Source organism: Amblyomma americanum, chromosome 2 (genome assembly GCF_052857255.1).
Source record: "Amblyomma americanum isolate KBUSLIRL-KWMA chromosome 2, ASM5285725v1, whole genome shotgun sequence".
In the NCBI taxonomy this organism is placed as follows: Eukaryota; Metazoa; Arthropoda; class Arachnida; order Ixodida; family Ixodidae; genus Amblyomma; species Amblyomma americanum.
This window is the reverse complement of record NC_135498.1, coordinates 125,987,321-126,059,409: the sequence shown is the minus strand read 5'-3', so window position 1 is coordinate 126,059,409 and position 72,089 is coordinate 125,987,321. Positions and strand designations below refer to the sequence as shown.

The following is a 72,089-nucleotide window of genomic DNA, read 5'->3' as shown; positions in this document are numbered from 1 at the left end:
TAATTTACACGCAAACTTGAAACTTTTTGATACATGATCACAGTTTGTTGCACATTCAACAGGCGCTCAAGACGTAACTGAGACTCCTAGGGAGGAAAAAGCTAATCTAAGGCAGAGCGGCATTGACTCTGTATAAATGTAGGCAATCCGGAATTGTTGCAGATAAAGTTGTTGTCAGAAGCCCAATAAAATCATCTAGAACCAAAGCTGTCTGGTTTAAACCCCTTCGTCACATGGTGCGAATTGAAGTCTCCAAGTAATAGAACCTGAGATCGGCTACTAGACATGAGTCAGTCAAGGGGCCGAGTGTAATGCACACCTGACGGGAAATATGTATTAACTACTGTAAAGGGCTGTTGACCTGTCCTGGGGTACTGAGGCCAAACGCAAGGATTTCACATTAATTGTCCGCAAATTGGAAATAAATGCATGCCCTGTGACAAATCTTTGTAGAGATTAGCACGAACAACCCTCTCCATCGTGATGACCGGTAAATCCGGAACGTACGGTAATTGTTAGATGATAATTGAAACCTGTAGTTACCCATATTTCCTATAATGTAATTAAATCTGGCCTAACCTGACGGCATAGACAATTTATATCTGTTGAAGCTGAGAATATAAGACGTCAATACCACTGGAGTACACTTAAGAACCCTATCTTGGTGGGAGTGTCGCAGCCGCGACTGCTTTTTCTAGAATCCTGGCCTTGGGATTTTGACTACCGATATTTTTCTTTGTCTTCGACTGGGGGCAAGATAGAAGTGCAGTATTCAGATAAGACTCACTTTGTTTCTGGGCGCGGGTGTGCGACTCCATATCCAGACAGGCCACAGAAGATGCGTCCATAACGCTGTTCGGAAGGGAGACCTCAGAAAGATTTTGTTGATCATATTGATTTTTGCCCTGTGGAGCACACTTGATTACCATTGAAGGAGGAGCAGGTTCCGAAGCTAAAGAAGGCAATAGCGGAGCGGTGGGCACCTGCAGCAAATTGGTCATCAGGGTAGCTATGACCCGCGTAATGCCCGTGGATACGGTTTCTATAATGCGATTCAATGCATTTGCCACAGCTTTCCCGACTGCCGCTGTGATAGCCTGAGTTCAACTGGCATCAATTAAGGGTGAGCATTTGGCGATCACACTAGAGTAGCCTGAAGCTTTCTCTTGGAGTGAGGCAAAAGCTTCTCTCCGCGTGATTCTTCATTTGTCCATAAGCTCCAGCATCTGAACTTTTCGTGTTCGTGCAGGACAGTCAGGCGAATCGGCAGGGTGATCACCATTATGCAAACATTTTTCTTGCTGTTCGGGTTATTCCTCTCTTCTATGACCTTCCCCACATGCACAGCAGCGTAAGGCCGATTTGCAGGCTTCGCCACTGTGGCCAAATCTAGAGCCGTTGTGACACTGAAGCGACCGAGACTTAAAGGCATCCAGTCGAAATACCAATAGCCACACCTTTTTCGCTGACGGGCAGAATATTCCAGCAAATGTGGCAATGACGGACTCCACAGAAATTTTTACTCCGTCGACCATCCTACTGCATCGTTCGACAGCAATCACTCCTGCAGACGAGAGGTTCTCAAGCGTTTCCAAAGGGCTCACTCGAGTGTCGACCCCTCGGGCTAAGCCCTTGGAACAAGCGACATGAGGCGGAATGAATGCGCTCACCGGGTGACTGGCGAAGGACGTACACTTCAGCAGGCCTTCTATACAGTCCTTATCCGGTGACTTGCACAAAATACCACCCCTGCCAAACTGCCGCACTTCAGAAATGCGCATGAAGTGTTTCGATGCGGATTGAAGAGCCGCCTTTAAAGCCTTCTGGTTGTTCAATCGCATCGCGCCCCCATCGGGAGCCACTGAAGCGACTGGAAAGCTGTAAACGCCACCGCGGAAAAAGAGAACAATTGGGAGCTGGTCTTGAGGAAGAGAGGCGAACCAAGGGGAGAACCCCTGGCCGGCAGAAGAAGTAGACATTAAACCTTCGTCCCACATCCAATCACCCTATAACAGGAGCAGGCACAGACAAGAGGAAGAAATTGAGCAAGCTAGCGACACACCGCCAGGTACTTAGCCGCTACCCCGCTTTGCTGCTTAATCCTCTCTTTCAATGTTCACTTTTAGGCTTTCGCTCCGTAATTGGTTTCGTATTCTTTTCAGATTCCTCTGAAAACTGTTTTAATTTAGATAGTATGCGATACGTAGTCTCTGATGAAATATTAATTGCGAGTGGATCATCTCAGGCATGCCGTCCAAGGAGAATGGGAAGCGCTGCTCGGACGTCCGGATCTTGTGGCGGCGCTGTACGACACCATGCCTTAAAGAGCAACCTTACTCACCACTGTCGATGGCAACTTTTCTTCACTTTGAGGACACTGTCATGCCAGTGATTGGAGTATTTTATCTGGTTTCGTGAAAAAATTTCAAGACTGACTACATCTTTTTATTCGTCTTCCTAAGAATCTCTTCGTGACGGTGCTAGCGTAGAAAAATTTCATAAGAGACTGGGTATCAAAGCACGCAATTCAAACATTTTCAGAGGACTCCGTGAATGAAAATGAAGCCCGTTGTGTAGCCAATGCTGAAAAGGCAATTTCGAAAGCGAATCAGCACCCGCTGCAAAGCTGGCCACCTCTGTTACTTATCGTATCGGCGTGGAGAAGCGCGCATCACGGCAGCAGCGGAGGCGCCGCCTTGGGCCGTGCTAGCTGAAATGAAGCAGCGGTGAACGCGGACAACAGGCAATATTTAACATGATGGCAATGTACCTGGCCAACAAAATGCATAATGTTGCTTGGCTCGTTCCTTCACACTCCAGCGGTTTGATAAAATGCGGCTGCCCCATTGCTCTGTCGAAGCACGATACACTCGAAGATTGGCGATGCGCGTTCCACTTCGTCGCGACCGTCACCAGCAGAGGCGCCGAGGACTACATTAGAAATTTTTCAAGCATGAAAAAAACCCGTGCGAGATCGAGGGCGATTTTCGTAGTCGTTTGCGGAATTCTGGCAGAAAGCGAGCGGCACAAGATAGCAGCGACTCTGCAGGCGCTCCGTAACACTGCGCGGTGGTAGATTTAGTTTTCCGATACTATATATGCAGTCTAGTGTCGGCTATTGAACTTCACAAGGCCCGTCTGTCGCCCTTGTTGAGTAGTCCTGCTGGGAGATGAAGCCAATGTAGAATGGCCAAGATGGCTGTCTGACTGACGTCGTTATAGGCCTTGTGACTGCCCATGGTTAGAAGCGTGCGGATTCTCCTATATCTACCTCCTAGTAGAGCCGTAGTTGACAGAAGGCCCAAATGAGGGCGAAAGGCAATCTGAGCTGGGCGGTACCAGGGATACCGTTCCAGTCACAATATGAGCATCGTAGCTGAAAACCGATATAGTAGCTTACATACTGTGTACGTAAGCGCTGTCGTGCGAAGGTTGCTTATACATGATGACAAACAGCACAAACTACACGGAACACGGAAAAGAAAGGAGATACCAAAAGTGTTGACTCACAAGCACTTGTCAGCGCTCGTGGCGCCTTACCTCTCAGTGTGTTTTGTCTAGTTCACGCTGTTTTTCACTACGATATCCATGAACTAGCCCGAACTACTGCTTTGGTGCACAAGGTTGCTTAAATTCGTAGGGGGCTTTCAGGGCCTAAGGATTGGAACCACCTACGCAGCTTCCCCGGGGTTCGGACATCTCGGAAGGACAAATTTGTGCTGAGGGCCTCAAGTAAGCAATCCAGTGACAGGCCGTCGATATTTTGGAGACCTCATTTGTAAGTTCATCCGGCCCAAAAGCTTTGCGCAGTTTCGTTAAATCCTTGAATGCAATAAACTCATTCATGTTGCACTGCATCTGCATCCCTTCAAGGTGATCTTTTCTTGGAAACGAGCCTGCTACAGATGGAACAGTATTCAAGCGGGTTACCGGCGCCGGAATCTGGTAGGAAGCCGTAAAGTCCTGACAACCTCTGAAGCAAACAGACTTAGCATCTGTCCTAAAGCAAGGCATGCGGAGCCTGCTGGATCCTGTTAACATTCAACGATTTCAAGGCAGAGAAGCGCGTAGCTTCTCTACCTGGCATATAGGCTCGATACCCGCCACGTTGGCTCAGTGGTTACAGTGCTCGGCTACTGAGCCGGAGAACCCGGTTTCGAGCCAAGCAGGGCCGGTCGCATTTCGATGAAGGCGAAATGCTAAAGGCGCCTGTGTGCTCTGCGACATCAGCGCAGGTTAAAGATCCCCAGGTGGTCGAAATTATTGCGGAGACCTCCACTACGGCCCCTCTTTATTTCTTTTTTCTTTCACTCCCTCCTTTATATATTCCCTTACGGCGCGGTTCAGGTGTCCGCCGATATGTGAGACAGATACTGCGCTATTTCCTTTCCTCAAAAATTAATTTTCAATGCTCTCAATTTTTCTCTCAACTTCCTCTCTTGTTTTACAGCACAGTTCAGTTGTCCTTTCGGAAGGCAGACAAATATTGCGCCATTTTTGTTCCTCTAAATACCACTAATTAAAGATCCCCAAATGGTTGAAATTATTCCGGAGCCCTCTAATAGAGCACCTCTTTATCTTTCTTCTTTCACTCCGACCTTCGACCCTTATCTTACGGCGCTTTTGAGGCTTCCACCATGAAGGGACTGTTAATTCTTCATATCCTCGCGTAGAAAATCACTCTATATATTGGTTAGCGCGTCCTCGAGTCGTAGTCGGTTTGCTGTGCAATTTCAGTGCACATTAGAGATCTCCAAGCGCTAGACAATATTCTGGATCCCTCCACTATGGCACCTCTCTCTCTTTTCTTTCAGTTCTACCATCCTCTCTTCCCTCACAGCATGGCTGAGGTGTCAACTGAGAAGGGACGCTACTGCGCCTTTCATGACCTCGAAAACAATTTAGAATGTTTACGTTACTGCGCCTCTCATCGCCTCAAAACCAATTTTCCATTTTCAATACCCACGAGGGGGATGATGGGTGGCTTCCTGGCTCTATATGGCTGCGACCTAAGAGCTCTCACCAACGTGAAGAGGTCTCCTTGTCACCGGATGTATCTGCTGCTAAACCGTTGTCGTCGTTTCGGATGACGCGGTTGTTGCGTCATGCGTCTTGCCTTTCAATCTTTCCTCTCACCTCTCTTTGAACTCTCCTACTTTCGGCACGTGGCAGCGATTGTGGCTCAGCCGGAGCCAGTGGGCAGGCCCGTGCACTTTTCCTTTCATTCTTCCTTCAGTCGCAACAAGACCCGCCGCGATGATTCAGTGGTTAGGCGCTCGGCTACTGAGCTGGAGTTCCCAGGTTGGAACCCAACCGCAGCGGCCTCGTTTTGCCAAGAGGCCGCGCGACTGGGGCGTTCTGCACAATTGCTCCGGCCAAATATATGTGTTTCCCCACAAATCTCATCACATCGGCCAACCCACAGAGCAAGCAGCCACTTAAGGTCACCAGGGACCTACTCAAGCCAAGGTGCGTGAGCCATTGCTCATTCTTTTTGGATTCCGGTCGTAATCTGTGCAGCCCCGGATCGCCACCTAGCTAAGCCTGGCGGAGGTCTCGCCAACGCGCCAAGCCAGCCAGCCCGGCCTACCCGTGCAAGTCGGGGTGGAGTGACGCACCTTCCCAGAACAAGAAATTTAATCCTGTGAGTGGATAACCGCTTTACACCGCTCATACAAGACTCGGGCAACAAGGCAAGTGACTGCAGCAGCCGACCCACTAGACTGCTTGAGACGCCCGGCACCAATGGGAGCGCTAACCAGAACAGGTAGAACGCGTCGCTCCCCGCCGCGGCCATGACGTTAAACATGGGTGCGGTGCCGCAACGGTCACCGCCGATCACACGCGCTTCGTTCCTCGTCTACCACCACAACAAACGAATACCGCCTCTGCCCTTAGAGGCAATCAAGGCAAGCAAGCCTCAAATCAAACGGGACAGTCGTCGTCGTGCCCACCTCCTCTCACCCAGCAGCAGCAGAGCCCCACAAGATCCCAAGCAAAAAAAAAACAGGCCGGACACTTGGGCTCAGAAAGTTCTACAGCGACACCGAGGCTCTACACCGGCTACGTACCGAGTGATACAGGCCAACTCAACGCCAAAGAATACAGCCTACCTTAAGCTACAGAAGGAAACGCCATACTCCTTCAACGCATCGCCACACTGGAAGTCAATCTAACTGGTACCTCTGGGGGAACATCCCGTTCTTTCTCATTCCCTCTCTCTTCTCCTATCCACCCTCACGTGCGAGGTTTAGTGACAGAATTCTGTGTCACTAAACCAAGAAGACACAAACCCTCATAGAAACGACAAACCGGCCACCCCACCAATGCATGTGGGCTCTGAGCCCGATATAGCGTTGCCACCCTCCCCAGGCAATGGCGCTATACCAGGCGTAACTCTCTCGGAGGCAGACATCCAAGCAGTGGCAAATCGCCTTGAAAACATTCTCTATACTCGGCTAGAAGCTCACCTGGTTGAACGTATTGAACAGACTACAGCAACAGAACTAGAAACAGCGCTTTTACAGATAATCGTCCAAATGTTCATCCAAATCTCTACAATTTTTTATAAAGCGCTGTAAGAGCATGCATAACGCACATCCCGCACATTTCAGGAAATATAAAAGCATTTGGCGACTTTTTATAGTCACCCCTATTGTACGCAGAAAACAAACATCAGTAAACCAGGGCCCTCTACCCCGAACATATCTCACGCTCCTCGCTCATTAACGCAACCGTCACTCCCATATGTCCCACATGATGCTGCTCTATAAACCTTTATGCACACGGTCCGGGATCCTACAACAATTTTTGTAATGTGCGTAGGGCCAAGACGATTTAGCGCTACAAGAACCCATTAATAACATTACACTTCCAGGATATGCGCCCTATCTTCCCTAATCGTACGCGCCACATTACGTAACGTTTCTCGTCAATCGATCATGCCCAGTAGTTGTGCACACCCTCCCCGTCCACGACATTGAACATCTCTGCATTGAGCTTACTTCCACTTACCCAAAATTCCAGTCTCTCTATATTTTCAATATTTAGAGCCCCCCAAATGGGGCCTTCCAAACATCGACCACCTTTTTTAAACTTAAAATAACTCGCGCATGACGGACCCCACCTAATTGTAGGAGGCTTTAACGCCCCACACACAAAATGGGGGTACCCATCAATACTCCCAAGGGCCGCCGAGTTTGGCTATCCGCACAGCAGGAAGGATTCATCGTTCTCTCTGATTCAGATCACCCCACTCGTTTGGGTACACGTGTGAGCATGGGCACTACATCGGGTATCACATTCACTTACTCAATTCCTGGTGTCAAATGGCGCAACACTAACGAAAACATAAGCAGCGATCACTATATTTTCTAGATTACGCTCCACAGTCAAATTGGTAAACCCTTCCCTATACATCTATCTATCACAAAGTGGCATTCTCTAAGAGAATTCCGGAGCAATAGAGCATGGACTTCAATCTCTGACAAAGAGGATTGGACCACCCAACTGCAACAGGATATAAGAGCTCTTACTCACTCTACCCCATGGACTGCCCCAGCGAGGCGATAGCCGCACGCCTCATGGATTTGTGGGAGGCAAAAACAGGGCTCGAGCGCCGCTGGAGCACGCAGCGATAGAACCGAAGTCAACTCTGAAAGAAGACTTTGAAGCCTAAATGCGCAACTAGAAAAGCACGCAGCCGCCCTAGAGAAGCAAAATTAGGAAACGAAATGCACTCGTCTCAACTGAAATATGAGTCTCTCCCAGAACTGACGCTTATTTAGGCACCTTGTAGACCCAACAATATTCAAAACAATGCAAAATTGCAACCTCACTAAACTCCGTCCCGCTAGCATGGTCCAACTATAGCACCTCTTACAAAAACTTAGACATTTACCTTCCATCATCTCCACCTCAAATCTACCGTGACTACGAAGGCACCCCGAAGTCACTCTTAGACCAGCCCAATAAAGAGGCTGAAGTATGGGCAGAGCTCCAGAAATTGAACACATCCTCCGCTCCAGGATCGAAAGGGGTCACCAACAGGGCACTAAGAAATCATGACTCCCCCTCCATCGAAGCCTTAACAGCATATTTTAATGACTACTGGCAATACGGCTCCCTACCTCCTCAGTGGAAAACAGCGAAATTTATCTTTCTTCCCAAGCCAGGCAAGCCGCCCCAACGGAATAATCTCTGGCCCATCTCACTCACTTCATCCGTAGCCAAACTCTTCGAGGATGTTATTGAGACACCACTGAGCAGCTACATGCAGAATAATGAGCTCCTGCTGGTTTCAGGCCAGGATTGGTAGCGCAGGACGTATTCCTACAACTCCAACATTAGATACTAGAATCCAAAATGAAGGACACCAAAGCCACATTAGGGGTAGACCTCAATAAGGTCTTCGACCAGGTTACTCATGCGGCTATATTAACGAACCTTCAAAGTTTCCAGGTTAGGAAACACATGTACAACTACATCTGCGATTTCCTCACTAACCGTACTGACCAAAAATCTTTCGGCCCGCGCTCCCTTAGCGACATATCCCTCGGTACACGAGGCACCCCACAAGGAGCGGTCCTCTCCTTGCCTCTTTTTAAAGGGACACTGAGGAGAAATTGAAGTTGGCTTGTATCGATAGAATACCAGCTCCTGATCACAAAAACGCCTTTCTTACTGAAAACAGAGCTTTTTAAGGTAGAAAATAGCAAGAACGAAGATACAGGTATCGCCACCACAGGCCAATCTCTCAAGTACAATTGTGGCGACGTCAGAGGACCAATGACGCCACCTTGGAGGAATTTTCCTTTCTACATAGTATGTTCAAATCTCTGAGGCTGACAAAGGAAGGATTCGCGGTTAATTATTGAAGTAAGTTTTGTTTTAAAACCTATAGTGCACTTTTATCACACAAGGAAGACAGAAAAAAGACAACCTGAATGTTGGAAGCAAAGAAAATCGATGCTTGGCGGCGCCACAGGCGGCCAGGAGAGTCTCGATTTCTTACACCGCTTGGCGTCTATGAGCTTTGGTTGCCCCGTGGTATTGTTTTTGACGCGCCTCGATTAACAAACGCCGAACAGCAGAGCAACTCCAAGTGCCGCTTCAAGTGCTAGTTAACCTTTGAATGAGCCTGTTAAGGCTGGCCAGATGATCGCCACTGTCGATGAAAAACTATGATGGCACGACGGTCGGTGATCGTACAAGGCAGCTCCCAGTATAAAGAGCACTTGTGTCTTCGCACGCTCACCCGGCGAAACATTCCTGGCTGTGGCAGTCAACTTCAAATCTACTTAACGGAAATTGTTTATTAGGGACGGGAGCCAAGGCACAAGGCACTAAACAAAAATTGCTGATGACCTAGCTTTCTTAGGCCAGGATATACGTTGCGAAAGCGCGGAAAGCTCTTGCATCGGAGGAGTGCATTCACTAGACGCGCCTTTATCGATGAATTTGCCGTGAGACGTCGTGGCGGAGTGGTAGCGTCTCCGCTTTAAACAGCAAAGGTTCTGGTTCGATTCCGAGCCTCGGCACAGGATATTTTTTATTCAGTGAGTGGGCGGGGGCTTCAGTGGCTTCCATAGTTTCCGCCACAGAATACGTTAGTTAGCGGTTAACCGCAGGCTCTGTTAAGGCGTGTTTATGCTTCGGCGGAACGCGCGCGCGCGTGCGCTGCACACCGACGTCTCGTCGGCCAGAGCGAGACCCTCTATACTTCAACTGCGCTTGACCGCCGACGCGTTCGGCGGCTTCGGTGCACTCGGACCGTACTGGCGGTGACATGGAGCATGTCTTTATTTCGCGCCGAGTGCGCCAGCCGCCGCCGGCCCGGCCAGACTGATTCGGCTCCGCGGGGAGGTGCGTGTTGCGGCATACATCAATAGCTTCGGCAGTTGGGCGGAGCTGTTCTTTTCGAGCTCTCGACTAATTTAATCCATTCACAGTACGACCCTGAAGGCACATGCAAGTCGGCGAGAGAGCCCGATCTAGTGGACCCGTTGGATCTAGCGGAAGCCGTTGAAGCGTCGTTCGCCGGCTTTAGTTTCAAGCCGCCAACTTTACACGCCACCGCCATTGAGCACCCACCCGTTTTTTGTAGCAAAAAAAAATAAATAACTTGGCCCTTCCACGCCGTTCAAGGAATCACAATCCGTTGGCCCCAAAGTCCCGGCCAACCTTCGATGGGTGCTACACGCCGACCTTGTTCTGGCCCCTCGCGACTCCCCGCACTGGGGTTATGATATTTAGTTTGAAACGGCTGCTCACTGAGTAAGCGGGAAACGACCCGCCGGCGCCTGACCTAACCGTGCTCCTTCAAAAGCAACGCACGCTCTGTGGGGCTGAGGTGGCTGAAATGCAGGCCAGAGTTTTTGCGAGAACTACGTCGTCGTGTTCGGGAACGGGATCCATCGTAACGCTAGTAAGACGCCGGTGAAAACGTAAACTATGCGACGGTAGCGACACCCAACAGATGCATTCAACGTGCTGCGGCGGCAGCTTTCATTACGGCAGCTTCTAGACCGCACCGCTAGCCACCAGAAATCACGGAGTCTGCGTTTACGTCACATTTCACGTCACTCCGTCCCACGACGTCATGACAGTTCTCCGTGACGTCATAAGATTTCTCGAATTTGAATTGGCGTGGCGGGAAAATATTTTAGCTTCGAATCCAAATTTCTTTGAAATAAATGCATCTTTCGCTCCCGGAAAAGCGGAAACAAATCCATGAAGTGCCGAACTATCAGATTTTGCTAACGAAAAAAATCCGATACAGTTCTCCTCAGTGTCCCTTTAACATAGCCATGATGGGGTTACCCAGGTTACTTAATTCGATCCTCAACCTACACTTCAGCTTCTACCCCGATTACATAACGCTCTGGACATGCCGAAGTAGCGACGCGGAGATAGAACACCGCTTACAAGCAGCGGTGGGTATCATTTGTACCTATGCCAACGACAGATGACTGTCATGTTCTGCGACATCGGAGCTTTTCGTATACAAGCCTCACCGAACGTATCGCACAACACCCAATATTCAGCTCACTTTAGCCAGAGTCAATTCACACAGTCCCAAAGATTCGCATACTAGGCATGTTTCTCACAGCCCACGGTTCTCACACTGATACAATCCAAACATTCCAAAAGCACACACAACAGGTAATCAAGCTCATCAAACGAGCGGCACAAAGGAAAACGGGCCTACGGGAACCAAACACGCTTCGACTAACACAGGCTTACACCACCAGCAGAATCACGTATGCACTACCATACCTCCCTCTCTTATTGAAAGATAGGGAGCGCTTAGATGGTCCTATTAGGACCAGCACGCGCACCGCTTTACGCCTTCCGCCAAGCGCCTCCACAGAGCGGCTTCTTCGACTAGGAATACACAACACTTTCGAGGAACTCCGTGAAGCAAACAAAACGGTCCAACTAGCCAGACTCACATTCACCCCGGCGGGACGAGCTCTGGTGCAGTCGCTTCACCTATAACCCGCCGGTGCAATACCCGACACTGAACTAATCCCAAATCCCACACGCACTGCGGATACCCCCTCTTTCTAAACGTATGCACCTGGCGCGCGATAAAAAGCGCCGGGAAACCCGGGCCCTAGCGCTGCACAGGACATACGGAGAGGATCCCAATGTGGCATACATTGACGCCTGGTTCTATGCATCAGGCGCACATGCAGCAATAGTGGCTGTTCGCAGTGACAGCCGCCGTATCACTGCAGGAACCATTTGCACCTCATCCATAACCACGGCTGAGGAGGCGGCTATTGCTCTAGCCATCTCCTCCTCGGCCGCCACCAAAATTATATCGGATTCGCAAACAGCCATCCTAAATTTTAGCACCGGACGCATCTCTCGTCAAACCAGCACCATACTCAGGCGATGTACGTACACCAGAAGCGTAACTCACATCTGGAGCACGCCCATGCGGGCCTACCCGGAAACAAGGGGTTGCACGACTCTAGGCAGGAGAGCAACCCACCGCCTCCATCGAAGGGGAGTGCCTAATAAACTTCAGGGACATTCTACACTACTACTACAACAGAAAGATGTACGCACCTCACCCATTGCTATCCACCAAGCAATCAACATTCTGGTGCAGGCTCCAATCTCGCACACTACTATACCAGATTAATGAGTTGAGTTAAGGTGTTGAATGCTACAGGTGGGATTACCCTTTCTTATTCTACCGGCAATCGCTCCACCGTCGCGTCACTAATAAGTTAATAATCTCCTAAAACCTGTCGGATCTACCGCGTTATGCGCACAGTCACTTATAATAGCACATATTCCACTCCCGAAGTCACCATCTATGCACACATTCACTCAACACAGTTCACAGAACAGTCCATATTACAGTCCACTCCAGAAGTCACCACGCCCACTTGGAGGCCGAGTGGGTGACAACGTGACCGGGTCCTGTTCCTTTTCTATCGACCCAGATGCGGGAGAACATCAGGGCCGCCCTGCCGTGTGTGGTACCATCAGTGTCATAGCTTGATTGCACAGTATTCTTCGAACTGTGTTCCCCAGCTAGGCATTTGGGGAATACGGAGAGTATTAAACAAGCTGCTGGTTCGGTACCAGAAGAAAGCCCCCCTCCTGAGAGATACCCCTTGCTGGGAGAGACACCCGACCGCTAAAAAGCTCCCTTTACTGAGAGGCACTCTCAGTTTCCCTTACTTGTACATTATGTAAATAGTCTTTGTATAAAGTTTTCCAAATTTTCTTCCTCCGATCGTCCTCGTCTCTTCTCCGGCCCAGCCACGCTACCTGAATCCCAAAAACTGGATGGCAGCTGTGAGACGTCCGCGTGAAGTTACCATCTCCAACGGACCTCGGCAGCTACAGAACTGACGGGTGTCAGCTATACCTTGGCAGGGTAGGTGCCCAATGTTTTCCGTTCATTTCGCCAGACCATACTAGCACCGGCAGATGCTAGGTGCGTATTCCTGTTGTCTGGGAAATTGATTTAGGGTAACTGTTCTGCTCACTTCAAGCTAGAACTTTTGTTTCAGTGGGCTTGCTAACGCATGGTGGAACTCACTATGGAGAAGTCAAAAGTGCAGGAGCTGCTAAAAATTTGTCAGGACCTTGGGATTTCGCTACGTTCAGCGAAAAGAAAAAAGAAACTCTCGAGGTTATGCGGCAGGAGGAGGTGACTGTTGAGGAGGTCGACGAGGCTTGGGAAACGATTGTTGGACGCAAAGAAGAGCAGAAAAGACGTGGATTGTGCGAGCGGAAAGAAAAATAAGAGCTTCAGTTGGCTCAAGAAAGAGGGGTGTCGTTCGAGCAGAAAAAAAAAGAAGAGCTTCGGTTGGCTCAAGAGAGACGGGGGGTCCGTGAGGCAGAGGAAAAAGCGAGAGAACATGCTCGAAAAATGGAGCTCGAAATCGCGTCGAACGGAGGGAATATGGCGCGTCTTAGCCCTGTGGGTTCTGTAGAGGAGCAAGGGAGGCAGAGATTGCAGGATCTCGTCTCACCATACCGCGTGGGAGGAGATACTGCACTCTTTTTGGTAAATTTCGAACCTGCATGCGGGGAGGTGCACATCGACAAGAGCGCTTGGTCGGAGAAGTTACTTCCTCTCCTTCCGTGCGAGGCGGCCGAAGTGGTGGCTCGCCTCTCACGGGGAGAGTGTGATGACTACGAGAAGGTAAAGATTCACCGCTTAGAAAGTACCGGCTTTCTGCTGAAGCCTTTTGGCAGCGATTCAGGCAGGCAAAGAAAGGCGGAGAGTCACATACTGACTTCGCGTACCGGCTTAAAGTCAACTTAAACGAGTGGCTTAAGACCCCTGAAGTGCACGGAAGTCATGACAACGTACTGGAGTGCATCACGCTAGAGCAGTACTATAGCGCGATTCCAGAATATCTGAGGATATGGCTTCAAGATAGGCTAAAGGATATAGAACTAGACAAAGCGGCACAGCTCGCAGACGAGTATTATGTTCGCGAAAACCTCCAAAGTAAGGCAGGGTACGACAACAGGTTAGGAAAGGAAGAAGCCTATTTAAAGAGAATCACCGACCAAAGGGTGCCACCATCATGCCGGGATCACCGAACAGAGGACACAGGATCAAAAGGAGGAGGTAGCGAAAAAAAGATTGAGTCACCCAAATCAAACGATTCGCCGAAACAGCAGGCACCAGCAGCTCGCGCGTTGGAAGTGCGAATGCCCATTGTCTGCTATAATTTCAACAAGGGGGGTCACATCTCATTGAACAGCAAACAGCAAAAGATAGCGTTCGCGTGCATGCGAGAGTCGGAGGAAAACCTTAAATTTCTGGATCCATACTTGCGGGACGTGGTGATAAATGGCAAGAAATTCAGAGCACTGCGGGATTCAGCGGCTACCTTGGATGTTGCTCCCCCGTCCTGTGTTTCCTCCACGGACTACACCGGCGAATTCGCCTCGATTAAGCGGGTCGCCGAAGAACAGAGTTCATGCATGCCTATATCGAAGGTTACTCTAGAGGGGACTTTTGGCATGCTAGACGCAGAAGCAGCAGTTAGAGCAAACTTGCCGGCACACTTGCCCTACCTGTTTTCGAACAAATCCGAGCAGCTGCTCAAAGAGAAAGGTCTCTCATTAACCTCGGGTTTGGCTTGCAATGCGCTAACACGTTCTCGAGCGCGAGAGCTCTCAAAGAAACTCGACTGCGCTCCTATAAATGAGCACGTATCGAGTCATTCTCCCGACCAGCCGGGGGACACTTGCAGAAAAACTGATCCGTCTAAACGGCATGAGCATGACCATGAAGGTGTTCCCGAACCAGCGGTAGCTCATGAAATCCAAGGAACTGCCGATTCTGTAGAGAAGGGGGCAACAGGAACCAACGCGAAGAATTCGACATTAACACCTGCTTCGTCTTGTTGGGAGGAGTTGACTAAGGTTGATAGGAAACCACTCATTGTAGAGCTGAAAAGCGACCCATCGTTAAGAGTTCTAAGGAATAATGTGAGCTTTCAGGAAAAATCAAGCCTTCAGTACCGGAAATACTGCGACTCAAAGGGACGCGCATATGAGCAACTCCTGGTGCCTGAGAACTATCGGCGGCAGCTTCTAGAGCTCGCACATGGAAATGCATGGGCGGGCTCATGGGCATAAAGAAAGCAAAAGCTAGATTAGCCCTCGAATATTACTGGCCTGGCTGCTGGAAAGATGTGGAACAGCTTGTTAGATCTTGCGACGCCTGTCAGCGGGTCGGCAAGTCGACGGATAAATAAAAAGCGCCCATACACTAGTTCCCATAATTACAGAGCCCTTTCGGCGTCTTGTAATAGATAGTGCCGGCCCGCTGTCAGCGTCCAACTGTGGTTGTAGCTACATTCGGACCTCACTGTGCGTGGCAACCAAATTTGCCGACGCCATTCTCTTGAAGGACCTAAGTTCCGCATGTGTTGTAGACGCCCTTTTGTCAATTTTCTCTCGCGTGGGCTTCCCTGCAGAGATACAAAGCGATAACGGGAGCGTGTTCACAAGCTGCTTGACAACAACGTTCTTTGAACGGTGTGGGATTAAAATAATCCGCTGGTCCATTCACCAACCTCAGTCAAATCCAGTGGATTGCATTCACTCAGTGCTGAAGCGGATACTTAGGTCTCTGTGTTTTGAGCATAAGGTTGATTGGGAAGGCTGCATTCCAGCACCCCTATTTACAATAAGATCCGTCCCCCACGAAAGCACAGGATTTAGCCCCGCTGAACTAGTCTACGGCCGTGACTTGAGGACCCCGTAGCGCATGCTGAGGGAGTCGTGGGAGGGTTACGGAGAGGATCCCTGTGTAGTGGAATACGTTCTAAAGCTGCTAGACAGACTTTAGAAAACCAGAGCAGGAGGAGGAGGAACAACTTTATTTACGTCATGGCCTAATGGCATCATGACCTAATGGCGCCGTGACGGGGGCCCAGGCGGCAACTCAGCAAAGCAGCTGAATGGGCTAGTTGGTTTTGCATCTTAGTGAAAAAACAGCGCACAAGCAAACGCAGACAGAAAGAAGGGGACAAGAGCTGAACTAGCAACTGAGGTTTTATTGAGAAGCATGGTGAAATATATACAGCACAGCATACAGCATTCAAAAAGCATATAAACAGCACATAAAAGGCGGATAAGAAGCTAGCTTCCAAACTCATCGCTTAACGTCGCATATCCAAGAATTCCATCTCTTTTGTTGAAAGAAGGATAGACGGGGTGCTGACACATGAGTCCTCCGCTTTTGCTATCGCCCTAGCCTCGATAATTTCCCTTGTTATTGTGCACTTGTTTCGTGCCAGGATTTTGCAGCCGTGAAGGTCGGGTATGCAGGCAGGTTTATGATTGCAACGGTGACAGTGCTTGGCCGGAAACCTGATGAAGCAATGGATCTTACATTGTTGTTATGCTCCAGTAATCTTTCGTTATGACACCAACCGGTCTGGCCGATGTATCTGCTTCCACACGGTAACTTAATTTCATAAACGACACCCTGATCACATGCAACAAAAGGATTCTGGTGGTTGATTTTGCATCCAGGACGAGGCTTTTTCATTGGATTTGTCGCTTTACACAGTTTTATTAGTTTTTCTGGGGCAGAAAACACAACCTTAACATCGGCCTTCTTGGCTATTTTCTTAAGGTTGTGCGAGATCTTATGCATATAAGGAATGACCACAACTTTTTGTTTATCATCTCTTTGTCCCTTTTGTTGATTGCATCCCGTCTGCCCTTCCGCTTTTTTCTCTTTTAGAACACCTTCCGCCACTGACACTAGCAATTCACTGGGGTAGCCAGCCGCACCTAGACGGGCAGTTTGTTTCATTAGGCTTTCCTCAACTGTGTGAAAACACGACCTGTTTAATGCATTACGAAAGCAAAGCTTAGCAATACCCCTTTTCACCAATTTCGAGTGTGCCGAATCGTACGGAAGTATCGGCTTTTTTCCCCTAGGATCATAAATCCAACAGGCATGGTTGTTCGTAAACCGGAGGCTTAAGTCCAAGAAACGGATGCATTCCAGAATGATTCGGGTATAGATGTAGGGGGCTTTTTGGAACTATTGCATCTTTATCTGACATCTACATATGTAGACTGGGGAAAAAACACGTATCTACAAAAGCAAGGTGTGTGTATAGGCTCATGCATAGCGCCCTTGTTGAGCGATTTATTTCTGGCTGAGTGTGACAATGTGTTGTTAACACGTCTGGACGGCTGCCAAGTTATAAACGTGGCACGATATGTTGACGACTTTCTGATTATAATAGAAAGGACAGACCGACCTTTTGACGAAACATTCGGGAGCATTCTAAGAATATTCGAGGAGTGTTTAAACCCCCTAACTTTGACCAGTGAACTGCCTCTGGATGAAAGCATCCGTTTCTTGGACTTAAGCCTCCGGTTTACGAACAACCATGCCTGTTGGATTTACGATCATAGGGGAAAAAAGCCGATACTTCCGTTCGATACGGCACACTCGAAATTGGTGAAAAGCGTTATTGCTAAGCTTTGCTTTCGTAATGCAATAAACAGGTCGTGTTTTCACACAGTTGAGGAAAGCCTAATGAAACAAACTGCCCGTCTAGGTGCGGCTGGCTACCCCAGTGAATTGCTAGTGTCAGTGGCGGAAGGTGTTCTAAAAGAGAAAAAAGCGGAAGGGCAGACGGGATGCAATCAACAAAAGGGACAAAGAGATGATAAACAAAAAGTTGTGGTCATCCCTTATATGCATAAGATCTCGCACAACCTTAAGAAAATAGCCAAGAAGGCCGATGTTAAGGTTGTGTTTTCTGCCCCAGAAAAACTAATAAAACTGTGTAAAGCGACAAATCCAATGAAAAAGCCTCGTCCTGGATGCAAAATCAACCACCAGAATCCTTTTGTTGCATGTGATCAGGGTGTCGTTTATGAAATTAAGTTACCGTGTGGAAGCAGATACATCGGCCAGACCGGTCAGTGTCTTAACGAAAGATTACTGGAGCATAACAACAATGTAAGATCCATTGCTTCATCAGGTTTTCTGGCCAAGCACTGTCACCGTTGCAATCATAAACCTGCCTGCATACCCGACCTTCACGGCTGCAAAATCCTGGCACGAAACAAGTGCACAATAACAAGGGAAATTGTCGAGGCTAGGGCGATAGCAAAAGCGGAGGACTCATGTGTCAGCACCCCGTCTATCCTTCTTTCAACAAAAGAGATGGAATTCTTGGATATGCGACGTTAAGCGATGAGTTTGGAAGCTGGCTTCTTATCCGCCTTTTATGTGCTGTTTATATGCTTTTTGAATGCTGTATGCTGTGCTGTATATATTTCGCCATGCTTCTCAATAAAACCTCAGTTGCTAGTTCAGCGCTTGTCCCCTTCTTTCTGTCTGTGTTTGTTTGTGCGCTGTTTTTTCACTAAGAGGCAACTCAGCGGAGGATCTGAGGCCTTTGTCGCTCAAGAGCCGCCGAGACCTGCTGGACGGTCCAGGTTTGCACGTCACGGTCAGAGCATTCCGCCGCAGCCGCGAGTCGCGGCGGAATCGTTATGCTTTTAGAAGCCTCGTCGGGGAATTTTGTGGAGTCCCATAGAAAACCAGAGACCTCGTGGTAGAAAATGTCAGAGCAGCACAGTCACTGTCTAAGGTGTACTGCGACAAATCTGCACGCAAGCGCACCTTTCAACCTGGCGACCAGGTAATGTTGCTGGCCCGTCAAAAAGGAACTAGCTTGAGGTGCAATGGGAAGGGCCAGCTAAGGTGGTGTCTAAGCTTTCGGACACCAACTATGAGGTAAATTTTAAGAAAAAACACAATCGCATAATCCACAGTAATTTGATGAAGCATTATGTACAACGTCAGGACATGGTTAACATGGCGCTGAACATGCCAGAGGAAGAGATCTCAGACATACCTTATGTCCCACTTGAGAACGAGCAAGCAGCGAATGAGCTGCTAAATTCAATCGACAGAGAGGCACGTTTGACGGAAAGTCAACCAGGACACATGAAAAACGTCGTCCGCGACTTTGAGGCGGTGTTTTCAGACAAGCCAGAAAAAACAACCCTCATCGAACATGACATTCAGCTGTCCAGCGAACAGCCGGTCAGGAGCAAACCGTACCGTGTCTCTCCAAGACAAAAGGAAATCATAGAGACGGAGATCCACCGTATGTGCGAACATGGCGTCATAGTGCCTTGCGAAAGTGACTATATGTCACCAATCATTGTTGTAGAGGTTCCAGGCAAGGATCCGAGACCTTGCGTGGACTACCGGAGACTGAATTCAATCACAGTGGACCACACCTACCCCCATTCCGAACATCGAGGAGAGGGTTGAAACAGTCACTAAATCAGAATATATATCCACACTGGATTTAGTTCGTAGTTACTGGAAGGTGCCACTCACTGAGCGCGCCAGCAGGTACGCAGCAATCGTGTCCCCCGCGGGCACGTTTCGCCCAGTTATGTTGATAATCAGGTCACATACCTAGGAGTACGCTTTCCTTCTTTCGGCCAAGAATATGTAAGAGCAACGGACCTTGACATTGAGGTATTGGGGCGGGCAAAAAGGAACGCCACGTCGGCCAAAACCAGTCACCTATTCCCGTACCGCGTGCCGTCTATGCACCAACCTCATTTCATTTAGCAAATTTTTTTTCTTTCCAATTGCACCTCGAGCGGGAGAACACGCCTTGGACAGGTGCCATATCTAAACTCCTTGTCGGGTGACACCGTGTGTTCATGCAAGCAAAACATTTGATCTCTTCAAGTTTTAGTTGAAGTTTTTTAGCTAAGTGCAGTTTTGGCCTTAAGTTTTGGTCTTGCGGTATGAGTGGGTTCTGAGGGCGCTTGCTTTTGTCAGGTGTGTTTTGGCGCCTGTCATCCCTTTTGCCTAGCATTGCAGATAGTTTCCCAACAACGGCCATCTGACGAGAGGAAGCGATACCGAGCTTCGGCACTTAAAGTCATCCGAAGACTTCCAGTGAGCATCTGGTTCCTGGCACGCCCAGTCAGCCGAGCTACGTGCGAGCAGTTCATCTTCCGGGCGCAATATTTGGCGGCGGGGGTGCTGTTGTGCTCGTGCTGTCTTCCTGCTGTTGAGTTCGGCGAATTTGGACATGGGGAGGATTCCCTGAAAGCCAACGCGAAGGTCAATCAGCCCTCTGGAAGAAACGTGGCTGCAGGAATGTCGGAAGCAGCGTCAATAATAGCGTCCCCACGTGTTATAACAGGCCATCGGGTCGACGAACGGAGTGTTGTCCTCTTCAGTCACGCTAGGGTTGAACAATTGACCGAGAGCTGCGCCTTCGACAGAGATTCCACATTCCAGTCATCAGACGACGAAGTACACGATCTTTCAGCCCCTGCTGGGAGACTCAGGAGCATTCCTGTTCCACATGGGCTCAGTCTGGACCCATGTGCGCCCACCTGGAGGCCGTGTGGAGGACAACGTGACCAGGTCCTGTTCCCTTTCCATCGACCGAGCTGCGAGAGAACATCAGGACCGCCCGGCCGTGGGTTGTACTATCAGTGCCATCGTTTGATTGGACGTCATTCTTCGAACTGTATTCCCCAGCTAGGGATCTGGGGAATACGGCGAGTATTTAACGAGCTGCTGGTTTGGTACCAGGAAAGAGCCCCCTCCAAAGAGATATCTTTTGCTGGGAGAGGCTCCCGACTGCTAAGAAGCTCCATTTACTTAGATGCACTCTAAGTTGCCCTTACTTGTACATTATATAAATAGTCTATGTATAAAGTTTTCCAAGTTTTCTGCCTTCGATCGTCCTCGTCTCTTGTCCGGCCCAGCCACGCTACCTGAATCCCAACGATATTCAGTCACAGTAGAACATAGTCCATTGCAGTGCCACAATCCCTACACACATTCACTCACACTATAACATAGTCAACTCCAGAAGACCGCATCTACGCACACATTCAATCACAGTAGACCATAGTCTATTCCTGCTGTCACCATTTAGAAACAAGATCAGTGTCTTGCCGAAATGTTAAAAGAAGGCGTAAAGTAGGTCGATAGTAATGCACGGACGTTTCCCCGACCTTTTCACCGCCTTTTGAAGAATATACGGCAAACCAGCTGATTTTCCACATGTAATGCTCACCTGTTCTACTTACCCACATCCTCCCCTCCCACCCCCAGAGGTGGCACTCACTCACTGGGAACAGCTCATGTCAAGCACATCTCATCATCATCATCATCAGCCTTACTACACCCACAGCAGGGCAAAGGCCTCTCCCATGTATCTGCAATTAACTGTCCTTTGCCAGCGGCATCCAAACTTTGCCTGCAAATTTCTATTCATCCGCCAACCTAACCTTCTGCCGCCCCCTGCTACGCTTACTTTCTCTTGGAATCCACTCCGTTTCCATTAAGGACCAGCGGTTATCTTGCGTTCGCATTACATGCCCTGCTCAAGCCCATTTCTTTCTCTTGATTTTGACTAGGATGTCATTAACCCGTGTTTGTTCCCTCACCCGCTCTGCCCGCTTCCTGTCTCTTAAAGTTACACCTATCATTTTTCTTTCCATGGCTCGCTGCGTTGTCCTCAACTTAAGCTGAACTCTTTTCGTTAGCCTCCACGTTTCTGCCGCGTAGGTGAGTACCGGTAAGATAAAGCTGTTGTACACTTTTCTCTTGAGGAAAATTGGTAAACTGCCGCTCATGATCTGCGAGAACTTGCCATATGCACTCCACCTAATTCTTATCATTCTAGTTATCTCCCGCTTATGATCAGGATCAGCTGTCACAACGTGCCATAATTAGACATATTCCGTCACAACTTCCATGCTCTCGCTGCCAATTGTGATCTGTTGTTCCCTTGCTAGGCTGTTGAACATTACCTTGGTTTTTTGCATGTTAATTTTTAGACCCATCGTTCTGCTCTGCCTGTCTAAATCATTGATCATGATTTGCAGTTCACCTCCTGAGTGACTCAGCAAGGCAATGTCATCGGCGAAACGCAGATTATTTAGGTATTCTCCATTTATTCTTATTCCCAACTGTTCCCAATTCAGGCCTCGGAATACCTCCTGTAAACATGCGGTGAACAGCATTGGCGAGATCGTGTATCTTTGCCTGACGCCCTTCTTTATTGGAATTTTATTGCTGACTTTATGGAGGACTATAGTAGCTGTGCAGTTGCTATATATATATATATATATATATCTTCCCGTATTTTGACATAAGGCTCTTCTACCCCCTGATTACGCAGTGCCTGTATGACTGCTGAGGTTTCCACTGAGTCGAGTGCTTTCTCGTAATCAATGAAGGCTATATACAGAGGTTGGTTATATTCTGCGCATTTCTCTATCACCTGATTTATAGTGTGAATATGATCTGTTGTGGAATATCTTTTGCGAAAGCCTGCCTGATCATTTGGTTGAATAAAGTCGAACGTTGCCTGGACTCTATTAGCGATTACCTTAGTAAATACTTTGTAGACAATTGATAGTAAGCTGATCGGCCTGTAATTTTTCAAGTCCTTGGCGTCTTCCTTCTTGTGAATTAAGATAATGTTTGCATTCTTCCAAGCACATCTATAAAATATCAGAGACGCACCATCACCAGTGCCACTAACAGGCTGGCCTTCTAGGGACTGGCATACCACTTTTAAGGGAGAGACCGCTGCGTGGGCCCCTCTCATAGGCAGTGAGGGGGGTTCTGCCCCTACCTGCTTTTTTAATGGCCAAAAAAGTTTATGCCACCTTTCGACGGAGGCGAAACGCATAAAGCGCCCGTGTGCTGTGTGATGTCAGTGCTCGTTAGAGATCCCCAGGTTGTCGAAATTATTTTGAAGCGAAAAGCTTCAATACGCGGTTCAGAGCCGAGCTTCTCGTGAGTCGAACTGGTGAGTTATGCGCATGTGCGAAAACGAGCGACGACACGCGCAGCGCAGGTGGTCGCTCCTCGCCGCCGACGACTCCGTCGCCTGACCTTTCGGCGGAGCCCCGCGCTACTGCACATGGGCGTCATGTGCATTCGCGAGGAGGCTATATAATGCTCTTGCCAGAGAAAATGCGTGCGCACTCGACATGGCAGGGAAGGAGAGTGCGGCTGCTGCTAGACTACGCAGAAAAGCTGAGAAACTAAATTCGTCCGATCAAGATGTACTCGCTTGTGAGTTGGCTGCACAACAGCGAAAAAATAAAGCCAAAGCTAAACGTGCGGCCGAAATGCCTGAACAGGAAATACGCCTTGCTAAACGACGTCGGAAAGAAGCCGAAAAGCGTGTCTTGGCCACATCTTCAGCCAGCAGCAGCCAAGCGAGTGAGGAAGAGGAAAATCCCAAGACTCGCCATTACAACGACCACGTGGTACGACATAGTGAAAGTGCGAGTACGACTAGGGTGTTTACGACAGACTTTGAGCACAACTCATACGGCCATGTTTGTGATGTCTGCGAAAGACTGGCACATGCAAGATTTGACGCCGGTAAGTGACAGCATGCGTGAGACGTTAAGTTTAGCATCTGTCGAGTTGAGTGGAACCGTGGCTATTGTTCGCGCGTCGTGCAAGGGATCTCTGGTGAAACAGAAAATCCCTCTCTATAGTGTTAGCAATGGGTATCACTTTTCGCTTTTATATGCAGGATGCATGCTTAACCAGAGCTGAGCCACTGCCTAATTTTACTGGAGCCTTCCACTTAGGCATCTTTCTTTCTTCACTCAATTCTTCCTTCATTCCTACTCTTACGGCGCGGTTCAGGAGTCCACCGAGATATGAGAGCGATAGTGCCATTTCCTTTCCTCAAAAACTACTTTCAATTTCCAAGCCGTTGCAGTGATTTGTCTTCATAGCTTTGGCATTGAGCAAGGCAGTTCAGCGTTGGTGCGCGTCACGAGTTTCTAAAGTCACGAACAGGTGCAGTAAACTTCTCCTGGTGAAAAACCGGTATCTTGTGCAATTAAGCGAATACCGCAGTGATCCGTTCTGATGAGTAAGAAGGTTTGTCCTGCGTAGGCACAATATGAAGTTAATGTTTACAGTATAGCAGGACTGCAATGAGATGATCGGAAATCGTGACGGCTTGGCTTATATACCTGTTATTCCTGAACAGGTTCTACCTTTTCATGTGTAGAAATAGCGGGCCTTTGCAGCAGAAGCAATCACGCGAGTTTATTAAAACTAATGATAACGTTCTCAAATGTCCACACCTCAAACATCTCAGCGAGCATACAACTCGCACTCAAATAAAGCGGGCTCTTTGATTTATTCACCGTGGTGATACCGTCATTAAAGATAGGGTCCAGGAGCCGAGTGCACAACAGCCGTTTAGTATGACTTTGGTGCCCATAGCAGAACCTTTGGTGAACCACACTAACTGTAGTAATACACTATGCAGCGCTTATAGCTGATTCTCTCTCATCAATAAATGAATATAATGACTTAACTGGAATGGCTATCCTGTGAGCACTCCCAACATAAAAACTTGGCAGTGCCCTAGCTCGGCTATGAGAGGATGTACGTAGCGAGAAGTGCGTTTCCCTGGCTGAGCTTGTTGTGGTCACTGTATGTTTAGCAATGAGAGACACTGGGTATACACATCTTTTATTCATTTCGCTTTACAGAGACGAAGACTGCCCGATGATCTGTCAAGTAGCATGCAGCGGTCTCAATTTTGCCTATACAGAGCGCAAAGCGCAAGCTTAGAACGGCCGAACTGCGTATTCCGCAGCTCCCAAAGCTGCTCCTACCAGGAAGGTAAAAAATGACGATTAAATCCTATTAGTTTAATTGCACGTGCTTACATCCAGACAATTTTTAAACAAAAGTTACCGCTAGATACCGCGTGTTCAGTCCGAAACACGCCGAAAGCCTGTTCTAGACAATCGTTTTGCCCTATGTACGCACCGACTCCAGCATACTTATTTGGTTCAAGCCAACTGCCAGGCGAAAACCTCAGGATCAGAAGAGTTAATCTTCTCTTGTCTATACCGCCATTCTGAACCGGCTGGACTCTTCTCTGCATGCTTGTCAAACGCTGGGATACCGAAGTTGACTGCGTATACGCCTTTTATATGCAATGTTGCGTATGCGAAGCGTGGTTCGGGTGATAGAGCGGCGTGCGGCGAGGCGACGACGAAGAACGCGGCGCAGCTGTGGGGTGTCTCTGGTTACTATGGTATCGGCGCATACGCAAAACTGCTCATCCATGTGACGTCACGCTCCGCTTTGACGGTGGAGCGGGCGATCGGCCGCGGCGACGGCGAAGCGCACGCCGCACCTTGCTTCTCTCCGGTTGCCATGGTAACAGCACATGCGCACAACTGGCCTCTCCCATTCACCGCGAAATGCTCGACTGGTAGCCCCGTGTAGCTCTCGCTGCAAAAAGAGCCATTCTACGGTTTTTTCCAGAAGACTTTTTTGTGTGGTATTCTGCATCTGCTGTGCACGTACCACGTATTTCCCAGGGACAAGAATTCCAGAAGCATTGGTCTGATGCACACACTGCTTTCAGAGCATGTAGGCATCAAAGTCACACGGAAGAGGTAAACAAATAATATTAAAAGACTAAACCCTACACCCTTTCCTTATTTCCTGCTAAGAAATGCACATAATCAGATTATATATCATTTCCGTAATGCTTTTCGGTCGCTTCGGATTCCATGACTGCTCCAGCATTTTAGGCCATACTTAGTCATGAATAATTTGCGCTCAAAATCAAAATGCAGATTTATTTTGCGTACTTTGCGCAACTACTGTGAACGAAGTAGTCGTAGCATAAAAGTCGACGTGAAGCTATCATCACCGCTTCTTCGGCATTGAGGCAAAGTTGTCGGCCAAAGCTGCAAAGAGTAGAAACAACAAGCACTGTATGAAAGTGCGCCGAAGTAGCTATACGACAAACGATTGTGAACAACGCGGAGGACAGGAACAAGACAGACACGACAAGACAGGCATAGACTCGCAACTGAAAATTTATTAGGTGAAAAGGGATGGAAGAAACAAAACAAATTTTTTACCAAGCGTACCCAGGCGACATACAATGTGTTTTGTTTCTTCAATTCCTTTTCACCTAAAACACTTTTAGTTGTGCGTCAGCGCCTGTCCTGTTGTGTCTTCCTTGTCCCTATCCTTCGCGCTGTTCACCGCCTTTAACATGTCAAACTAGCTCGCCCATCTTGACATTCTTAGCTAACCGCTAGGTACATTTATCCAGACGGCTGAATGAAGTCGCATGGGTTCTATCGACCACCTTAAGTGGTTCCTGCCGGTCCTCCGGGGCTGGAGAAGGTCTATCTTTTTCGCGTTGCCGAGTATAGAAAGAAACCACTTAAACTCATTGTATACATATAAATTTCAATAAACCGTTACATGCGATATTAGTGGCTTCAAGCTGAACAACGCAGGGAACGCAAGCTTGTGAAGCGAGAAAAAAAAATCATATATAGCGCGAAGCGTGATTTTTTTATAGAAGATGACTCGGATGGAGGGGGAAGGGGGCTATCCTTAGAGGCAGCATAACTTTTCATTGGCAGCATTCTACCGCTCTGCCTAGACCTAAATATTAAGAAGACGCTTAATCCTCGCCTTAAGAGTTGACGCTTTCGAGCCTTTTTCTCTTTTTTTCTCTTTTTATTCCTTTTCTTTCTCCTTTGCTACCGATTACCAATACACAATTAAATTACCGATCGCATTCATTGATTACCATCACAATTACCGGTCACGTAACGGATTACCAATCACAATCAAAATTACCGATTATGAACCACCAATCACAGTATACGTTAGATTGCACGACATGCTACGCCTCTAAGTACTCATACACATATACGTCATTTGTATCAGTGCAATGATGCTCCATAGCACCGCCTCTTCCTTCCGCGTGATTCCTGACTCAGAATTAGCATACTTATATTTATTTTTATTATTTATTTATAGATACTATGAGCCTATAAAGGCTCATACAGGAGTGGATCACAAAGCAAACAGTGCAAGGTAAAATAGCAGCAAAAAATCAGAGACATGTTAGCGATTATTTCAAAAATTAAGCACAACAGAAAACACAGAGTGCTACGCAGATAATGCTACGCAACGGTCAAAAAAAACAAGGAAAAAATTCGAGTTCAGTTAATTATGGGCAACAGAGAAACAAAAGCAAGCTTAATAAGGGCGCAAAGAAAGCAGTGCAAATCAGGTAATCCTATGCGAAAGAGGCAACAGGAAAAAGTTGACTCGACTGCGACGAAAGAAAACATACCATCAGTACACACCGCCCACACATTTCAGAGTCATGCACACCACAACGCGTTCACTTGGTGCCCCTCTAACAGGCTTACACCAAAGGCACTTCGAATACCCTATGTGTGGCTTGCCCGTCTGGCACTCAGAAGGCCTGGGTTCGAAACCCATTGCCGGCGAATGACTTTTTTCATTCGAAACTAATGGGAATATTTCAGTGATGTTTCTGAGGCCTTCATGTCAATCCTAGTCGACGGCTCTTCGACCAAACGAGGTGTACACATTATCGCCTAAACCAAAGGCATATGGAGGCCGCAGAAAGAAATACTGAAGATTGTCACTACCATCTCGCAGAATATCACGCACACTTATGAAGACCCGGAAGCCTCCAAACTCAGCTTGTTCAGCTGTCTTCCTGCTTTCTAGCTGCGTTCGCCTCATGTCTTTATATATCACAGGGTTATTTCTCTTCGAGCATTTAGATGCTTATTATGAACCGCTTGTGGCTGTGCGAGGGATCAAAGCGACCTACGTCGATATGCTTGCGCCGGTTTTGTATTTCCGTGCGAACGACGCTTTATTTTGAACAAGTACTTGTTTCCCGGACAGAACACACACACACTGCATCCTCGATGATGTTCTGATCTTCTTGCACTGTACTGCGAGTTAGATGAAGGGATCCCTCTCTTCTCTTTCGTTCGCATTGTCCCTTAATGACGACCTGGTAGAAATGTGCTGCCGCTGTTATAGAGACGCGTCTGCTGCCTGCGTCGTTTTAAATTTTGACATTGGTTTAACAGCGCCACGCACAGAACTTCTCTCTGTGTTCTGGCCGCAGGGGGTGGAGAGGGGGAGAGGGGGACTGTATACTCGCCCTTTCAAGAGGAATATGACAATGGGACCATCGCTGCACGGAGTAAAGATCGGCGTGTTTCCTTACGAGAGATGATGGCTACAAACCTAAGGTTCGCATTGGCGGCGTGAGAACGATGGAGGGACACGACCGCCGCGCAGTCAATAAGAACAGTGCATTCTGAAGGCGTGTAAAAGAGCATGAAAGCATGTGAAATAGCATATGTTGAGCATGAAATCTCTGCGACGCAATAAAGTTTATTTATTAATTTACTTATTTATTTTATTCATTTATTACAGAGACCTGCAGCGCCTGGAGGCATTCTTGCATCATTGAAGTCTGCTTATGGGCAGAAATGCGAAAGCCTTTTTCTATCCTCTCTTTCGCCCTCCATTTTTCACTTTTTGTTTTTTTCATTTTTTTTATTTTTTCTTTCAACTTCATAAACTTTTTGTTGATTTATTTTTTTGAATCTCTATATTTTTCTTTTATTTTTGCCCTTTATTTCTTACTTTGTAATTGCTAAACTTTTTACTCCTACTTTATTATTTATTTCCCTTTTTTATTTGTTATTTATTTTTACTTCTTTTTTACCGTTTTGTTTGATTGTCGGGTGGAGCGGACAGGTGTACACATTTCCTGTGGACAGATCTTGCACGCACTCATGAGCCAAGAAAGGCTCCACGTAGATAAATGGGGTATTCTGAAGACCAAAGATTTCAAGATAGCTTACAACAGGAAAAGTAGAATTTCGGGCGAGGTGGATGTTCAAGATAAGAGTAGTCGCAAGAGAACACAAGAACAGGACACACATAGCCCTGACTTTCAAATGATGGGATAACCAGGTCGTCAATTTTCACAACAACCACTGCATGACAAAACCAAATCATGAAGAAGGTCATTGAGTCATATAAAGTCAAAAGATTTAAACTATTTATAAGCCATTTATAAAAATGAATATAAATGTGTTCCCTCACACTAAATATGTATTGCAATCTTTATTATAAAAACCCTTCAGCTCGAAAACTCACCCCAGCCTCCGGAAGCCCCTCGGTAGGCACTTCACATGATTCATAAAAACCGATACGTCCCATGCGACAGTCAATTGATATGTTCTTTGACCCCCCCATGTGATGGCTTTTACGTCGTACAGACGTGCGGATGCGTTCATGCGCGTCTACAAGAGTACAAAAAGAATGTTGACAATATAGCCGTGTCTTGAAACATGGCTGCCTATTGCCTGTTATGCAGCAAAAAAAAAAACTGCCAGCCGATATACAATAACTGTCAGATTGGGGTAACAGACATATCCCAGGTAACGAGGAAAATAAAAAATTCACCGCATTGCAAAGTACCATGCTCTGTGCGTCAGTGATCGCTGAGTTTCTTCAACAATAAATGAAATGCAAGAAATTCAAGACCGCCATAGAAAATCTCCTGTAAACTCACCTGTAACCTTTATTGCCGTACACCACACCCACCCCTCATGTCATACCCCGTAATGGCGCCTTTTAGGCATCAATAAATAAATACATATAAAAATCGGATGCCTGTAAAAAAGCCTGTAAATAAGCGGTTTCATCTCACATGCTCACCTTCACGTATGTTCTCCCCATCGTTGTTTTCCGTTTGTCATGCAGTAATATTTGTATCTATTGACGGTCTTTTGAATAAACTCATGAATTCATACTCATCGACGTGTGTATGTCCGGTTCTTATGTTCTGGCTGTCCTTTTCACGCTGTGAATGCCCGTATCAAAGAAAAATAAACAGCAGGCGCAAAGTGATACAATGGTAAGCGACATCTACAACGAGTATCACTACCGACTAACTAAAACATCACTGCGATGTCATATTTCAGGAAGTAAAATTTTATGCTTCCTTCTGTTGCTCATGATTGCAATCAATAGGGCGTAGGTAGAGGATAGCGGCAGTATGACATTTGTCGCGTTATCAGTACTCCAAATTCGATAATTGTATTAAAAAAAAAGTCTCTTCAAGTTAATAGTTGTCTTCTCAACGAACACTGCACTCTGGAGGTTCTGAAATTAAGTGCAGCAATAGCAACATGATATATCTATGCTTAGGAAAGGACTGTTCCTTGCATATTCCTTCCCATTGCAAGTGTCTATTTATGAGCGTACATAAGCCTAGCCCTTACACAAACGATTGTCTTCCGTCCCACGCCCATAAATGTGTTGCCAAACAATAAATATTATTCAAAATTTGCAATATCCGCACACATATACTCAGTAATGTATACATTTTAAACACAACATCTGGGCTCGTTTAAGACGAAATGGTCACCAGTGAGGAGGCAGTACTTGAGCAAATATCTCACACCTTGAAGTACAGCAGTGCCTTATATTGCAGCCATGCGGAGCAGCTTTATGTCTTGTCAAATTTCATAACACTCCTGATCATTGGAATCTGACCAGACGCAAAAATGCGGTCAGTTATTTTCTTACGGCTGCAATGTGCTGCTCGAGTGAGAGGAGGACAAATGACACACACGTGGTGATTTCCACCTTTAAATGACCGAGCGTAAATTTATCGCCTCCGTTCCTTCCCCTTTTGTCCAAAAGATAGTTTGGCTCAGCGTTATAGTTATGCTACAAACTCATTAAAATCCGACCAGGAGCTTCTTACTGGCCAGGTCTGGGTGCTTAAAAGCCGGTAGGCGGCGGCCATAAGCGAGGTCTCGAGCCTTGAAGATTTAGTATGACTGCTGAGTACAACCTGCGTCAGTTTTTACAACTGCTTTTTGAAGCGCCTCAAAATGTCGTGGCAGCAAAAACGGATAGATTAAAAGTAAAAAATTTGGCTGTCGATTTGCTCAGCGAACCCAAAATATACAAAGCGAAGGCTGTCGACGTTCATTGTGTTCATTGGAGCGGACGTTGACAACGTTCTAGATTCCGGTTGTCTTGAGGAAAAGAAGGGCGCATAACTGGCTGCCTGGGTCAGTGGGCGCCACAGTCGTGGTTTGCGGTAAGTGGTGGTGGTGAGAGAGAGCGAGATGTGGCCTACATGCATTAGCGCTGACAGCGTTGTGGCAGAAACGCGGCACTGCAGCAGTAGGCCTCAGCTTTCATTGAGTGAACAACCTTTCGCGAACAACCCTTAGTATAACTGCAACCTGCAGGGTGACAGGGTGGGCGCCCTGCCTATTCAGTGTGCGTAACGCAATCAACGTTACAGATGCCAAGCGGCGTCCACTCTAAGTTGTCATTAATCACCAACGGGGAACGTGACCCCACATGCCCAAATTGCAACCACGGACAACCCGCCACTCAGCTCACGTTCTCTGGGGATGCCAAAATAACCCTGTCAACACAGGCCCTCCTGACAACTCCCTCCGCGGAAAGCTGGGACCATATCCTCACTCAGCCAGACAAGATCACTCAACTTGAACTGATTTCGTGGGCCCAGGACGTCGCCCCCAAATGGGGGCGCACATGACACACCTGCTCTTATTCCCGACGCCTGTGACAATAAAGCTCTCTCTCTTTCTCTCTACTTTCCCGATACACAACAGCATTCGCTCTCTAACCAGGTTCAGCAGAAGTTAAACCGCAGTTAATTTTTTTTCTGCCCAGCTGAGTCTCGTCTACGTCCCATCGTCAGGCAGCAGCCGCTCCGCGACTATGAAGCCCTGGCGCCGAAGCCACGTGATGCGTTGCTATGGCAGCGGCGCCACGTCACGTGGCGTCCCGTGAATTTTACGCTATGTATCTCGGAGCCGAGTTTTCTCGCTCCTGCTAGGCAAGCAATGCTCTCGCTTTAATACGTGAGAATATTTGTCTACGGCGCTCGAGCAGCGCGCCGGATAGTATCCTGTGTCATTTACGAGCAAATTGAAAACTGGGGAAGTTGGTTAACGTTCACTGTGCAACATTCAAGCGCTAGCACGCAACGACAAAGGCGCCCTGTTGCAATTAAATTCGAATAAAGTGAATGAGCGTTGTGTCCTCCCTTCGTGCCTCTGTTTGCTACCGCTTGAATTTTTCACAATGAACGTTTAGCATTTTGCTCAATTTTCTGCCCGGTTGAAATTATTTCCAGTACAGTAAGGAAGCTCTGTGCACCCTCCCCCCTTGTATCATTGTTTGCAAGCGCTTGAATTTTCCGCAATGAACTTAATAGCGGCCCGGGGCTCAAGAAAAACCGCCGCATCATTCATGAACGAACGAATAGATTGTCTTTTACTTCTTGTCTTTAAGTCCATTACTTCCAGTCCCGGAGATAACGAGGAATGCTGCAGACGCACAATCTAGCGCCCCGTTTGAACGCTCTAGACAAGTGCGCGGACGTCTGCACAGTCGTCCACTAACTTGTCTAGAGCGCTTGTAAATTTATCGCGATTGCCGCTGCCTGCTGTTCCCGGCACCGCTTTTAAAGTCTTGCATGGACAGTTAAACACGATTAATGGCAATGAGCATGCACAATAAGGTCTCCTCTTCAGTACTATGTCACTCGTAATGAGGGAAGTGTTCTTCCGTGTGCACCGTTTGAGTGCTCTAGACTGGTGTAGGGACAACTGTACAAAACTTCTCACATGCGTTTACACACGCCTGCCTGGTCACATCCGGCAGTAAGTCTACTCTCGCTAAGAGAAATATGCCCCGGCTAAGAAGCAGGAAAACTATACGCTACATATTCGGCGCTTTTAAAGACATTCTTTAACCAAAAACCAAATGAAGCACATCTAACACAAAATTTTGCGCAGATTCACCCGGCAGAAATTAGCTTTAAAAACATGCACATAGCAAACAAGACGTCTATTTGCCTCCGCTTTGGTTGGTCGACGATGTCCCGTGAACTGCAGCCTAGTCCTCACCTTTCCCTTGTCATCATTGCATTAGTCTTTACGACAGTGGATGAAGCCTGTCCGCCAGAAGGCGTAAAACACGCTGCAGCGTAGTTGTCAGCCCATTCACAACTTGCGCCTGACGGTCGGACAAAGCCTGCAGTCGCTGAGCTGTGGCCTCCACCTGTCAAAGCATAAAAGGAAAATAAATAAAGTGGAGAAGCCACTCTAAGCCAATACAGCTTTACGCATGTTTATGGCTTGCCGACCGCAACGAATTACGCGCACGAAAGAAACAGTTTCTCGTTAGTGCGATGTTGTGTGCGCCAATCTCTGCAATACAATTTTCGCGCGCTTTCTTCGAAAATACTGAAACAACTCGCCCAACTGTACTTCTGAAGCCTTTTCAATAGGGACATCTTAGTTTCGTTTTACTCTTGATTGCGCTATGAAAAGCGCTTGAGCTTTCATTTCACGGCAACTAAAGACGGTCTTCCCTGCTTCCGCTGCGATAATCGAACTCAAAATGGCGTTGAATAACTCGTATGGTAAAAGCATCTGTTTGCCGTTTTAAAAATGTATATCACTCGCCTGTATTCTTCATTACTGCACGAAACAGAAAAACGAGGAAATTAAAGAATTCGTTCGGAATCTCTTTACCATTTAGTGTGCACCAAGTGTAGGCGTGCTAAAAACAGCTGAAATTAACGTCCACTGTTCCGAAGCTAGTTGACCAAAATCGGAGTTCAGATATAAATATGTACTGCTTTGCTGAAAACCCGCTTTCTTTTCCCAGCATCAAAGAGCCGATCGATCGAAAAATATATTTCCGCCCTTTAGGTCTTTCCTATTTCCGTAGTCAGCCTACGATTTCTCTCGTAAAAAAATTCATATATAGGTCGTTCCAAGCAAACGCACCAGATTTCGCACTCGGCCCTCACCGATTTCTTCCAGGATATTTATGACTCTGTATAGCTAGGTGGAACATATTCTCACCCCAATATTAGTGGCAAAGCTTTCTGGTTATGTGACGACCCTTCGAAGGTTCCAGACAATAACATTACGTCATCAACATCCTTCCCCTCATATAAAACCACCTGGCGAGAACAGGCCATCATTTCAGTTCAAGACCACAATATCTATTTCCAATCAATACCGCATGAATTGAGTGAGTGCAAAAGAAGGTGTCGTTAAAAATACTACAAAAATTTTCACTCCATTCACAATGCTCAAAATTAATCCTCAATTAGGCGAAAGCATTTTTCTTGAGAATTAGTCAAGAATAAAATGCCACCAAGAAGCCTTTCACACAGTTTTTGTTCTTTACTTTACCCAACATATGCCATTTCTAGGGCTTTTTTCAGAAAATTAATACTACGTTCATCAGCAACTTACTACTTTCATCGGCTGCCTGGCACACACGTAATGTTCGGCAAAGTGTTCGAACTCAGAGAGAACAAAATAAATTAGCAAAAAATTCTGAACCTTCAAAAAATTATTGGACGCATATTCAGTAATAAATTTCACACTATGTTGTTGCAAGTAGCATTACAAAATATCTGCTTACATAGCTAATATGATAACAGTTACGCTTAGTGATTTATGAATTGGAAATATTTATTTTAGGCGAGAAAAATTTTGAAGTTGAATGCCATCGCCGCTGGTGATCGCTGCCCCATAATGCCACGGCACTTCACGACCCGATTGCGGCGCTGCTCGAAATCCTAACCACACCGGAGCGGTAGCCTAGTGCTTTGAGCTTCCGCCTCGCGTGCGGGAGGTGTGGGGTTCGATCCGCAATGTCGCCGGGAGCCCAACCCCGCCGGTGATATAATATGGGTAAACTCATCATTCCCACTGCCTGGTGCTCTGCTTCTTTATGGAGAAATGCTTGAGAAATGGGTCCTTTTCGCCATCTAGAGTAAAAGAAAAATACCATGTTGTGTCATGGCCATCTTTGTCCACAGATACCCTTGCGCCATAAAAATCTATCACCATCAATATGTGCTTGCGTATTGGTTGCACACCAGTCCACACACACACACACACACACACACACACACACACACACACACACACACACACACACACACACACACACACACACACACACACACACACACACACACACACACACACACACACACACACACACACACACACACACACACACACATACACACACACACACACACACACACACACACACACACACACACACACACACACACACACACACACACACACACACACACACACACACACACACACACACACACACACACACACACACACACACACACACACACGCACGCACGCACGCACGCACGCACGCACGCACGCACGCACGCACGCACGCACACACACACACACACACACACACACACACACACACACACACACACACACACACACACACACACACACACACACACACACACACACACACACACACACACGTGCGCGCGCGTATATGACACCGCCCGGCGGAACGCTGTACAACGAATAGTTGCACCCCTATTTTGGTAAGAAACTCTGGGAAGGCATGCAATTGAAGTTACATATGTCGTCGGTTTGAATCCCTGCAGCAAGCTAGCCTCCAAATTGAGTAGCACATGGAAGCTGTATGCAACGAGAGATCTTACGACACCACCCGGAACGCTTTACTACAAACGGCTACGTCCATATTTCCGTACGATTGTCGTGAAAACTGGCGCCAAAGTGAGGTCGGCCGGTGGCGGGTTTAAATAGACAAACTACATGTGTAAGGGTGTCTGATGTGGCGGTGCTGGGCTTGCTGTGTGCGTCATGCGGCCACCTCATGACGTCGCCCTGGTTCTTTTGCCACCGCTGGGATTTTCTCTGCCATCTGCGAGTACACGCGCGCACGCCGCCGGCTTTTCTCGTAATGGGACTAGTAATGCATTAAGAAGTGACCAGACGTACTGCGCGAACGCGAGAGCACGGCGCCTGCATTCCGTCGGGTTACTAAGCCTCGCAGGACAAGACCGGAAGCGTGTACTGACGGAAAACTCCAATCTTCATTTAATCAGGATGGAAGCAACCTTTTTCTGCGGCTCTCAGGATGCACTTTATTTAAGGAAAGAGCACAACACTGCATGTGCCTCTATAGCAGTCGCCACAACATGTCATGCAATGCAGTGGCATTACGGGACAACAGTCATTGGCAAAGATGGCATTCAAGTTACTTCTGGCAGTGCAATAGAGAACCATACATTTTCTGGACAAAATCGAGGAATACCGGGCTTGAACTCTAGTACGTACTGTGTTTATAGCGTAAAATTACCCTGATAGATGCTGAACGCATCTTCGCGCGGTGCTTACCTGCTGAAGATGTCGGAGCACCCGGGAGCGGAACTGGTCTTCAGACACCTCCTCCTCCCCTTTAGGATCTGTGATGCTTCCTTGGTTGTCAGCGAGCTGCTCGCAAGATCTGTCCGACGACTGCCCTAACGAGGTCAAACTTATACTCTTCTGTGTTGACGAGTAAGGCTTCTCCTGGCGGTCTGCAACAGAGTGCCCTTATTCTGTTAAGTTTTGCTTTCATGAACGAGTCCATTTATGAGTTTATTATTTTTCTTTCCTTCTTTCCGGAAGAAAAACTCTTAAATAAAACGAGTATTTCAGATATATAAAATTATGCAGGGTGGCACCATAGACAGGCTATTTCAAGCATCATGAGTAATGATGTGTCAGGTTAGCTGTAAGATAGTATATTCTTCATTACATTGGAATAAAAAGGCGGTAATTTTAAAACACAGTATAGTAGCAAAATAAAAATATCGAAGATCGAAAACTTTTCAGACAAAATGAAAAGAACAAACAATACCCATGTGGAAGATTTGCTACCCGTTTTTTCCTATGGTTCGAGTGTTTCTGCAACGGTGTGCATTGGACGGCGGAAGGAAGCCTTGGAGGGTGGTTTAGACGCATTTCGATCGGTTACAAACGCACTTGTAAACAAAAATAGTGTTGGTCAAGTGATTTAGCTTGTATCATTAAACAATCCGAGAAAATATGACCACTATGACCACGAGCCACCCCCGGCACACAAGTCAGCGAAGAGGAAAATGAGCCCCAACGAATAGAAATGACGCTCAAAAGTACACAAACTTTATGAAAATTGTTTTATTTCCTTAATTAAACACCAGGAAAGCAATGCCTCATTCTTTTTGGTTTTTTTTTTGCATTTTGCTCTTAACGATCAGCCCCGTCAGTCTCAACGCCAGTGGTGTCTATCGCGAGTGGCGCTTGTTGGCTTAATTTCATGCTTTTTAATCGCGGCGTTTAAACATGATCTCGATCTAGAACGTACGTACAAGGTCCAAGCAGAACGAGTGCTATATGTTGTTTGTACAAACCCAATTTCATTGCAAATGCAAACATTTTCAGTTTCTACTTTGTACTGTAGATACTAGTCCCGCCCTTTTCCATATTTTTCACGACATTCCATGCATCACCTTCGTGCCTCAAAACGAAACATTTTCCTTATTTCTACTTCGCGCCTGCCCCGCGTTCGGGGTTCAGGCTGTTCACGGACGAAGACAGGGTTATACCGGGTGACATGTGCACACCGCCTACCCACTGTTCCACATGCTGTCGGCTTTTGTGTACAGCGTTTAATTACAAAACTGCTGTGCTGGCAGGAAAGCATTCCGGCATTGAGGGGTCGTGCAGCGTGTCATTTCGGTGAGATTTTTCTATTTACAAACACGGTCGTTAACATTTCTGACGCGAACACGCATACGCAAGACTTAAAACGAGACCTTCATCGGTGCAAAACAAAGCACTTCATGAACACAGTGAAAAAAACGTCTGGACAAACCGTATGCCGAAGTCGCCGATGGCGATTTTTCTGCCGAAGGGCTGCCGAATTGCTGTAGAGCCGCGTCCGAAGCTCGGTGCTGCAGTGGTGACTGGTCAGTAGGCTGCAATTGCGCATGCATCTCAGTCCTATTTGTCCCAAGGCAACGCAGAAACACATCTTGATCTGCCACACTTGGACCTAATCTTATATGTTAAATGTTCACGGGGTGCTTGTCTTCGGCAAAGCATACTGCGAATGAATTTAGCGCTTGCCACGAACTACCATCGCATGGAGCGTTGTTTTGTAAACGTTCTGAGGCTGATCGCGTATCGCGCTGTCAAGCTCATTATTAGCCTACCTACGCCCACTGAAGGACAAAGGCTTATCGCAATGACTTCCCCTTAAACCTCTTCTGCGCTAGATGCGACCACCTCATCCCAAAATACTTCGTAATCTAATCTGTTCAAATTCATTCTGCTTCCCCTTGTTAGTTTCCTTTCTTGAATCCACTCAGCTAGCCTTAATGACCATCAGCTGCTTTCTCTTCGTACTTCGTTCCCTGCGCATGCCCGTCTTCTTGACCTCAGCTAGGATGTCATAAACTCCTTTTTGTTCCCTGGCCAGGTCTGCTCTCTTCATGTCCCTTAACGTTAAAGCTACAATTTTCTTGCGAGAGCTCGCTGCTTTCTTCGCAACTTCATTTTAGCCCTTTTCGATAGGCTCCGTCTTATCTGGTTCGATCGTTTTTTTTTTTTTGCTACCTATGCACTTATCTGGGGCGCCATCAAAAGAAGAGCAGCCCTGGACTTTGTGTTAAACATTCGATGAGCATAACGAGTGTTCACTGGTAAAACGAAAGATACAGTGCGCTTTTATGTGCGCGCCGAATACAGCTCTATATCAACGAGAGCATGCCGCGTTTTATAGCACTAGACAACTTTACTTAGGCTATGCAGTAAGTCTGCGCAAACTAATGTACATGCGCCGAACACTGCGTATCTAACCGGGTCTTGAGCGAATACATGTGATGGAAACGAAAGAATGCATGCAGTTACGATACATTGCTGGTTGTATTTACAATCTGCCGGAACCTTGCGAGCTTATTTCGGACCACATACAACTTCGCCGTTGCATTCCTTGGCCCAATAGCTCCCCAGAAGTGACGATCGTCTTTATTATCAGCCTCTGACCCATATTTCCAGGCATAATTAAGAGTTTTCTTTGCTTTTTACATATTCTGAACATTTTGAAGCAGTTAAGCCTAAGCATATGCGATGTACGCTGTCGTCATAGCAATGCCAAGTGGCGAAGCACTGTTTCACTGTTTCGTAAGCTATCGCTTCTTGCTTTATTTAATAGTAATCTTGCTTTAATAGAAGGATGTATCGTTACGCAGTCACAGTTGTCATCACTGGTTGCATAAGCGCTTCTTCAGCCCAGCGCTGGAGCGCAATGGCTTATCACACTAGGGACCGCGATATCGCCAACGTATGTCCTTTAAGAGGCACTACAACAAGCACAATAAAAAAGTCACACATGGGAGTATTGTGCATGCACTCTTGCAGCGTACGCTAAATTTTAAGTGCCTAGTAGCAGATCTGCTGAGAGCGCTCTAGGCTTGGATGCACAAGTACAAATGGAAGGTTGTCAATGCTGACTGCAGTTTACGAGCAAAGAATAGGCACTGGCAAGCTTCTTTTCATAACTTTACCGTTGGACTTGATAAAGCCCATTTGTGTGCGCTGCTGCGATGGAAGCATTTTGTTTTCTTAACAAAAAACTGAACAATGAAACTGCCCTAGTTACACACGCTCCGTTGTCTAGTTACTAGTGGCTGTGCACAAAGTTCGCTGGAAAGAAATGCACATGTTATGGGGTCAGAAAGTTACATCGTTGTGATGGCAGCGGCTGTCCCAGCTTGTGAAGGCAGGTTGCTACAATTAGAAAGCGTACTCGACCTGCACTATACGTAGGTTATTTTAACGATGAAAGCAGGCATCTAAACTCATGCTGCAAATTTGTCGCGCAACTCAAACCACTAAGGCTATGCCCCGTGCTTAAAGAGGCATCGCGATGTGTTCCTCTGTTCCCATTAATCTAATTAATTGTATTCTTTGTGAGTTCGCACAACCAGGGCAAAATCCATATACTGAAATCAGAGCTGGCAAACGAACGTCATTACCATTATAAAAATCAAAATAACACTATCAGATAAAAGCGCATTTCACTCGCCCAGCTCACTCAACAATGCTGAGATTCGGTGCTACCAATCGGAACAGTGCCTTGCACACATGCAGCGGAAGCTTGCATGCAATCGTTGCCTTGCCGGGGCATTCCACCGCCACGCATTTTGACGGTGTTGTCAATACTTGTATACTCCGTACACAGGGAAGGGGCGACGAACTCAACAAGGGAAGCTCCCCAATGTTTCTTTGTTAATAGCTGAAACACAGCGCAAGGCACAGCGACGAAAAGACGGAAACAGCGAGATACACTCACGGGCTTTTCTGTGTCTTTCACTGTTTCCGTCCTGTTTCGTTATGCCTTGCGCAATATTTTCACCATGCATCTAGCCCATCAACTCGCTCTTTTTGGTATATGACTGAAAAGCTAACGCCGGTCCCCCCTCCCAGCTTCGCCTCCTTTCTCCTGTCCGGCGTTTTTCTTCACACTAGCACTAGCATTTCGCATCCATCAGATTGCGACCACCGCGGCCGGGATCGAACCCTCCTTTTTCGCGTCAGCAGCCGAGCACCATAACCGATCAGCCACCGCGGCTTTTACTAGCAACTGCATGGTGTCACAGGGCGACGTGCTTGAAGCATTCTGTGATAGAACGCATATCACGAATTTTGTGCTTCCGCTCAGTTTCTTCGCGAACTCTGAGATTAGGTTCACGTGAATGAGTGGAAATGACTATGAAACCAGGTAGCAAAATATAACAGTGCCAAAATGCAAAACAGTAGTGCATTAGATGCCTCAGTCTGAACAGGAGCGTATACCATACTGAAAAAATGCAGGAATAGGGCTTCAGAGCATTCAGTTATATCCCTCTAGAATGCAGGCCTTAATAACGCATTGAGGTTTACTTTAGGGCAGCATCAAGGTGCAGGTTTCTAAGGAGCAAGAGAGAGAGAGAGAGAGATTATGTTCCTCAAGATGGCATCACTGATGAAAGTGTCAAGCAAGTCCACCGTTTATCGAAATAAAAGCATATCGCGTAGCAGTCATGCATTAAGCAAGCCTTACAGCATTCGTGGGGGAGGCAGGCGTGAGTGCCGGTGAGCTGCAGCCAGAGTGGACATGTTCGCGTCGCTTCTGGACCACGTGACCCTGGAACACTTCGAGCGACACCTCGTCCCCAACGACGCTGAGCACTCGGGCGTCTTCTTCCAAAAGCCCAACGGACATCGGACGGCCATCGCTGCTGCTTGCAGCACTGCGGTTGGAGTCACGGTTTTCATCATAGAATGCACATGAAACCCGCATTCAATAGGTTTAGCGCCAGTATGAAAAGAAGGCAACAACATCTGGTTCTCCTCTTCGCTCTTAGTTATATTTCACCTATGTGTGCCTCAAAATGAATTCTTGCTCTCACTTCAACGTTTTCATTTTCCGTGCTGACTGGTTTAAGCTTCGTATACAAAGTGATACCTCCATTCGCTGCGTGATGACGACTCACCATGCTGAATGCAGGGTTAAGTTAATATTCGGGGTTTCCTTTAGAAATTTATGTAGAAAGGGATCGTTAATAGTCTCAGTTATCTCAAAGATATCGCACGGGTGATAGTTCTGCTCTTTATTTGATGTCATTGTGCGGTGAAGAAATTCGATTTGCTGCGCGTGTCCTGTGAGCCGTACTTGGAAAGTGTCTAGTTCAATAAAGCACAATTGCTAGTTCAGTCATACCGCAGCGGTGGCCTAGTGGCTTGAGCATGCGCCTCGCATGCGGGAGGTGCGGGGTTCGATCCCATGTGCCGCCGGGTACCTACCGGTGATAAAATGGGTACAAGGTTTCGCCTACTTGGTACTCGGCTTATTTAGGTTGAAATGCTTGGAAAGTGCGTCTTTCACCCTACCTTGTGCAATAAAAGCTACCTTGTGCCATGGCTCTCTTTGGCCAAAGCAGCCCTTGCGCCATAAAAATTCATTATCTTCATTATTTCAGTTGTAGTTGTGGGCATTACTCCTCTTTTCCGTAGTCTGCTTTTGACCGTTTTTTCGCCTAACTGTGTACCAACTGGACCAGATCTGAACTCTATTGCAGAACTCTGAGTTGCTGCTCTCTTGGTGATGAAATGAAGGTAAAATATCTAGAGATTTCAATAACAAGTGGATTGCACTCGGGAAGCTAAGTCCATTTTTATCCGCTAATTTCTGCCTTTCATGCCACCGCGTAACGAAGCCTCCTTCTTTGAATGCATGGTGCACCTGGTCTTACGCACAGTTGAAATGGTCAACAATTGGCGAAAATGCAGGCAGCAAGTGCGGGTTTCACAACGTGCATTTTGTTCTTAGTATATTACCGCTACCCTCGCCTGCCATTTACTCTAGAAAAAAAGTTGATGCGGCAATTGCGGTTCGCAGATTTTAACATGTATTTGTCTTGACGAGAAAACCGTTTTATTTAGACTTACGCTCCATGCAGCAGAAACCTTATACATGTTCCACCTTTCAGTACCTTCCTTATGAGGAGAACATCACTGGTAAACTAAAGAACACATTACTCTAAAAGCGATCAAGAGAGCATCGAAAGAGCTCTGCTTGATCCAGAAAACCAAAAGAGGAAAACGAGAACCAAAAAGAACAGCGCCTGTGTCAGCGTCCATCTTTCTTGTCTGTGTTGCTACTGCGCTGTAGTCCTGAGTATGTTGAACCAACAAGGCAGGTACTTTCTATTAAGTAAGTTCATCTCTAGATCAGCTGGCCCTCCTTTTCCTTGTCATCCGCGGCATCTCGTTCACCACATAGCGGTTGGGCGGCGCAGATCCAGAACGTATGGCAGTCGCCGCAAGTTGCTACCTTCCCATGTCCATATGTTCTGTGGCGGATTAGTTCCGGCTGTAGGTTGGGGCCACCCGTATCTGCAAGCTCCTGCGACCCGAGTGGCAACAGCAATCACGCCAGTACAAGGATCACCTTCGCCTACTTCTCAGCTGCTCTCAAAGCTGGAAGTGGCGCTGGCATGAATTATCCCGCTACATCGACAGGGCCACCGAGCTCCCGTGATAAAAGATAATACGAAAGCTGCAGCAATGCCTTCCATCAAAGGCGACGCCTTCCAATAATGCAGTGCACACTGTTGATGATGTGCAGTTGCTAGCAGAAGTGCAGCACATCCTCAACCATTGTCCAAAATTTGCCGCGGAGCCAAGAAAGAACGCTGCAGAACAGCTCGCGATGGGGAAAAAAATATCAAGGCTGGCCCCTACAACTGAGGCCAAAAAGTGCGTCTCGGAAGGCGTTGACGTTTTGTTACGTCGCCGTGGTCACGCAAGAGACTTTCCGTTTAATAAGATTGTTGCATGTAAAAAAACAGTGCCTTTTTTTAAGCCTGTCTTTCTTGTACTTGTTTCTACTGCGCTGTAATCCTCAGTATGATGAACCAACAAGCCAGCCACTGCGTATTAGCCAAAAGAGGAGATCAAGATTACTCAGTAATCGCTGCAGACGACTGGATAATATGTGAAACACCGCATTCCGCCGCGTAAAGAGGCTGAAGCATGACTGAAGTAGAAACTCATGAATAAAACACTATAAATTAGCACTGTACATGACTCGAACTAGGTTAGAGCACAAATATACCAGGGCGCTTTAACTTCAGCCAAGACATATGATTCGCTTATATCCCAGATTACGCTATCGGCGAGCTCGATTCCGCAGCAAAACCTTTTGGCCATAAGTATGGGAACAGAACAACCAGTACGAACTACCTTTTCATTCCATTTCACACTTTCTCATTGGTTCCTGTGCGCATTGACGTTGGACATCAAAGCAGACATCTCGCTGGTCGTGAAATGCCCATGATGCCACTTACCTTTCAAAAACGAGTCTCGAGCCCATGTCACACTGGATAACAGGCGCCAACCACCTTCCTCCAAATATGGACCACGATAGTCGCCTGACACGTCTGACAAGAGTTATCGCTGCCAACCACGTCTCGCGAAATAAACTGGTCATTGTGCGACAAATTGGCACAGCGAGCCGCATGTGGCTCAGCCTCACTGGATGCGGCGGCATGAGTCTGACTAGCGGCGGTGACGCGAACAGGCGGCTTTGTGTGATGGGTCGCTTGCTTTCCCACCTCCTATTCGATACGTAAGAATGACGTCAAAGCCATATGAAATGGAAAATGGAAGGGATTGTTGTAGAATACGGCCCCTGGTTTTTTCCTCATCGGCTTTTTATTTTGGGCTTCGACCTTTGAGAACATTTTCGGTTTCAGCAGCTGCTAGTGCCGCACTAAATTGCTATCCAGTACGATGATGTTAGCTGTAAGCCTGCGGCGTTCTCTGCTTACTCTCCGCGCTTAGGGTAGAGTAGCCGCAAAAGTCTTTTTCCCTTGTGATTTTCGGATTGCCCGGTCCATGTGATAGTGGCATGGTGAAAGGAAGAAGGAGGGAGTCGGTATGATACCAACGAGTAATTTGAGCCCATAACGCATTCGTTTGGGCGCAACAAATGTAATGTGTTTGGCAACTGAACCGCGCCTATGACCGGTGTTCTCATTGTACCTTTATAGGATGCCCACAAAGTATTCCACAAGAAGTCCGTGTACCTCTGTCACTATGGTGTAGGTACTCAATTCCGCGAGTCGACGTATTTATTACGGTGACGCCCCGCGATGAATCTGACGCTTCGTGAAGTACACCTTTATGGCCTTGGAATTCGCGTAGCGGGTATCCAGTGCAACAACCTTGAAGGATCTAATATTGAGTTAATCTAAAACGCACACTCTACAAAGATCCTCACCCTCAAGAGTTTAAGAGAGTAGGCTTTTGGACGACTCTGTCAGTCATTATCAACAAAGGGTAAAGCGCACACAGAAGGACGTGAACGGTATCCAACAAATGCCGCGCTTGTGCTGTACCCTTGCCATCTTATTTTTTTATGTGCGCAGTAGCCTTTGTCGGTAACCCTAGGAGATATTCGAAATGCTTTCTGAAAAAGTTAAGATGTAAACAGTAGCAGGTGGTGTTCATTCTGTAGCTCCAATGATCTTAAAGCTGGATGTCCGTATCTTTCGTGCTGCTGTATTCACCTCATTTTCTCAGAGTGTGCGTAAACTGTAGGCAATTTGAATCTTTCATTTCCTACATTGTTAACGCATGGTTCCGGTGTAGCTCTGCTCAGAAATTGCAACCATACGATTGTCATGGCTGCGCCTATTCTGTGTGCCAGGAACTAATTTGAACTCAGAAATGCGCTACACTCAGCTCAGAAGACAACCGTACTGCAGCGCAATGTTCAAGGCGAATCGTGCAGTCATCCGTATTGGCACAGGCATTCACGCGACCCACGCTGATCACACAGCTATTCACCCTCGCTCTTGGACAAAATGTCGTGATTAGGGTAAACCGCGCCCCACTGTGTTCGCCAGTGTAAAAATGAAGTCAATAGCCTGTGGATCCAAAGGAAGCATAATAGAATGTTTCTGTTTGCGAAGTGAAAAATTACGTGAATATATTTAAGAATCTATCCGAAAATAGAAAGGCAGGCAGCAGCACCTTAGCTCAGGTGGCAACGCACTACACGCAACTTCCAGATGTCGCGAATTTTGCTACACTAACCATCATCATCCTGACTGCTGTCTATGGCAAAACAAAAGCATCTGCCATATCCTCTCTTGCTCCAGAAGCGTTCACCTTAATCTTCGCAGTTTTCCTGTTATTTTGTGTCCATCTGACTGCAGACTTCAGCCGCCACCGGCTGCGCTTTCGTTGAATCCACTACGTTACCCTTAACGAGAAACGGTAAATTTTGCCTTCGGATTTGATGGCCTGCCCATGGCCATTCTTTACGATTTCGACTACGATATTAATTATTAACGCCTGTTTGGTCCCGACCCACTCTGCTCACTTCATGTCTTTTAACCGTACAACTAGTGTTTTCGTTTCCGTAGCTTGCCGTGTTGCCCTAAATTTGAATTCAACCCTTGTCGATAGCCTCCATGTTTTTGCCATTTGGTGAGTACCGTTAAGATAGAGCTGTTATATACTTCCGTCTTGAAGGATACTGGTAAGCTGTGATTTGTGATTTCAGGAAGTTCGTCAAATCCACTTTAGCACAATCTCATTCATTTAACTATTTCACTCTTATGGACCGCATCGGCGGCCACTGCGTTGTAGGCTTCGGGTCACGCGGTCCACGGCGCCGACGACGGCGCAAGAAGCAAGAAAGGGCAACCCTCCGGCGCTCGGTAACTAAACAACACCCGCAAGACATTACTGCACGGAGACGCCCCGCGCTGGGGGCACAGGGAACATGAGGAAAGAACCGAGACAAAATTGGAGGGGACACTTAGGCTCCGCCTTTAATCAGTTAATGCCCATATATGCGGAATTTGCCATTACCAACTTCACATCAATGTCCTTGGGAGTCCTCATACCACTCCTGACACAGTCTTGCAGTAGTTAAATGATACGCCACTGCCCTGCGATGGCATGTGCTGCCACCGGTGGGTCGTGCGACCCAAGTCACTTTTCCTGTCCAGCCTCTCGCGATGAGTCATTAATTTAACTGCTACCTCCCAGGGTGGTTTGTTCGCTCACAATCGAGTGGGTGGGTTTTGATGAACCCACCAGGTCACGCGACCTAGGTTGCTTCTCCAGAGTTGCCGTTGAGCCCCCCTACGCCAGCCTATTTATCGCTCACAATGCCGGCAACCCCGACAACGCCGACGCCGGATTATCGGCGTAACTGGGCCTTTAACACTATCATGTTAATAAAGGTGGTGATGGTGGGGATGGTGGTGGATTATTATGGCACACGGGCATATGGGCATGTGTGCCCAAAGAGCGGCAAGGCACAATATATTTTTCTTCTACTCAGGGTGGGGTCCAAGGCCCATTTTTCAAGCATTTCACCCTCAATAAGCCGAGCACCAGACCAGGAGAAAGCTTGTACTCATTGTAACACCGGTGGGTACCCGGAGGCAATGGGGATCGAACCCCGCACCTCCCGCATGCGCTGTGGATGCTCAACCGATTAGCCACCGCTGCGGTGTATTAAAGAGCTTTCTTAGTGACGCACCAAATGTGTTGGTCGTTCTCTGCACACGCTGCATGCATGGTAAGAATACATTGTGGCAGAGGTGAAAACACCCCAGAAAGTAGCGCCAGCAGATGGCCCAGGTTTTGGACTGCGGTAGCCATATTCCAGCTTCCAGTGCAATCCTCCTGATAGATTTTGCATTAGAAGACAAAGTGAGCGGCCACAATGGAAGCCGCGTTTCGAACGTTTTCGAAACATCAGCGAGGTCGCCGATCACTCGCTAGCGGCGTGCACGCACTGGTCCACTTCATGGGGTTAAAGCAGACAATGTTCTGCTCGCCCTCAAGTTAAAAGAGGATCAGAAGAGGTCATACGACGATGTGCAGCTGCTGTTTGCGAAGCACTTCGTTTTTCGTGGAAATATCTACAAACAGGCTGCGCTGTTCAGAAGAGAAAAGAAGGAGGGAAAATAGTACAAATGTTCCCAACTGACTTGCATAAACTTCCAGAGGTACGCGACTGCGGCGGCTGCAGAACGACATGATGCGACCAAATCGTCCCAGGCATCAGAAACCACAAGCTGTCGGAAAAAATGGAGCTGGATACATAGTTTTACGCACGAAAATGATACAACCATGGTATTCTAGTTGGGAGTGTTGAAGCAACAAGCTGCAGTTTTACATGGAAATTTCGAAGAAATGATGGACAGATTCGCCAAAACTCACAAACTAGCTGGTTCATCAGTCAAGAGAAAGACATATCTTGCTCATGTAAAGGTGCTCCTTTCCTGCGGCTAAGAAGAGCATACGAAAGCATGGTGTCCGGTGGAGAAGGTCGCCTGCAACAAGTTGCGCAAGAGAAAGCAACACTACTCCCGAATGTGCAAAGGAGAAAATGCAGTGCACGAAATCGTCACCAGAAGCGGTGCACTTTTTGTAGCCATTTCATCCGACACCCGAGAGGAGTGGATAACTACAATGGATGTTCACGCCTGATCAGTCAAGTTTAAAGTAGCCACAGCGGCACGCGTGGTGGCAGACAACCAAAAAGAGTACTGAGAGGACCGGATCAGCAGCAGCTCAGTATTCTTGGCGTGATGGAAGCAGATATAAAATATGTGACAACATAGCAGAAGCCTACATCTACGTCGTGGGTAGTCTTGAAGTCCTCCTTTTGAGAAGGGAAGCGAGGGAAAGTAGGTATCGGCAGTCTTCTTGCAAAAGTCAGCATCAGCAGGCGCGGAACAGGCAAACCAACATGTGAGCTCCCAATGCTTTTCACTTGTTTTGGTAACGTAAACCTTGCATACAAGATCAAGCTAAAGAAAGCTGCTGAATGTTTCTCACTGAGGACTTTCTGTAGTGTACATGCCGCTTGTGTCAAAGACTAAACCAAAGCTGCGGGAAATGATCAAGCGTGATGTCATCGAGTCATTTGATGGGCCAACAGAACGGTGCTCTGGTATGGTTATCGCGCAAACGCCTAAAGGAGACAAACTCATGCGTTGTCCTCACAGAAGTAAGCAAGTTTGTACGGAGAGAAGTTCACCCTCTTCTGATAAGTGAACAAGTACTCAAGCAACTTGCTGGAGCCCGTCAAATTTTGAAACTTGACGCCAACTCAGGATTCAGGCAGTTCTATCTAGCAGTCGAGTTACGGAACCTCATGACATTTATCACGCCATTCGGGAGATTCAGGTTTAAGAGGCTTTCATTTGTCATTAGTTCTTCATCTGAATTCTTCCAAAAGACGATGTCACAGTTCCTAGACGGAATAGAAGACGTAGTGTGTAACATGGACGATATCCTGATTTATGGCAGGACTTATGCACATGACAATGCCCGACTAAAAAAAATGTTTGTAGCTATTGCAGAGCAAATGTATTTTGTTGAAGAAAGACAAATACGAGTTCAGCATACAATAAGCAAAGTTCTTGGAACACATAGCAGACCGCCAAGGAATCAACCCTAGCCCAGCTAAAGTGCGAGGAGCAGTGAACATGAAGCGTTCTTCGAACACTCACGAACTGAGAAGCTTTTTTTGGAAGGGCAAACTACCTGATGAAGTCTGTTTTAAAATGATCCAGAAAAGACTAACCGACAGTGCAGTTCTGGCATTCCTTCACCAAGAGAGAAGCATGCAGCGGACTTTGCAGATGCATCATCCTCTGGACTGCCTGATGATCTGCGACAAAAGCAGGAAGATGGAGGATACCAACCGATCGCGTGTGCCTCTCCATCTTTGTCAGAGAGAGAGAAAGGAGGCGCGCACATACAAAAAAAGAAGGTCCTGCAGTAACCTGGGCATGTGAGAGGTTCCGGGAGTAGGTCACCTGTCTTCACTTAAAAATCGAAACCGACTACAAACTTTTGATGCCCATTTTTAAGACCAATAATCTGGTGACATTACCCCTCGATTACAGAGAATATACGATATAGCGCATGTCCCTGGCAATGATCGCGTCGCCGCTGACACGCTGTCTCGACAGCCACTGGAATGTAGAGGCTACTCGCAGCACAGATAAAACATTGCAGTTCATAGCGGACTGCTAATGAAATGATCTAGGATCATCATTCCGCAAGTAATCTGCAAAAAGATCCTCGACAGGATTTCCCAGGCCATCAGGGAATTCTCAAGTGCCGAACAATAGCTCCCGAGTCTGTCTGGTGGCCGGCATATCAACCCGAATTGAACAACTCGTCCGCCAGCGTACACAGTGTATTAATTAAGGATCCGACATAGGGCATCAGCCACTCATGCCATCCGAATTTCCTGACTGGCCGTGGGAGAAAGTAGCCATGAGTTGGTTCCACTGCGGAGGAAGAGATTGCCTCCTGGTCACCTACTACTATTCCCGCTAACCAGAAATTGCCCTACTCTCAAGGATGAGTGCGGCCGAAGTCATCAACATCAATATCATCAACCTGACTGCACCCAGTTCAGGGCAAAGGCCTATCCCATGTCTCTGCAATTAACTCTTTCCTTTGCCCGCTGCGCCCAACTTATGCCTGCAACCTTCTTTATCTCATCAGCCCACCTAACCTACTGCCGCCCCCTACTACGCTTGCCTTCTATTGAAATCCACTCCGTTACCCTAAGGACGAGCGGTTGTCTTGTCTTCGCATTACATGCCCTGCCCGAGCCTATTTCTTCCTCTTGATTTCTACTAAGATGTCATTAACCCGCACTGCTCGCTCCCGATCTCTAACGGTTGCACGTATCATTTTTTTCCACGACTCGCAGAGTTTTCCTTCCCTTAAGCTGAACCCTTTTCTTTCTCCTCCACGTTTCTGCCCCGTAGGTGAGTACACGCAAGTTACCGCTGTTGTGCACTTTTCTGTTCAGATATATGGACAAGCTGCCATTCATGATCTGAGAGAACCTGCTGTATGCGCTCCACCTGATTCTTATTCTTCTAGTTATTTCCCTCTCATGATCCGGATTAGCTGTCACTACCTGCCCTAAGTGGATGTATTCCTTTACCACTTCTAGCACCTCGCTGCAGAAGTCATCACACAAGTTAAGTCTGTTTGAGCAAAGAGTGGAACACCTGTACAAGTGTACAGCGATGACTAACCCCTGTTCAACAGGATAATCGGCTCTGCTTTCCACCATTTTTTGGAGGAAAGGAGCTATGAGCATGCCATTTCTAGCCAGAGATTTCCTGAAAGCAAAGGTTTCATTGAAGCAAAGGTAAACGTCGTCAAGGAGAGCCTATGAAAAACTGGAGACAGGTTGCTACTCATACTTGCAGAGGTACACCACAAGCTGATGGCTTCAGTCCTGCGGAAATGTTAATGGGACGACGGCTGCGAACGTCCGTGCCAATTGCAAGCAGCAAACTGGAACCTGCATTATTCGGCAGGCAGACCCTTCAAGAATGAGAATTAACGAGAACAGCCAAACAAAAATTGGACGCTTAAGCTTTGCCTTTAAGAGTGGAACGCGGCAGCGTGTTGCTACGCTGCCAGGGAGTCCACGAAACGCCACAGCACTTTAGGCGCGAGACCTTGCCCGTTGGACAAATCGCTTGGAGTCTACAGGAGGCCTTTCAAAATTGATCAGTTAGATGCTCTAAAATCTCTTAATTAACATCATCAAGCATTGCTTTTCATTCACAGCATTTTGACTCCTTTTAGCCCCCTGTTTCCGTTTTTTTTCATTTTATTAATTAATCGGTCAATTACAATTATTTCAGGAACTCATCATCGCCTATGACACTCCAATCAATCGCCAGAACCACAAATTTCCATGATACGATTTTTTTACGTAGTTCCCGAATATTCCCCAGGTGTGCGAAATTTCCGCGGCCGTTCACTACGGCGTCTCTCATAGCCTGAGTCGTTTTGGGACGTTAAACCCCTATAATCCATGACCCATTTCCCATACGCAGTGTCGACTACTACTACGTCGACGGCTTTTCAAACGAACGTTCTAAATACGCTCTCGCGTAAAAGAAATATCCCAACAGGAGCCATGCAGCTCACCCGCGTGAAGATTTATAGCCAGGCCAAAGTGCGTGGGTAAAACACCAAAAGATAGTGGCCATATCGAGTCTTCTGCAGGGTTTTCGAGGTCCTATATCGTAGAAACAGACATGGACAATGTGAGGAGTAGAATTCATCTAGCTCTGCTGCGCGGCGTGGAACAAGAATATCGTCTGCCGCAAAGGCCCGAAGAAACGCAATTTCGAGAGAAACCTTGTCTAGAGAGCGGAAGTAAACAAACCTCGCTCAAAGGCGCGTCCTCCCAATAGCTATACAAGACACGAAGCGGTCGTACGCTTAAGCCGATCCAAAGAATTCAGCTTTAGAAAGTGTATATGTGGTTTAGGCTGCGAGTCACGAGGCCCGCGGCGCCAAGGGCACCGAGAACCGGGCCATCCTCGTGGCGCGTGGTAGACTACACTGAACAAGGCCCGCATGAAGAAACTGCAGGGAGAAGCCCCGCGCTGGGGGCGCCGAAAACCTGGAAAAAGAACCGGGACAATAAGGGGCTCTCCTGCCGAGGCACCGAACGTGTCGGTCGCTCTCCGCGCACGCTGCATGCATGCTAACATTAGGGTCACTACCTGACCTAAATAAATATATTCCCTTACTGCTTCCATTGCTTCGCTGTGTATCGTAATCTCTTGTTTCCTTCCGAGAGTGTTGACAATGCTCTATTTTTCGCGTAATATTTTTTAGGCTGGTTGGTCTGTTTCCCTCTCTAGACTTTCGATTGTGCCTTGCAATTCGACCCTTCAGTTACAAGACGTCATCAGTGAATTGGAGATGACAAAGGTGTCTTCCATATTTATCCCAAATTTTATCCCCTCTGTTTCCAATCCAACAACACGGAGAGAAGAGTAGTACAGAGATCGCGTCTCCCTGCATCGCACCTCTCCTGATTGGTATTTTATAACTTTGCCTTTGGAGGACCGCGGTCACTGTGCAAACGCTAAACACATTTTCCAGTAAGTTTTTGCAAGTTTCAGGTACGCCACAGATTGTCAGCCACTGCTTATGCACAGGGTAGCAAGATTTCTAAGACAACGTCGCGCTCGTCTGTCAACAAATGTCCAGCCTTTCGATTCTAGCAGCCCCGACCCCGGGGACCATAGTACAGTATGCACGCTGTCACCAAAACAGGTTCTGGCCACCTTGATGTAGTACCTGTCCACTGCAGTTAGAACTTGGTTTTGCCTAAACCAACTAATTTTAGTCCGCATCACTATTAAAAAACCTATGCTTCATTAAATTTCAATCATCAGTGGCCGTTACGGAACCCCAGGTGGTCGAAATTTTCAGAGCGATTCACTACTGCGTCCCTCATAGCCTGAGTCGCTTTGGGACGCTAAACCCACTAAACCAAACCAAACCAAATTACAATGACCCGTAGCTTAGTTTTACAAGCACACTTTTGTCTAAAGACATCGGCCACCACGGTCTTTTCCGAGCGTCATAGTAAGGCCTTTGAAAGGATAGAACAAGGATTCTTTTTACATCATAAATTTTCAGCTTTACGCCTGTTTTGGATGCTCCATGCACCGGGCGAAATAAGACTTTTGCGTATACTGAAAATTTCTGAAGAGCGGCCTGCCTTCACGAATACGTCCTCGTTTTACACTTCTCTTACCGTCAATATAACCTTGAGGACAGTAGCGCTTGAAAGGCAGGGAAGAAGCGGAGTGAGAGAGATTTGCTTTACTTCTTTATGTCGTTCGGTTTCTAAGTGCTATACTTTTCGTGACGAAGTACCTACAAGCACGAACAACTAGTTATATCGCCAATTAAATATTGCCCACAAGTCCAAGAAAACGCAGACCGTTTAATAGAGCATGCCATGGGTAATAAAAGTGAGCGACGGAGTGTCTATCCTAAGTACCTCACCTGAATTCGGTCGCGGCCATTTCGGAGGCCCGTTTCCTTGCGGCGGTCACGCGATTCTGCCAGTATCGGCGCCACTCCTCACGGGACCTGGAGGCAGGACCCAGTGCGTTCAGCAGGCTGGTCATCTCAGACCAGAGCCGCTGCCGAGTCTCGGGCCGCAACTCGTTGGTGTCTCGCCCCAAGCCTGTGTGGACGCACAGGAAGTCCAGCATGACCGCCCACTGCTCAGCGCTACAGTAGCCGCTGTCATTTGAGTGCAGCTGATGAGGCAATTGAGGAGGCAATTTGCTTTCGTTGTTGTGCCCTAACTCGGACATTGTCGCCACCTTTCTAGCTTCGTCTTCGTCGCTGCTCTTGGGAGCCTGCTTGCTCTTTTTCATAGTTATGTGCTGCTTGGAGGGTACGCGCTCAATGTGACAGTCAGCTTTCCTGGCCTTAATAGAGAACAGTTAAACACAAGAGGAAAACAACGCATAGCACGCATGCACAAACTGGGAACAGAAATTTTATTCCGGGGTACATACATATACAGGCATTTCAAGTGAAAGCAAAATTCCGAAGCACAGTCAGGACTTCATCTTTGCTATATGGACAAGCACAATCCGTTTCATGCATTACTGACCCTACTGGTATGCTACATTTTTTTTTAGTTTTTCAAGAGTTCCTTTTCTTGTCACGAAAGCGTAACATACGTGTCGCTTACACATGACCCTCCTTTTCCCGATTCCATGCAGTAAGCTTCCTTTCACTCTCTTATTAGCATGTCTCTCGATTATGGCGCAACTGCAGTCGAATAGAAGCAAGGTGCGCATTTGTCACATCTGGCGCAATGAGATGAAGCGTGCAAGGGGAATCTGGCGCACGGGGATTGAACGTGCGACTTCTTCTATTTCCGGAAAATGCATGGTAGCAGTTTTATTCTTATCAGGCATTCAAGAATGGCGCATTGTGGGACGCGCCGTTTAGATTACATTTTGACCAGCTGCAGTTTCTCACATTTGCGACAAATTCACAGTACACGGGCGCTTTTACAGTCGGCACGCAGCCGCCGCAGCCGGGTTTCCAACTAGATACTCCTCGCTACGCAAAAAAGCACTTTTTTTTTGAAGCGATGTTTATTGCCTCAGGGCATAAAAATGATTAAGTGAGAGGTGAGTAAGATGCTTAAATAAATGAAAAAAGTTGAGCTGATCTGATGAAATCAAGGAGTGAATGATGATATCGACCTTGTGTGCATGCAATATATGAATCCGGATGGTCCGGTGAGAGCGCCACTAACAAAAAAACACATTTCAACTACGACACATTGGCGAATAGTCAGATGCTCGCAACATGAAAATCTTTCTGGTGAAGTTTACTTCTAAGCAGCATATTGAGCTGCACATCCTTCAGTGATGCCAGAAACCCAATACATTAAAGAGCTCAGAGAACCAGGAAATAATCAGTTTTTTAATGATCTATTTCTTCTGAATCATTCGAATGAATTTGTTCCTGGACTCAAGGTAGAAATAAGTTAGCTAAGTGTCATCACGCAGGTGGCAGCGTAACATACTCGAGTTGCTGGCATATTTCGTCACACACAACATTGAGGCATGCTATTTTCGATAACGGACATAGGTAGGTCGTCGTCCCATGTCAACTCGTTGGTATCGCTGACGGCGCTGCCGTCTTCGTTGCTCCATGTGACTTCACTTACGCCACGCTGCGGTAGCGCTCTCTCAGTTGCCTCGGTGGCGTTGGGGGCTGGGACAGTCACTGGTTCCGTCGGGGGCGCATCTCCCCCTCCACCGGCTGCGCCGCTGAAGTAGAAGGAGGCGCCCAACACTAGCACGGCGAGGCTGATGAGGACGCACATGAAGAAAGAAGCCGCCGCTGCCTGGTGGCCGGGTTGACTGAGATCGAGCCAGTCTTTGCCGGGAGGCGAGTCATCGCGCCTGCGATTGCCAGCGTCGATGCCCACGTCTGGTAGCGGGGCAATACCATTTGCCGGGGGTGCCTTCGGTGACCCACGCAATATGCTCCGTAACGGTTTGTCGCTGTTCTTGTTGTTTCCCTCCAGAGGATAATGGCGCGTAGGTTGTGCCGCCATTCTGTCTGTGGTGCGCTCTGCCTTGGTCTTCTGTTTCTTCCTGAGAAGGTGAACCCGCGTGATGAATATTGCCTAAGCATGCTTTGAAGAAGTAGAAGTTCCATTTGTAATCTTAAGGGGAAGAAGAAAAAGAAGATCATTATACGCGCCCATAATTTATAGAATTAGTGTATGCTCTTCTCCGCTCTTTGCATTACATGCCCAAGTGACGGAAGCTAGCAGCCAATGAAACCAAGAAGCATAGAATTTTTTTTCTAAACCTTTTTCCTTCCTTTGTCTGCTAAAGTGAAATGAGATCATACTGTACATTTCAAGTCATTGCTTGGCTTGCCCGGCTCGGCTAAGTCAACCCGTTTAGTCTCTTAAGAGCCTCACCGTGGTGGCTCTGTTACTTTTTTTTCGGCTACTGATTGCAAAGTCAAGGGCTCGAACCCCGTCGAGGCGGCCGAGTTTCAATGCAGGAAAAATAGAAAAACGATGGTGTGTTGTGCGATGTCTGTAAACTTCAACGAATACCAGGTGGTCTAAATAAATCCAGAGCCCTGCACTATGGCGTCCCACGAAGCCTGTGCGTCGCATCTGGACCCTAAGCTACCAATTTTCAATTTACTTTCGTAGGCAATGCAGCTTTCGCTAAGCTTTCTAGAAGACAAATTGGTGCTACACTATATCAAAAGAATTCATTGACCCGCGGGTGGACAAGCTTTCGTGAACCGACTGCTGTGCAGACGTTGATTGCGTTCGACTGCGGTTTCGCTTCCATGGAGACATGGTCATATGCCACGATTCTTATGCGCTGTCAGCACCATCCCCCAGACATGTTCCCAATATTGCTTTCTGTTTCCGAATTTGCGAAAGCCTCATCAGCCAATTTTAGCACTTTTGCAGCGAAACCTACACAAGGCTAGAAAAATTGGTTGTTAAGGCTAGTCAGCAGCGAATTTCAGTTAAGCGTCGCTAGTCACTACTGCGCATGCGCCACTAGTTGCACCGAGCCGCAGGTGTTCCGCCTCCGCGCCGCACCTTTCCTCAAAACCCAAATTTCAATTTTAAGTTAACATTTTTTCTTTCTTCTTTCCCTCCCTCATTTATCCCTTCTTTTACGGCGCGGTTCGGGGGTCCACCAAGATATGTGAGACAGTTACTGTGCCATTTCCTTTCCTCAAAAACCAAACAAAACAGGTGACCCGCCGGCATTCGTTGGGTTCATTGGCTTTGACAACGTTGTAGAGGCCATTCATTTTCACAAAAGGAAAGGCGCACAACTGGCTCCCTGGGTCAGTGGACACCTCAATCTTGCTTTAATTTACGTGGCGTTGGTGTAGTAGTAAGTGGTTTTTATTAAAATAATCAAAAAAGTAAGGAAAAATTCTGATAGCCCCAACATCTGCCATCGATACTGAAGCACGTGAGCTGGGGCAGCGGAAATAAAGGATAGCAGGCAGAATGGATAAATGAAATAAAAGAGTTGAGGGGACAGGAAGAGAGGATAGGGGGTGAAGTAATATACACAAACTATTTACACAATAAGAAATGTGTCCAGGTTTTGTGTGTGATTAGTTCGTGATGGAGGAATAAAACCACACGCGCACAGCACTATGTTGACTATAACTGGAGAGCGGCGTCCAGTTGTTAAACGTCTAAGGTAGAACTCACGGACCGTTGGGTCACTGCGTGTAACTACCTGGCGGAGGGCAGACGGGACGGCAAGCCCGTCTGTTTGAGGAATGCATAGAGGCTCACCAAGGTTTGTTCACGGGTGCGCGCACTGCCCTGCGGCCACAATAGCTTCTTGAGGAAGTCTGGTAGTATTCCCAGTGCCCTATAGGCCGCAATCATATCTGTCACACAAATCACACGTCGCGATTCCGTGACGCTCCCGTCGTTCCCCGGGCCACACGCAGCCAATGAGCGCGCGGAGGATCATTACACGTTGCGACCGCGTAAGTGCGCGACAGCCGGTGATGCTGTCGATGCGCTCACCCCTTGCGATGCGTGGGTCGGGGTGCTGCTTTCGGAGATGCTCCTGGATGACCGCACGCACGTCCTCCAGTGCAAAGCATAGACCGCTGGGAGGTAGTTGATGTGCAGCGGTCGCGAGGTCTTCAGCTTCTTCTTTGCCGGCGATGCCGCAGTGACCAGGCACCCACTGTGCACGCACGGCGCATCCTCTCTGCGCGAGGCGCTCGATGCGAGAGCGAATGTCCGCACTAGTGGGGTACCGTGACCGTTGGATAGCAGGCGGCGGAGGGCGGCGCAGGAGTTGCACAGAAGAGCACTCCTGGGCGGCGGAAAACAGAGGGTGAGCAGCAGGTCCAGGTCGAGCCGGATCCTTCCCCCGAGCCCGAGCCGGATCGGCTTCCTCTAATCTTGCCTTGCACTGCAAAGGTCGCAAAGATTGTTATCCACGGTTAAACAAGACCAGCGCCTTATTTAAGCACAGGGATCAGGTATGCAGGGTGTTGGTGAAAGCTTACCTGATAAAGAATCCGATTACTGCGTAGCATCACCATCGGTGGGCATGATTTATAGGGAGATACCCTTTTTGCGCAGTTTTTTTAGCGCGAGCAGGTAGTATGGAGTATTAGCCTGATAGGAGTGTGCCCATGGGTTTGCTGTTTCTATGTTGTCTCTGACAATGCGCAGTTTGCTTTTTAGATGTGTGATAACAGTGGAATCACGCAACATGCGCCAAGATAGTGTGTGATAGTGTTTGCGTTTTCGTGTTTTTAGTCTGTCTTACCGCGGGCTGAGGATACATATATAGGCTTCTTTACCTTGAACAAAAATCAGTTGATAGTCTGCGCCGTTGTCGTGCCTTCTCGTTCTCTGTCTTGATTTTTTTGTGCAGTTGAACATGAATCCCTACCAACCCCCCCAGTTTTCCTTTCTTATTTCCCCATCAACTCCGCCGTATTGGAGGAGCCCAGGAAGGTTGCGTGTTGCTGGCTGTGCAGTCGCAGGGCGGGGTTGGTGGCCGTAGCCGCCGCTGCAAGGGAGCAGCTGTCCAAGTACGTGGCGTTGGTTTAAAAATGCAAAAACCTGCTTTCATAGCGTTCCGCACACTTAATAGGCACCGCGCCCAGCCTACCACTATGGCAGGTGACAGCTAATGGTTGGTCGCGAAAGGTAGGTCCCCAAATAACGCTGCGGCCTATTGCTGCAGTGCGGCGTCTCTGCCACAACGTTGTCAGCGCTAATGCATTCAGGCCACATCTCTCTCTCATCACTGCCACGTACCTCAAAACGCGATTGCGGCGTCCACTCACCCAAGGAGCCAGTTATGCTCCCTCCCACCTGTTGCTCAAAGCCATCGCCGTCTAGAACATTGTCAACGCCAACGCCAATGCAGAAATGAAGGCCAACAGCTTTCGCTTTGTATATCCTAGATTAGCTGAGCTAATCCACATTCATTTCTTCCGCTTAGGCTCATGCACACGGGGAAACCACACTTGTCATCTCCGAATTTTCACAGATGCATCTCTGCGCAAGAACAATGATTCAGTCTGTATGGCGATTTTCTGCACCGCAAGAAATGCGCGCGCTGCCGCCGCATCCTATACAACGCTACAACTGAAACCTATTAGTTCATAGCAACTGAAGAGGCTCTGAGAAAGCAGACATAGCACGAAGCCGGTTAGAATATATCTGGTCTCTTTATTCATAAAAATAATGACGTCAGCAAGACCATCGGCAGACCTCAGCAGGCCTCAGCAAAGCCGATAATTATTGCATCAGTTGAGAACATCTAGCCTGTCCAAACAGCAAGTCAAGATCATGTGAGAAGCAATTACAATAACAAATATGAAGAGAGTCACGACCCCCATCCCCATTTTCTGCACACCTGTTGTCTCGCACCGTAACTCGTCTTTTCTCCGGACCTTGGTACTTGTTGTATGCACTCTAAAGACGCAGCAGTTGGTTACTACAAACCATGAACCGTGGCCTCCTTATTACTCCACTGTGCAGCCAGAGCCATAAAAGAAATCTGCCTTTTAATTTTATAGCGTTAGCATTAAAACCTTTATATCGGGAAAACCTGCCAGTGTCCAGCGTTTTCTGAAGCCTCCGAGAACACCCTGCTACGGGTGGCAGGTGACGAACTGAAGCGAGAAAAGTTTTTTATCCACATGTAAGGGAAAGGAGGAAGAGGTCCGCAGGTGGCTACCACGAGAACAACCCAAAGGGTGGCTATCGGGGCCGAGGAATGCGCAGCAGCAATGCGCAGCGGAGATATCAGACATGCGCGCCCTTACCAGACGCCACCCTTCGGTTGAAGTATAAAGAACTACAGAGAATGAGTGTGCAATGAAAGGGAATGTAAAGAACGGAGCGTGATGTGTCGTATCATGCAAAGTGGAATTAAATTCCAATGCAACACGTTTCCTACGGATCGGACCGCCGGTTGTCTGTCAATCTTTTTCATTGCCATGCAAACTAGAGGCATGAAAATTCTTGCGCTTATAATTTCGGCTTGTGATGGCAGAAGTGCTGAGTCATGCTACTTCGCAGAATAATTATATGATGTCATGAGTGGTGACTATGATGGCCACTAATACCTTGTGCAATCTCTATACTCCTCACATTAGTTTCAAAGTGCTGAGTAATTATACGTTGCGAATAATTGTAGGGGACGCTCAAGCTCTGTCTTAAAGGTACAAAGCGAAAGTGCAATGAGTTAATTCCCATATATGCAGAAGGTCATTCTCTACATTCATGGATACATGAGAGTCATCATGCCTGTCCTGGCGCAGTGCTGCAGCGGTTAAGCGATGCCCCACTGCCCGGCGATTACAGGTGCTCTCGGGTTGATTTTTCTGAGCGACCAATAACTGATTTAACTTCCGGATAATTTGACCACCTGGGGCTCTTTAACACGCACTGACATCGCACAGTATATCGGCCTCTAACTATCCGCCTCCATCGAAATGTTAGAGGCCCTAGTACAGTGCGACTTGAAGTGTTGTTTTGTGAAAAAATTGATTTCAGAATCTATTTTGTCTGTACAATTAATTATTGAACTGTATTATTTTTCCACGCAACTCAATGTTGAATTTATCGTGGTCTCCAGGGGCACAGCAAGGTGCATTGCGCACCTTTTTGCATTGAAAACCGTTCAGTAGAGAAAAACACATTTGCTCTCAATACCGAACAAAAGCGGCATTTTCGTGGTGTCGGACAAATCAGCGCTACGGTGCTGAGATGGACGCGCGTTACCAATAGCGTACGCTACCAAGTTGCAAATCAGCCTGTAGGCACACTGGTGCTTGAAAGCGCATGGAGACACACGCTGTGGCTAATGCCTGACGGAGAGAAATAGAAAACACATGGCATTATATTTTCTTCTTACAAAATTATCTTAGATCTCAATATTTCAATATAAAGTTCGGTAGATACATCTTTCTAACTGAGTAACTAGAACACCCTTCCACAACCCGTTATGGAAAGTCTTTTGCCCAACTTGATGTCACCGCTCAACTTTAATCTCATTATATCGCATGTATATTGAGGCCTGGCTTCATTCCATAAAGGCTACTTTTATTGTCATACAAAACTGTCGCATATTTATTAAGGCCAACGTTCCATGTCAGTGTCCTCGCTCTCGTATTTAACACCCTGGAAGCGCTGAACCCTTCGGCTTTCGCTTGAAGTTTTCCAGTGATAACAAAATTGCGGAGGCCTTGTCTGATGAGTCTTCACTGGTCGACCCTAGTCGCTGAGACGTTCTGCGTTGAAGACGAGTGAACCATGATGCCGCCGGATCCTTGGTGTCGGTTCCGAAGGCCATCGTCGTAGCTGATGGCTTCCGAGAGAGGTGTGGGGCTTTCGCTTCCGACAGATGTGTCTTTTCTTGTCATTTTTGACTGCTGCGTGACGCAAAGCGAAGAAGTGATTCAGGCATAGAACGTAAAGAATTTTATTGCGCGTGGTCCTAGATTTAATGGCAATTTTTATCGCAATATATAATTTTCAAAATAATAAACATCGTTATAAACTGCAGTGCTACATGTGGAAGCCACTGTTGATTTATTCCTCTCTTTTCATATCCGAGACAAATATTGTGATAGCATCTTAATCGTCTAATGATGCAACGCTCACAAGTACGGAGCGCGTCAAGCGCTCGGCAAACTGCTCAGTCGAGCATGAGAGGCCGCGTTGGTTCTCGTGCATACGCGAAGGAGAAGGAAAGATTTTGTTCGAGGCCAGCACTAAATCTATTCGTGCTACTGACAAGAATACTATAGCTAATATGCGCTTTGTGAAATCACCATTTCTATATTGCAAAGCAATGCGTGATTGAATGGAGCGTCCAGCGTCAACTGGAACTATCTCCTCTGGCATATGGCGACTGCGTCCCGAGCAAAGAACGAGTATGTTGTGGCACAGCATGACAAATGGCACGGGATGGTACGGTACGGTATGGTATATTGTGCTATATGGTATGACGTGGTATGGTATAGTATAATATGTTATTATGTATATGGTATGGTATGGTATAGTATGATGCTATGGTATGGTATGGTAAAAAGAGTTTAACAATTCTTTGTTCATCGCAGGCTTCGATGTTCATCACAGCAATTTTCAACAGCCTGTGCGTTTGGGCGAGCATCGTCTGCTCACTCCGCGGTCGGACACTATTTTGGTGATAGCCGAGCCGGCGTGTGAAGTTATTTGAACTTCCCGAAACACGGTCTGCAATCAGCTGACTCACATATGAACCGCCGCTGTATGCCCTATGGCTGGACGAAGGTACCGCTAACAGAGTTAAACCAGCGGGAACTGCGGTCTACTGTGCTAGGACCCACGTCTTACAGAGAGCCTTTGAAGTGTCCTGGAGATGATAGATTGCCTCAGCGCACGAAGAATTTTCTCGTTTGTTTTGGAAATATAAACGGTTCTACCATATCTTTTCCTTCAAAAGCCTTTCAGCGTATTGTTGCACTTAACTTTAATGCAAAATTCGGGATGTAAATTTGACTTACACAAAACACAGTGTCTCGCAATTGGCGTTGTAGTGTTAACGTCTTTTTTATTTTCTTCTCCTATTCCCTACCGGTGACCGCAGGGAACTTAACGGTTGCCTCCCGCCATTCCCTCTGGTGTGGTGCTTAAGGACAGGTTGTCCCGTTTAGTGGAAATTTTCTAATATATTCTCTTCCATGTGACCGAAACATACATGCACCACGTCTACTGTCGGCGTTGTATCGTGACACCCCTGTTAAGGACGCTAACGATGCAGAATAGCATTTTTTTCTTGCACTCCATCAGGCTTTTCTTCCTAAGAAGAAATGCAATTAGGCATAAGCACCGAGAAGCTCAGCAGTATGCTAGGAAAATTTAGAATCCCAGTGACGTTCCGTCACAATCATAATCACCGCCTCATAAGCTCCGCATGCAAGAGTTTGAATGAGACTCACCTGTACTTTTTCACAGCTTTTGAGTACGAGAAAAAATATTACAGGTCAAATTTTTAGCATTGCGTGCATGTGAAGTTAAGTTGCGTTTTAATTAATTTGAATTTCGAAATACTAAATAGAGTACAAGGCCGCCAATTTCTGCGGTGAGCGAGGAGCTTGATGGAGTTTAAAGCACTGCCCAGCGTCATGTGAGTGCGAGGGCCACAGTATTTCACACGTGCTAGAAGCGCACGAAATATGAACGCTCCTGCCCCTCTCTGGGCCTGCTCGTTGGTTCGCGAAAATCGAACCTGTGGTGCAGTCATATTTTTACTTAACACTTCGCTATCATTTCACACCGAATCAGCAGGGTGGTCGTGGCTAAGCCTACAATGGTATTGTGCTCGAGACCCTGAAGAAGGCCAAAGGAGAATGGGGTGGCGTAGTACTGAGAAAATTGTTTATATACTCCAGTTTCGCGTGGATGACCGCAACCCACTCCCTCAGCATGACCGGGCTGACCTGGCACTTTTGCTCTCACTGCTTCAGATTTTCTGCCCCTGTTTCTCATATGGATGTTTTGTTAACGAGCGGTAACATAACGCTGAAGTACATACGTGGCTTGTTCCAAAAACGAAGCACACGGCGGCTCCTATCAGCAGTGCGACCACGATGGAGGATACGACGAAGTTTTTTCTCTCGAACCGGTGCTTAAAGCCGGCAAAGTGAGCCTCTGGGTCGCCGTTGTTTTCGCAGCCACTAAGCGGGCTGTTCATCCTCAGCACGTACACGATGCTGCCGGATGGAGGAAACAGCGCATAAGCACAACTCCAGTGCAAAACGCGGAAGCGTTTCTCACACGCTCGCTATGGCATGGAGACTTCGTAACAAAATAATCACTCTAAACCGCTCGATCACTCATCCCGCTGTGTTCGGGGCCTACAGCAGCCCTCTTCTGATTCCGCAGTATACTTTGAAGCTTTTATTAGGACGTAAGCCTTTCTTGGCTGATGAGTGGCGTGGACGGAACTTGTGCACTAAATTTGTAGACAGAGGCTGTGCGCAAAAGTGTGCGCACGAACTCTCAGTCATAAGTTGTATGGGAATTAAAATGAAATACAAAAAATGATTAAGCAACATCTGATAAGCAACATATATCTAATTAAATTTTAAAAAATAAAGACAAAAAATTAGGAAAAACAAAACATCATAAACATAAATAAATCAATAAAGCAGAACCGAAAATAAAAAAAATGGAAAGAATAAAAATTGAAACAATACGTTTTAAAAATTGAACAATCAATATGAAAAATGGACGGAGAAAGAGAGGTAAGGAAAAGGCTTTCGCATTACGGCTCTTAAGCAGATTTAAGTGTAACCCTGTAATTTTTTACAGAGAGCATTGAAGCGCCAGCAGAATTGCAGATGGCCTACATTGAGGCCCGGTGCCAAAGCTCAGTTGCTTCTTAGGCTGCACATTGGGCCTTTATATAAAGTAAATAGCACCACACCATTTGCGTTCACTTCACGTCGCCATTATCATCGGCTGAATTATGTCCACTTCAAGACAAAGTCCGCTCCCATTATCCGATCTTGCGCACCCTGTTAGTAATAATGGCCTAAAATTACAAAAATGTGAAAATTAGATGAACATGTTGGTGGCCTCGGCAAAGACTAATAACTTGAGCACTCGATAATGCCGCTGGAAGAAACATAGCTACACAGAGATGGTGCTAAGCAGACGTGCAAACCGGAGCAATACCAATAAAATGACGGGAGAGGCTTATTCACTGTGTACCAAAATACAAAAACTGAACGAGTTTTCCTGTCTTGCTTCCGTATGCGAGTATCCAGGCAGTCTTCTAAGTATCTGCGCGAGCACGAGCGGATCAAGGAAATGACACCGTGAATGAATGCTACTACAACCTTTGTCCGTAAAGTTTCAAAACTAAATTATTTTCTTGTCTAGAAATAATTCCACAAAACAAATGTTGGTGCGTATGTGTAGCACCATTTTTTCGGACTAACCTGAGCTATTTATGTTAATTATTGTGCACCCGCTAGATGGCATTACATGTAAAAAAATACGTTGTCACTAGTCGCCTGCGCATTATATTCTGAGTGAATGTGGAGAGGTGGACGTCCACCTCGAACAGCGTGTAAACATAAAATTATGCGTGAAGCTTGGCAAGACAGCCACACAGGCGTATGAGCTCCTTCGTGCTGCTTTATCCAGCAAGACATTATCGCGGGCGCGAGTTTTCGAGTGGCACACGAACTTTGTTTCGAGAAGAACGTCGGGGGAAGACTGCAAAAGGCAGGGGCGCCCTTCAACTTCACGGAATGAAAACAACGTGGCTCGGATCAGGGAAATCGTACAGCAAGACTGCACCATTACAGTCAGCATGCTATCAGATGCTCTCGACATTAGTAAGGCAACATGCCACCAAATTTTAAGTGAGAACACAAGGAAACAAAAGCAGAATGCCAGACTTGTGCCGCACTTCCTCACTGCCTTGCTCACCGAGGCAGAGAAGGATACAGCATTCATCGACACCATCACTGCTGAAGAAGAAACATGGTGTTTTTAATACGACGCTCAAACAAAGAGGCAGAGCGCCGAATGGCGTTCCACAAGATATCCGGCATCGAGAAAGGTGTGGTGACAGAAGACTGAAACAAAGACGATGCTGATAGTTTTTTTCCTTGCCAAAGGTGCCATACACCACGAGTTCGTGCCACAAGGGCAGGCGGTGAATCAGGAGTTTTTATCCGCGTGCTCCAACACATGCGTGATGCACTGCGACGCCGTCGCCGTGACTTATGGGCGTCTGGACTATGGAGCCTTCTCCACGATAACTCAAGGCCGCACACTGCTCTCAGCGTAACAAAATTTCTCGCCAAGCACAGCACTACTGTACTTCCCCATCCGCCATACTCGCCTGACCTCTCCTCATGTGATTTTTCCTTTTTCCTGATGTGAAGAGAGCCCTAAAAGATCGCTGGATGAGGAGAGTGGAGGCCATTCAAGACGCCACGACAAAGGAGCTCATAGCCCTGCCAAAAGAAGCGCTTTCCAACTGTTTCCAAGATCTCAAGAGGCGTTGGAAGCTGTATATAGACTGCAAGGGAGACTATTTCGAATGGCTGCTGCACACAATATTTCAATGTTACCCGCATTTTTTTTTAATGGACTCAATCTCGGAACCTTACGGACAAAGGTTGTATGATGTCCTAAATATTCACCCACTCCCTATTGAAGCACACGGCTCCCTGTACGTATTGAAAGACGCAAGATATAATTTCGTTCAATTGGTATATGCAATGCTCCACTGCCCACGTTCCTCAACCTCCGTCAAGGTTGATTCGAACATAGCTCTTTTCCTTTTTTGGCTTCCACTCCCCAAAAGCTAGTTTCCTAAGCACACTTTCGTGCACATGTGTCAGTCTGGCACATTTTTTTCCTAACTATCGACATGCCTTTTTGCGATTAGGCAACCTTGTGTCGGATGCACAGAATCGGGTTGAGTGCCGTAGGCTTTCTTTCATGCTGGCTATAAAAAAGCCCAGGAAATCTGCACAAACGCTTCTAGCATACTAAACATTCATAATTACGTGGAAACGTGGAATCTCCGATACATCACACTGATTTTCTGTGGCCGTCAGATATATTTGGTGTAAGCGCGCACAGCATATTGTAGGCCATACTCTTCAAAGATAATCACATTGTTTGCGCAGAATCACTCAAAACTCTCCTCTCTAGTTTTCTTAAAATTACACGTTTAAGATTCCCCTTTACGTTTGCGGTGTTCGCTACTGACAGCCAACAAACAGCGCTAAATGTTGATGTCCAGGAATTCTTGTCATGCCATGTCGTTACTAGCCCCCCCCCCCCCCCCCCCGTTTAAAACTGCTTAGTATGTCATCAGCTAAGTCATGTAGGTAGCCGTGCATCGGCCTTCAGCACACTAGTTACCAAGCGCGAAACATGCCTGGCTCTGCGTCAAAGCCAGCTGCTTCCATTGAAGACTTTGTTATCAGTTAGGCCCGGCATTGATTTCCAGCTGAGCACCGTGTATCGAAGTCAGAAAGAAATGCTTGTGCAGTGCATACCTGTCGCTATTTGCAGTCTTGCGCTCGTTGCGAATCCAAAGGCGAAGAAAATTCATTGTCATGCTGCTGGAGTGCGGTGCAAGAGGTGACCTCTTCTTTTTTCTTCTCACCTCGCATTCATGGTCCTCGCGGTGAACTACAGCAAAAAAAACGAATAGAATAGACGAGATGAAATAACCGTAGCGTTTTTGTAATTGTGCCTTGTTTTAGTCGCTTCGAAAGATTATTTTCTTTTGTCTCTCCTGAACTACACGAATCATCTTGGCAATGGTTACAAGATTTAAACTGAAACATTTATGCTCTCTAGCTATTTCAGGTGCTCCGAAAATTCCGTAGTCATCGGATATTCTATGCACCAGGGGATCTCTGGATGACTGGGGTGTGTGGTAATCAGTGTTCTGCTCTTTAAGGTCGACTCATTTTCTGTTTCTTTTGCCTACGTCGTGCATGAACCACAAAAATGACCTAATGTGCTATCTAAGCTATCAATTTCCATGCGCTGCGACAGTAGCGGAAAACTGCGCCAATGATATTTTTTTCAATTTTCAATCACGCGCCCAAGAAAAAGACTAATGTGACGCGGCCGTGCAACTCCTCCTCGACTCTTCGTCCTCAAAGGATAAATGGCGCGTACCCGCTACGGGGCATTGTCCAAACATAAGTGGCAACTGGCAGATGCTCAAAAGCGTCCTTTTTCTCAAGAATGAATATAAGCTGCGCGTTGGTATTCCTTGCATTTTTCCGCCCCTGTTTATTCTGCTGACAATTTCCGCGAGCGCTACATCGTCATTATGGAAATACGTGGGCGCAACCTGAACGAGCCACAAAGAAAAAGAAGACACAGGAAACGCGTGGTATTCAAACTGGTTTATTGAGAAATAGCGGTTTCCTTAAATACAGAGACAAAGCAACCAAAGACCAAAAAAAACGTAATGGTAATCTGTTCTGCACAAAAGCAAAAACAAAATTCAGATATCGGAGATATTCTATTTCTTGTTTTGTTAGCGGTATCGGTGGCCTGCTCACACAATTACCATACGATGCGATCTAGAATGTTTCCATCACCTCTCGTGAGTTGATGCGGATGACGAAACAAAACTTATATTCCCCTAAAATAAAGACTGGCAGTTCCTGCATACCCGGCCGTGCTCAGCTATTCCTGACGAACAATCGTTCTTATGCTCTCTAAGGCGGACGTTATTACACCGTCCGGTCTGGCTTATATAAACTAGTCCACACGAGAAGGGAATTTTGTAGACCACATCATAGTGACACTGCACAAAATTCATTCTCTGTTTGATCTTGCAGGTGCGGGAGTGATGATTAAATTTTTCTGTCTTTTTTTGCAAATCGGGGTATCATCTACCTAACCTTATGGGCGCGGAAAGAGCTACATTGACATCATATCTTTTTGCCACATGCTCGAACTAGCCCAAAATTCCATCTTATTGAACAACATCGCCCGACACAACTGTCTAGCTATGCCCCTTATCTTGGCTTGCCATCCTGTCACTGAGGACCGGCGTTACCTCAATCGGCACCCTGTTCGAACCCCTGCCAATGCGCCCCCTCACCAACCCCCGACCATCAAACTCATCTTTTTTATGTTCACCTTTTCTCTATTGATTCTTTTTGTTGTTTTTCGGGAAGATGCCTAATATTAAACAAAATTGTTTTTGACAGTTCATTTACGCAGGCTGTGTATTTCGATGGCTCAAGCCTGAAGAGAGATATCGAGTCAATTTTGCCAAGCAAAGGTCGTCACCATGTCGTCGCCGCCCTAGGTCCCAGCGGTTCTCAGAGTGCTAATATTAAAAGAAGATAATGAACTTTAAAAATCAAGTACGCAAATGGGCTTATCAATTAAAACTAAATTCAGTTGCATTGCCAGACAACTTCAGTTTTTCTTCAATAAGCTTGCGCGCGCGTACGAAGCGTGAAATTTTACTGTCTGATTTAAAACTTTTATAAAAAACAAGCCAATCTAGACGCACTAATATAATGGACACCAATGTCACACGCGCTAAAGCTATTCCAAGACAAATATCACCAATTAGATCACTGCAATAAAGGGGCCAATTAAATGCCCATTCAGTAACGAACACTCTCATAGAGCTAACTCTACTTATCCAGCGCAGTCGGTTGTTGCCACTGCAGTGCTCGAAAGGCCTTGAATTAACATACTGGCAAAGCACACACGCACACATGCACACGCCCGCATGTACACATTAGATGGTGCAGAACAATGCACTTTGCGCACGAGCAATTTGACCGGTGTACTGCGCATTCTTCTTCCCGCACTGACAACATTGCCAGCCAGGAAAGGAGACACCTGAGGAAAAACAGAAGCATCCAGTTCGGTCTTTTGATGAGCTATATAAATCCGTGCTTATTTTATAATGCACGAGGTACAATAAACACGAGCAAACGAGGTACTCCTCAATGAAAAATTGTGGTGGCCATTTTTACAGAAAGAGCAAGAACGTTTTTTTTTCGCTAAAGAATAAAAAAATCCGCTGAAAACGGAAATTACCATAAGCACCTGAACATAAACACGAACATTATTGCTCCTTAAAAGTACAGCTTAAAATGCATACAAAATAACAAGCTTGCAAATATTTAATATCAAAGGTTTATTCTTTCAAATACCGACGTTTGTTCTCAGCTGCGCTGTGATATGACTGTTAAACACAGAAAGCAAGCGGAAGGAACATTTAACTCAGTTATCACAACGGAACCTGCCGGGCTTTTAACACTGCAAATTGAGCTCCTCCTTCGGACATGTTGATGGTAGATGGAACTTTGGTTTCAGCGGAAAAAATTGCCAAAGATTACAGCCTCTGATCTGCCATAGTCAATCTTAGATAAGTTATTAATTTTAATTTAAAGAAACTTCTCACCGCTGTCGACGGGGAAGGAGGAAATGCCAGGAGTACCCTAATTTCCACACATGTGTTTAAGAAGTTATCATCAGTGTTTTGATTTAATATAAACTGAATCACATTTGCGCTCCTCGCGCTGCGGTGGCCTAGCCCAACTTCCTCTTTCTTGTCCGGCGCCGCGTGCATTGACCTGCGAGCCGAGCGTGGCGCGAGGGGCGCTACACATTCAATACATTGAATGTCTCTCACCCAGTTTCAGTGTGAAGCGATAAAAGTATAACGTGATTCTGGAATAATAGCTCTAACAAAAGTATAACTGGTTTTGTAAAGCATTTTTATGCGAATTACTGGAGGCATAGGGAATTACTCATTAGCCTCCAATCCTGAACACATTAGACTAAACCGCTAGATGCTATAATGGAATGCTGCTTCTTTGATGACGTTTACGAAAGCATGGCTCTAATGCACCCTTTCTTCAAATGCGTCCGCAGTCAGGCACTGCACAAATGTCCCACCGGAATCATAACGCTTCTCCTTCACCAGCTCTCATCCGTATATCAAGTCAATGCTACCTCAGCCTGAGACGAATGACATCATTGACCTACTGCTGCAGGCTATCTGCCTTTAACACCGGATATCAAGCATGCCACTTGTAAAAGAAATGGTACACGTGTGGGTATCACAGGCGGTTTTTTTCAACCTTGCCTTTGATTTTAGCCTTACAAATATCTGGTTCAGGATGTCTCGGTGCTTCACTTGCTTCTTCTTCATCATTTGAAAAAAGACCAAGAGAAAAGCTAAAAATTGGCTGGGGCTTAGCTAAAGTTAAGCCTGGACATCTCGAAGCGAAATATTTGGGGGATGATTATGGTTTACCTTAAGGTTATGCTTTATGACTTAGCCTCTGATTATGCTTACGCCCTTTTCTTTCTTCCTTCGCGGCTGCTCAGCAATTCCAGAACTTTAACCATCTTGGCTACTCTCAGCTGACATGGCCGAACGTCGCTGTCAGCTTCCTTTTCACGCTGTTTAGCGAGACGTACCTGTCGTACTTCTAGCGTTTCAGGCTCGGCTTTGCTGCGTCGTTTAGCGAGACGTTATTCTCGTTGTTCAGGTGTCTCGGACGCTCGTTGAGCTTTCATGCCTTTCATTTCTTCGCTCCTTATCAGCCAACTCCCGTGGTAGCACTTCTGTGTCGTTAGTATCACTCTCTTCTCCTTCCTTGTTGAATACGCACGCCTATTCTCTGGCAAGCGGTTATATAGTCGGCCTCCGCGATAAACACGCGCTTGCGAAGAACGTCAAACGGTAAAACGATGACGCATGGCGCCCGGAAGTGGCCGCCTGCGCTATGCGTGACGTCAATCGCGGCAGCGGCAAAAGGTCAGGCAACGGAGTCGGCGACAGCCACCTGCGCCATGCGTGACGTCACTCGTGCTCCGACATACGCCGGCTCGCGCGAAGTGCGGTGTTGACTAGCTTAGTGAAGCTTTTTGCTTCAAAAGATATTGCGGGAACCATGAAAGCACTGCTCTAATCAAAGACATTGTATTGTAGTGCTTATTTTCTTATTTACAGTTTTTATGCTTATGCTTCTCTTGCTTGGGATCCTTAACTACACAATAGACCAAATAGAAAAGTTATGTGCTTCATGACCTTTCTACAGTATTCCAAAGGCAGCAATTAGGTTTCATTGCTTTATTTAACCAGTACCTACCTGTTACAAGGCACAGGAAATTTGAAGTGAACCAGGGGTGTGTCAACGCTATGGCAGACATAACCGAATGAGCAATACATAAGTGAATATTAGCGTTCAAATGGAGCACTGCCTTAGAAGCACATGTGTGGCTAGCACCAATAATTCGTACCATACTGTATTATTCTAGCATTACTTGAAACCCTGTAGAGCTTATATTGAAACTGTGGAAGGTGCATCCCATACACCAGCCGAAAGTGTCTGGTGTCCACAAATTTATTAAGAGCACACGTTCAATGAGGAGGGAGCGCAGCCACCGCCATGCCGAGAGGCGCAGCACCGATATCCGATTGCATTGCCGTCAAATTCTTATCTGCGTGTGCCCGCCGAGTGCCAAAATTCATGCGCTAGAAACGGCTCGGTCCTCCCCGCCCTTTGCTCTGTTAGCTCCAGAACCGATGTAAGAAGTGCCGGCGAACCCGACACCCTCTAGCTCTGACATGCGTTTCACCGCCCCCGAAAATGCCCTTGCCCAATTAACGACCCAGATGTCCATATTTGGCCAAATCTGATAACCTGCTCAAGGCAGTCATAGCCATAGTTACGGCCGCCGTGACAGCCTACATTAAGATGTGGCTAGAGTCAAACCCACGGCTTCT

At 47.0% G+C, this 72,089-nt stretch overlaps 1 protein-coding gene and 1 long non-coding RNA gene across 3 annotated transcripts; both read right to left on the bottom strand.

Annotated features, from left to right (window-relative positions):
- Positions 1-25,734: 25,734 nt before the first annotated feature.
- LOC144119068 (uncharacterized) lies at positions 25,735-37,775 on the bottom strand. Of its 2 annotated transcripts, none has more exons than XR_013312248.1 (4): positions 37,688-37,775; positions 36,187-36,368; positions 32,872-33,025; positions 25,735-25,782 (listed from the first exon to the last, which is right to left on the bottom strand). It is a non-coding gene; the product is annotated as an uncharacterized LOC144119068 (long non-coding RNA). The 2 variants fall into 2 exon arrangements; XR_013312247.1 differs by lacking the exon at positions 25,735-25,782 and adding an exon at positions 29,646-29,771.
- Positions 37,776-40,648: 2,873 nt separating this feature from the next.
- Positions 40,649-55,342, bottom strand: LOC144120063 (uncharacterized). Its single transcript, XM_077652532.1, has 4 exons — positions 54,950-55,342; positions 53,254-53,687; positions 40,919-41,108; positions 40,649-40,675 (listed from the first exon to the last, which is right to left on the bottom strand). The coding sequence occupies exons 1-4, from the start codon at positions 55,340-55,342 to the stop codon at positions 40,649-40,651; spliced, it is 1,044 nt and encodes a 347-aa protein (XP_077508658.1).
- Between the last annotated feature and the right edge of the window lie 16,747 nt (positions 55,343-72,089).

What these genes read in the sequence shown, in the direction of transcription:
- LOC144120063 (XM_077652532.1), bottom strand. Translation starts at nt 55,342, where the DNA reads ATGGCGGCACAACCTACGCGCCATTATCCTCTGGAGGGAAACAACAAG. An exon ending in GAGCGCTACCGCAGCGTGGC is followed by an intron (nt 53,688 to 54,949) that starts GTAAGTGAAGTC and finishes TTCTCTATTAAG; the next exon opens with GCCAGGAAAGCTGACTGTCA. An exon ending in CTGCCTCCCCCACGAATGCT is followed by an intron (nt 40,676 to 40,918) that starts GTAAGGCTTGCT and finishes GCATTTTTTCAG; the next exon opens with TATGGTATACGCTCCTGTTC.